The sequence below is a fragment of the Rhinoraja longicauda genome, chromosome 33, assembly GCF_053455715.1.
Source record: "Rhinoraja longicauda isolate Sanriku21f chromosome 33, sRhiLon1.1, whole genome shotgun sequence".
Lineage (NCBI taxonomy): Eukaryota > Metazoa > Chordata > Chondrichthyes > Rajiformes > Arhynchobatidae > Rhinoraja > Rhinoraja longicauda.
The window spans coordinates 5273245-5345333 of NC_135985.1; positions in this window are offsets into that span (position 1 = coordinate 5273245).

Below are 72089 nucleotides of genomic sequence, written 5' to 3' on the forward strand. Positions count from 1 at the left end.
ATAGCATTAATAAGCTGCACGCGCTCAATAGCAAGAATAGTAAAACTAAGCAAATGCAGATGCATAAAGTAATTGCCAGATTGCCCAGAGCACAATGCAAAGACTAAACAAAGTGACCCTTCCCCCCTCTCTTCCCTGTGTCCCATCTGAACTTGTACCCACTTCCAACCTTCCACCTGTATTACTTCCTCTGGCTTCACAATTCACATCTCTTCTACCCTTATCTCACACCTTTTGTCTTTTCATGCCTGGCCATTGTCCAACCATCTGCCTATCAAAACACCCCTCAGCTGGATCCACCTATCACTCGCCCGGCATTGTCCCATCTCCTCCTCTCTCCCAACTTGCTCCCCTCCCACCACCAGAATCAGTCTGAAGAAGGGTCACAGCCAACCTGAGGTAGATGGATGGGACAGGTTTAGAGGGTCATGGGCCAAGTGCAAAATATGGGGGGGGGGAAAGATCTCGTACCCTGAGGGGCTACTTCTTTACACAAAGGGTGGTGGGTGTATGGAACGGGCTGCCAGAGCAGGTAGCTGAAGCAAGGGTCTCGACCCGAAACGTCACCCATTCCTTCTCTCCCGAGATGCTGCCTGACCTGCTGAGTTACTCCAGCATTTTGTGAATAAATACCTTCGATTTGTACCAGCATCTGCAGTTATCTTCTTATACTAGCTGAAGCAAGTACTATCTTTAGTCAGAGGATGGTACATCTGTGGAATCTTTTGTCACAGAAGGTTGTGGAGGCCAAGTCAGTGGATATTTTTAAGGCAGAGATAGATAGATTCTAGATTAGTATAGATGTTTGAGATTATGGGGAGAAGGCAGGAGAATGGGGTTGGTAGGGAAAGATAGGCCATGATTGATGGGCCAAATGGCCTAATTTTTCTCCTATCACTTATGACATGACTATCATAACAATTAAAAAATATATTTGGACAAGTACATAGATAGGATAGGTTTAGAGGGATGTGGGCCAAACACAGGCAGGTGGGATTAGTGTAGATGGGACATGTTGGTCAGCTTGGGCAAGTTGGGCCGAAGGGCCTGTTTCCACGCTGTCCAACTATGACTCTGTGACCTGAAACGCCACCTGTCCATGTTCTTCAAAAATGCTGCTTCGCCAACTGAGTTACTCCAGCACTTTTTTAAAATAAAACCAGCATTTGCAGTTCCTTGTTCCTCCAAAGATTTCTATTAATGGTTTGCAATGATATTAATAATGCAACGGTAAGATTAATGGCATCAGCAAATTTGAAGTCCAGGCATATTAATAAATTCCTGCAACATTTTTGGTACAAGCTTTAGAAATGGAAATAAATCAGAAGACAGCACATATGGTCGATAACTTTGCATGCAGACAACGAGCACCAAGATCATGTCATTTGGAATTTTTTAGGAGACTTGACCATTACAATTTTATACCATGCAGTTGAACCGATAGAAAAAACATTTGTACACATTAACTTGTTTCTGCAGAGAATAAGAGTCATAAGAATGGTAGCATAGGGTGCCTTTTGAAAGATTAATTTGTTATGAAAGGCTAAAGACATCTAGATAAAACAAAGATTAAGTGTTTTTGAAGTGAAGGTTATCATCAAAGCAAGTTCAATGGTTTCTTTATTATCATGTGTATCAAGGTACAGGAGACTTTTTTTGCATACAGATTAGTGAGATTGTTGCCATACATTAGTACAATCCCCAGTACAGTAAATAAATGCATGGAAATCACCCATTGAGTCCATATGCAAGGACAAATAAGGGACAGTTGGCAACCCTAGGTAGGATGATTCAGTTGCCATGGTGTAATATGGTGTAATAACAACATTGGACAGGTACATGGATAGGAAAGGTTTGGAGGAATCTCGGCTCAATGCGGGAAAATGGGACTAAGGTAGATGGCCTATCATGGTTGGCATGGATGAGTTGGGCCAAAGGGCCTGTTTCTGTGGTGTTGGACTCTGTGACTCTAGGAACATTATTATCACATTCAATCTGACAGAAAAATACTTCAAGAAATATTAAAGCAGATGCCTAAAAGTTTAGTGCCTTTTACGGTAGGTTTGATGAAAAGAGGTAAAGAGGTTTCAGTTAGTGAGCTCCAGTGATTAGGACCTAGTGAACTAGAAACACTGTCAGCAGTGACTGGGGCAATTAGTTCATGCACAATGCTGAGACTAAGTTGAAGAACATCAATATGTCATGTAATTATGTGCTTGGGGAAGATTGCACAATTTTTATTTCCATGTTAAATTTTATATCATCACTTCGTTTCTCACTTATCTTGTCTGCCTTCTCTCGAATCATGAAGTCATTGAGCCGTACAGTATGGAAACAAACGCCTCAGACCAACTCCTACATACCGACCTAAATGCCCCATTTAAGCTAGTCCCATTGTCTGCATGTGGCCCATATCTCTCCAAACTATTCCTGTACACATACCTGTCCAAATATCTTTTAAATGCCATTATAGTACCTGCCAGAACTACCTCCTCTGGCTAGACACAAAATGCTGGAGTAACTCAGCGGGTCGGGCAGCATCTCGGGAGAGAAGGTATGGGTGAAGTTTCGGGTCAAGACCCTTCTCGCCTGACCCATTGAGATACTCCAGCATTTTGTGTCTACCTTCGATTTAAACCAGCATCTGCAATTTTATTCCTACCTCCTCTGGCTGCTTGTTCTCTCTCTCTTAGTCCAATCTATCTTTCCTTCTTTTCCATTTGACTATAATTCAAACTTCTTTGTGTTTTGCAGCAGCCGTTCCTTGTGCTCCTGTACCACAGCCACCTTTGATCCTGCTCCAATAATTTCCAGATCCATACAGAGGATGTTGCCAGGACTCGAGAGTCTGAGCTACAGGGAGAGGTTGGGCAGACGAGGGTTTTCATTCCCTAGAGCACAGGAGGCTGAGGGGTGACCTTGTAGAGGGGTATAAGGTCATGAGTGGAATAGACAGGGAGGATGTACGCAGTCTTTTACCCTGTATAGGGGAATTAGGAACACTGGAGGGTATAGGTTCAAGGTGAGAGGGAAAAGATTTAATAGAAACCTGAGGGGCAAATCTTTCACACAAAGGGTGGTGGGTACATGGAACGAACTGCTGGTAGAAGTAGTTGAGGCAGGTACAACAACAACATTTAAAAGGTGCTTGAATAACAACATTTAACAGACACACGGATGGGTACATGGATGGGAAAGGTTTAGAGGGGTATGGGACAAATGCAGGCAATGGTGGCGCAGCGGTAGAGTTGCTGCCTTACAGCGCCAGAGACCCAGGTTTGATCCTGACTACGGAGTTTGTACGTTCTCCCCGTGACCTGCGTGGGTTTTCTCCGAGATCTTCGGTTTCCTCCCACACTCCAAAGGTGTACAGGTTTGTAGGTTAATTGGCTTGGTGTATTTGTAAATTGCCCATTGTGTGTGTAGGATAGTGCTAATGGTCGGCACGGACTTGGTGGGCCGAAGGGCCTGTTTCCGCTCTGTATCTCTAAACTAAACTAAATGGGACTGGCTGAGATGGGGCATCCTGGTTGGTATGGACAAGATGGGCCAAAGGGTCTGCTTCTATACTGTATGACAAATGACTAACGCTAAAATAAACAGCAGACATGTATTTTTAAACCAGATGGGAAAAAACATCATCAGTTAACAGTTGTTACACGACCTATTCGAGATGGTTTGTTTCATCTTGCACTGTACAAGAGCTGATTTCTATTTTGAAATCGACCAGCCCGAGGCAAAGATTCAACATTACATGTCATATTTTCAGTGTGGCAATTGATGGGGAGTAAGAGATGGAGAATAGAGACTGGGTATGGGCAAAACGCGGGTAAATGGGACTAGCTCAGATGGGGCACCTCGGTCGGCATGGACGAGTTGGGCCGAAGGGCCTGTGTCCAGGATTCTGTAACTCGGCGACAGAACAGAGACACCATTAGGGCGGCACGGTGGCGCAGCGGTAGAGTTGCTGCCTTGCAGCGAATGCAGCGCCGGAGACTCAGGTTCGATCCTGACTACGGGCGCCGTCTGTACGGAGTTTGTACGTTCTCCCCATGACCTGCGTGGGTTTTCTCCGAGATCTTCGGTTTCCTCCCACACTCCAAAGACGTACAGGTTTGTAGGTTAATTGGCTGGGCAAATGTAAAAATTGTCCCTAGTGTGTGTAGGATAGTGTTAATGTGCGGGGATCGCTGGGCGGCGCGGACCCGGTGGGCCGAAGGGCCTGTTTCTGCGCTGTATCTCTAAATCTAAAAAAAAAACATTCTCGCAGCCACATCTTCCAGGCAAGGACAGAGATGGCAGAAGTTTGTGGCTCGATACAAAGGACAGCAAACTCTTTGATTCGTGGGAGAAGGCCGTGCAATACATCGCCTCTCAACAGATGGCCGGCTCTCAAATTACTTCAGCGGGTGCCGCTGATGAAGAGACACCACTGCCACTATTTGTATCATAAGAGCATTCATCAAATTAATTACCAAAAGAAACACCTTTGATACCTCTTCATTTAGGCCCCTATAAATGAGGCAGCCTTAGGTTGACACCAGCCTAATACAACCAGAGACACTCACACATAATTAATTGAACGGCGTAAGCCTGACAAATTGGAATGATGAATCTATCTACTCTGAATAGCAAAAGGGAAGGGAAAAAAAAGCATAATCAGTCAAGGATCTCGCTGTCTCTGTCCCTAACTCAACTGCGCATCGAAATCCATTAAAACGAGGAAGAATTTTCTCCAGAAACAAAAAAAAAAAGTCCTGTGTCTGTTTTTTTTTTTATCGAATCTGTAACTTTGCTTTAGCTACTTTGATTAATGCGGCACCAAAGGGCGAATGTGTATCCACAGTCTTTAGGAAGAAGAATCTAGTTATTCATCAATCCTGTAAATCTCACTGTTGGCTGGTTAGTCCCAGGTGTTGATGGGCTTGCAAAATGTTCACAACTTAATGCGATGGGAACGCTGTTTTGTCGAGATGGAAAGTTGGGATCCAGCTAATGACCTTTCCTTATGAGGTTTCTCAATCAAAGTTATAGGAAAAGTGGGAAAGGGAAAAGACTGCTTTCCCTGTTGAGTATAAAGTCAAACACTTGTCCCTATGGTCTAGAGGTGAAAAGTAATCCTTTTTAATCATCTGATGCGTACTGGATGATCAATGGTTTGACACTTCCTGTATTCATGTTCCTATCAGGGAGCCTCCTGTTTCAATAAATGATTAGTATGAGCAGAATGTATTAAAATGAATTATAACAACACTGATTTCAGCCAAGTTGGCAAGCCTGCTTTATCATGGGTGACAGCTCTCCTCCCTCGAGTCCAAACCTGTATGTAGTCTGAAGGTGTAGTTTGGATATATCTGAAAAATCTCAGGGCTCGAGAAGTGACGTCTATTTAAGAGAGAACAACAAATTGCAAGGCCGCGGATAGGGAGGGGGGGGGGGGGTCGGTGGGAGAATAACAACTCAACTCGTGAGGAAAAATGAACTAACCGAGTAAAAAAAAAAACAATCCTATCTTAATTGGACGAGATGAAAAACAGGAGGCCTAAGAAAATGTGCCAAGAGCAGTTCATTATGTGAAGGACACATTATCCTTTTCAGTTCCCATGATTCAGCATAGTAAGTAGTCATTTTTAATAGGTTTAAAGCCGGCTGTGAAATATTGGAGTGCCGCGTTTTCATCTGCCTCCCCCGGGAAGGTTGAGATTGTTGTGAGCAGAAAGGGGAACTTTGAAGGACAGAGGGTGTAAATGCACACTTACTTAGGGATACTGGAGAAATACTGCCTGTCCTGTGCGTTAAAGCAATCAAAGGACCAAAAACTATTAGTTACAGCACAACATGATTTGGATTTAAATCAGGTTATAGCTATGTAATTTTTCTTAAATTATTGAATTGAATGCCACATCCGAGATTGATTGGAACGCTGGTAATTTGGAAGTTGATCAAATGTTAATAAGCCATTCTGGACATGGGTAGAAAGGAACTGCAAATGTTCACAAGTTATCGGAGCAGTATTAGGCCATTCGGCCCATCAGTTTTTTTATTCAGAGGCTAGTGTGTCTGTGGAATTCATTCCCACAGTGCAGGCCAAGTCAATGGATATTTTTAAGTCATAGATCAGTAGATTCTTGATTGGCACAGATTGTCTGGGGTTATGGGGAGAAGGCAGGAGAATGGGAATAGGAGGGAGAGATAGATCAGCCATGATTGAATGGCGGAGTAGACTTGATGGGCCAAATGGCCTAATTCTGCTCCTATCACTTATGAAATTTTAATAAGGATCCCATTGAACAAGCTGTACTTTTACACACGCTGATGATTTTTTTTTAGCAGAAACATACAAGTTTGCTCTTTGTCCAGTTTATGTTATTAGGTTTCATTTTTCAAAGTCGTAATAATTTAATTTAATTTTTTTTTACATATCACAGGCTCATTACATTGTAATAAGAAAACTGTAATCTGTCACAGTGATCACAATGTGAGGTTTCTATTAATAAAGTTATTAGAACTCGAAATTACAGAAAATATCAAACTGGGTGATTCAACACCATAATGTGTTGCTATTCTACAGCAGTGAACAGCTTTCCTTCCTGGTCTGGTCTCAGGATGTTAGGATGAGAAATGATTAGATTTGCAATTAAAATCAAATGATACATTTGTCTTTCGTTGTTGACATTGCTTCGTGCAAGATCATGGTGCCATTAAATTCCATTAAAGTATTTCAATGTCGAACCGCCCGAAATGTCACCGATTCCTTTTCTCCAGAGATGCCGCTTGGCCCGCTGAGTTACTCCAGCATTTTGTGTTTATCTTCGGTATAAACCAGTATCTGTTCCTTTCTATCACTTGCCAGACTTTGTCCCATCTCCACCTCCCTTTTCAAGCTTTCTCCCCCCTTTCCCCCCTTCCTTCACCTGCTCCCCCACAGCTTCCCCCCCCCCCCTCTCCCCCACGCCCCCTCCCTTCCTCCTCCCCCCTCGACAATGTCTGAAGAAGGGTCCCAACCTGAAACATAGCCTGTCCATTGCCTCCACAGATGCTGCCTGATCCGCTGAGTTCTTCCAGCGCTTTGTGTTTTGGTCAAAATTGCACCATCTGCAGTCCCTTGAGTCCACATAGAAAATAGGAGCAGGAGGAGTCCATTTGGCCCTTCGAGCCAACACCGCCATTCATCGTGTTCATGGCTGATCATCCACACATCTAATTCTCAAGGGGAGTGAAATCCAACTAACAGGAGAGGATAAAAATCAACCTCGAGTTCCCGTTCCTGGAATCTGTTGGAAAAAAATGGATGGATGTAGGTAAGATGTTCAGTCAGGCTGAAAGTGCCTCTATCTGAGCTGAAATCTTGAAAGATGCGGACTAGATGTGACTGCTCGACTAACATAACTAAAACTATTACAAATAAAGGCACATTAATACTGCATTTAAATAGGGGAAGCAGAATTAAGGAAAAAGCTTCCAAATTAGGAATATTTTATTAGAAATTAGAAATTAGATTTTAAAAAATGAATATTTACGCAATTGTACCTATTGTGGTATTGCTGATTGGAACTAGGTACTGTACAAAAAAAGGTACATTTTTTCCATTTCTGGGCTATTTATTATTTGAGATTTATATTGGGTCACACAGCTTGTAAGCAGTTCATTGATTAGGTGAACTCTGATATATATGATAATTAATTATAGCCACTTACACAGTATTGACTTAAAAGATAAACATAATCCATTATAGTCAGTAATAATGCTATGGATTATAGATCAAAAGGTTGTGATGAAAAACATTGCAGATGAGATAAAAATGAGAATAGGCAAGAGCAGAGAAGCAAACTAATTTAAATGAGTTACAGCAAAGTGTGCAGCATTGCATATCAAATGCTGTGTATCCTTGGATACACAAGGAACTGCAGATGATGGTTTAACAAAAAAAAAGACACATAGTGCTGGAGTAATTCAGCGGGTCAGGCAGCTTCTCTGAATTATATGAATAGATAACGTTTAGGGTTGGGACCTTTCTGATTGTGGTGGATTGGCCAATATCTCTCTAAACCTATCCTATCCATGTACCTGTCCAAATGTTTTTTAAACGTTGTGATCGTACCTGCCTCCTCTGGCAACTAGTACCATGTACACACTACCCTTTGTGTAAAAAAAAAGTTTCCCCTCAGGTTCCTATTAAATTCTCCTCCTTCAGTTACTTGTGAGAATAAAATATTGCATTCCATTCCAACCTATGGTCCTTGAATCCCCAAATCTGGGTAAAAGACTGTGCATTGATCCTATCTATTCCTCTCGTGATCTTTTACACCTTCAGAAGATCACCCCTCATCCTCCTGCGCTCCAAGGAATAAAGTCCTAGCCTGCCCAACCTCTCCCTACAGCTCAGGCCCTCAAGTCCTGTCAACATCTTGATAAATCTTCTCTGCACCCTTTCCAGCTTAACAGCATCTTTCCTATAACAGGGTGACCAAAACGGAACACAATACTCCAAATACTCATAAGTTATAGGAGTAGAATTAGGCCATTCGGCCCATCGAGTCTACTCCGCCATTCAATCATGGCTGATTTCTGCCTCCTAATCCCGTTTTCCTGCCTTCTCCCCATAACCCCTGACACCCGTTCTAATCAAGAATTTGTCTGTCTCTGCCTTAAAAATATCCACCGAAGTATATGAAATTATGAGAGGCACATGTAGGGTAGACAGGCAGAAGCCATTTTCCAAGATTGAGATATCAAAGACTAGAGGGCATAGCTTTAAGATGACTTAAGCTTTACTATCCCAGCGTTTAAGAAATCTTTAGACTGGTACATGGATAGGACAGGTTTAAAGGTATGTGGACCAAACACAGGCAGGTGGGACATGTTGGTTGGTGTGGAAAAGTTGGCCAAAATGGCCTGTTTCCATACTGTATGACTCTCATAGAGAGGGACAATATTTTAAAGATGTGGGGGGCTAAGGTTTTACACAGAGTGGTGGGTGTCTGGAACGTACTGCCAGCAGCTTTTAAGAGGCTTTTCGATAGCACATGGATATGCAAGGAATGGAAGGATATGGATCACATGGGTATGCAGGAAATGGAAGGATATGGATCACATGGGTATGCAGGGACTGGAAGGATATGTATAAGACAATAACTGCAGATGCTGGTACAAATCGAAGGTATTTATTCACAAAATGCTGGAGTAACTCAGCAGGTCAGGCAGCATCTCAGGAGCATCCCATTCCTTCTTTCCTGAGATGCTGCCTGACCTGCTGAGTTACTCCAGCATTTTGTGAATAAATACCTTCGAATGGAAGGATATGGATCACATGGGTATGCAGGAAATGGAAGGATATGGATCACATGGATATGCAGGAAATGGAAGGATATGGATCACATGGATATGCAGGGAATGGAAGGACATGGATCACAAGCGTGCGGGGATATAACGGCATCACGATTGGTGCACACATTGTGGGCCGAAGGGCCTGTTTCCTGTACGGTGCTGCTCATGAAATTTACCCAGCTTAGAATCCATAATTTTCCCCAATGCATTTTCTTCAGCAATAGTAATGGTTTTAAGTTCCTATCCGACGTTAGATCATTCCCACTACATTTATAGTGTCTTGTGCACTGAATAAAAACAGCATATGCAAAATCAAGTTAATTGCCTGTCGTCATTTGAGATAATCATTACATTTGATTAATACCTGTGGGGACACTAATTTGAATTCCACCTGTTCTTATTCAAATCAAATCAACCCATAACCATCCAGTTAAACGCAAACACAAGACCAAAGACATGTAATTCCTACTGCCCTGTCTGCAGAGTGATTGCTTTTAAACAATCTAATTTAAGCTAATGTGATACAATTAGTGTGCACGTTTAAGAAAGGTTCTTTCTATGGATGTGGTTGGGTTTGTTAACATTAGACACTGAAAATTAGTTTGAACTTTGTTCTTTTATAGGAGTCATCCAAAGAAGAATTTAACACAGACATCCGGAAAACCCGTGTGCAAGAAGGAACTCAGATGCTGGGGTTTATACCGACGATCAGACACAAAATGCTGGTGTAACTCAACGGGTCAGGCAGCATCTCTGGAGAAAACGATTAGGTGACATTTCAGGTGGAGACCCTTCTCCAGACTGAGCGTCAGGGGAAAGCAATGCTGGCATTTATTTGAAGAGAGCTAGAATACAAAAATAGGGATGTAATGCTGATAGATGCTTTTTTTTTTACAAATAATTTATTCCAAAACAAAAGCAAACATACAAAGTTGTAAAAGAAAATAACTGCAGATGCTGGTACAAATCGATTTATTCACAAAATGCTGGAGTAATTCAGCAGGTCAGGCAGCATCTCGGGAGAGAAGGAATGGGTGACGTTTCGGGTCGAGACCCTTCTTCAGACAACAAAGTTGTAACGCGATCAAATCAAAAGCTGCCTGTATTGGCAGTGTACAAACAAAACAATTATCAAATTAAAAATTCCACCAACTTTGTCAGATAGATCAGCCACGATTGAATGACGGAGTAGTCTTGATGGGCCAAATGGCCTCATTCTGCTCGTATCACTTATGACCTTATGACCCAAAGCGTCACCTACTCCTTTTCTCCGGAGATGTTGCCTGACCCGCTGAGTTACTCCAGCATTTTGTGTCTATCGCCAGAAAACCCATTCTGAGCGGCAAATGAGAGGAAATCACCTCAGAGGTGACTTCCCAATAGTTATGCCTAATCAACGTTACCGTACATGTGTACATAAACTAAACTGAAGGAGTTGCAATATTTTGACTAATCACTCTGGTGCATCATGTTGCATCAACGTTCTTGTTCCTTCTCTCTGAATTCAATCCTGTACAATGCAGAAGTATGAACTTTCTTGGTGCTCCTCTACATTCAGGCCATCAAGTTCACTCCTCTGTTCAATCATGACTTCCCTCTCATTCTCTTGCCTTCTCCCCGTAACCTTTGACACCCTTATTCATCAAGAGCCCAGCAATCTCCGCTTTAAAAATACCCACTGACTTGACCTCCACCATCAACTGTGGCAATGAATTCCACAGATTCACCACACTCGGGCCACAGAAATTCCTCCACATCTCCTTTCTGAAGGTACGTCCTTTTGCTCTGAAGCTGTGCCCTCTGGTCCACAGTGTTTTTTGTACCACTCTGCGTATGTTTTTGTATTCCAGGCTGAAGAAGAATCCCGACCTGAAACATCACCCATCCATGTCCTGCAGAGATGCTGCCTGACCTGCTGTGTTTTCTTATTCCATCCATTCTCTCCCTCCTTTTCTGTAGTCTCCTCTTGCACTGCCTGCTTTCTACGATAGGATATGATACGACAGAACTTTATTTATCCCAGGAGGGAAATTGATCTGCCAACAGTCTTAAAACACAAGTCTTCAAGGTGCAGCGGTAGGTGCAGCCTTACAGTGAATGCAGCGCTGGAGACCCGGGTTCAATCCCGACTACGGGCGCCGTCTGTACGGAGTTTGTACGTTCTCCCCGTGACCTGCGTGGGTTTTCTCCGAGATCTTCGGTTTCCTCCCACACTCCAAAGACATACAGGTATGTAGGTTAATTGGCTTGGTAAATGTAAAAAACATTGTCCCTAGTGGGTATAGGATAATGTTAATGTGTGGGGATCGCTGGTCGGCGCGGACCCGGTGGGCCGAAATGCAGGAGCGAACTTGTTGTGAGAGGGCACTGGTCCCAGCTGGGTACAATGATCAATACGAGATGGTGTTCCAACTGCCTCAATCCTGTAGCCAACCCCAAGAAGGATGAACAATCTAATTACAATGGCAATTATAATCAGGGAAATCACAGCACCACTGCTATTCACCTGCTACTCTTGCCATTAATTTAAGACCAAGTCACTGGGCATTTTCTTCCCACCACTTTGTTCACTTTTGTAACAGCCTCTCAACCTCGAAAGCAGAATGTGTCTCTTTTTCTTTTCCTCCTTTGAAAATACAACGTAAGTTGACAGACTCACAATCTTGTTGTCTGAACAGCAAATAAACTACGTATAGGAAAAATAACTGCAGATGCTGGTTAAAATCGAAGGTAGACACACAATGCCGGAGTAACTCAGCGGGTCATGCAGCATCTCAGGAGAGAAGGAATGGGTGATGTTTCGGATCGAGACGAGACCTTCTCTCCTGAGATGCTGCATGACCCGCTGAGTTACTCCAGCATTGTGTGTCTACTAGCAAATACACTACCCTCTGCACCGTACCACATGATTCCAAGCGATCGTCACAACAGGTGAATTAATTGATAAAGTCGTCAACAGCTGATTTGCCGTTCTGTAATACCTTCATATGGATGAGTTTGCCCCGCCCCCCTGACATCAGTCTGAAGAAGGGTCTCGACCCGAAACGTCACCCATTCCTTCTCCCCTGAGATGCTGCCTGACCCGCTGAGTTACTCCAGCATTTTGTGAAATAAATACATGGATGAGTTCAGTAAGTATAATTAATTATTGATCTCCAACCTAAAGTCATAGTTCATTTGCTGTTCTCTGTTTTGACGAACTTGCTTGCTGCAGCCCAAGCCTTATGTTCCCACCTACAAGAATGCTTTTCCAGAGATGGAACCAAACTTTACAACTGGGATGAGGTTATTTTGGGCAACGAGTTAATTCCTGGACAGCCGAGTGTCAAATATCCCAGAGGATAGATAAACTTCGGGAGGCATAGATAGGGTAAACATTCAGAACCTTTCCCCCAGGTTGGGAACATTCAACATGAGACTGCACCGCTATAAGGTGAGACTTTAGGTTTTAGACTTTAGACTTCAGAGATACAGTGTGGAAACAGGCCCTCTGACCCACCAAGTCTGCGCTGACCAAGTTCCTCCTCACCTCCTTTCTAAAAGAGCGCCCTGAGGCTATGACCTCTAGTCCTAGATGTGATGTTTGGTGGACTGTGTGGGGTGGGAGGACCCTTTGCTCCTCCCGTGCAGCAGGTGGCGCTGCACAGGACAAAGGGAGATGTTTTGTACATAGTTATCTGGGCTGTACACAGTGTGGAGTGGGGTGGCAGCCATTTTAGTTGTCTTGCTGCCAGCATTGAATTAATGTAATAAAAACTTCTGTTGTACCTTGAAGACTCGCAAAGTTTCATACAGGCATAGAACAAGAACACAAAACAAGACTCTCCAACCAGTGGAACCACCCTTTCCACTCGATTTATGCCTTTCATTATGTTTTAATGAGGTCCCCCCTCAACCTTTTAAACTCCAGCGAGTACAGGCCCAGTGCTGTCAAACGCTCATCGTACGCTAACCCACTCATTCCTGCAATCATTCTTGTAAACCTCCTCTCGGCCCTCTCCAGAGCCAGCCCATCCTTCCTAAGATATGGGGCCCAAATTTGCTCACAGTACTCCAAATGCGGCCTGACCAGTGCCTTATAGAGCCTCAGCATTACATCTCTATTTTTGTATTCCAGTCCTCTTGATATAAATGCTAGCAATGAGTTTGCCCTCCTTACTTCCGATTGTCATAGGAACTTTACCAATAGTAATAGGAACCTTACTAATAGGAACCTGAGGAACAACATTTCCACTCAGAGATCCAAGATAGACACAAAATGCTGGAGTAACTCAGCGAGACAGGCAGCATCTCAGACTGAAGAAGGGTCTCGACCCGAAACATCACCTATTCCTTCTATTCAGAGATGCTGCCAGTCCCGCTTGGTTACTCCAGCATTTTGTGTCTACCCTCGGCTTAAACCAGCATCTGCAGTTACTTCCCACAGGTACAATTTCCAGGATCAGAAAATATTATGGTTTATACTTCTATATAATATTTATACTTCTCTAAATGAAACAGAACTGTTAGAAAATTAACAGCAAGAAGAAGATTTCTTACAAGTCTTATGATTGAACATAACGTACATATTTAACAAAGTGCCAACATTGTTACAATGGCACTGTTATTCATTGGCAAAGTACATATGTGTAGGGCCCATGTATAACACTCTCTTTGAGAGACACATGAAAGCTACTTGGAATAGAAAGCATACTACAGAGAGTTTTTATACGGTTTTAATGAGAGAGGCATAAACAATATCTATCAAACAGTTTCTGTGAGAAGATGGTGCTCTGAATAATTTGTTACTAGGGGGACTGTGCATTGGAGGACAGTTCTAAAAAAAAAAGTAACCCCTGCGCTTTCACCTTTTGCAATCCCAGTTTGAATCTGATCCAGACAGAGATGATGAGGGTCCCTGCTTTCTGACAGTTGTCAGGTATCACAAGCAGAATGAGTCTGGGCAGTCTCAGTCATGTTCCCAGCGGAAAAGCATCCAAGGCATAAAATTACCATGAATTTGCACTAATTGGCAGGAATCCAGCGACAACTCAGCTCGACGCGGTGGAAGGGAAAACGTGGTAGATGGAGTGTCACAGGGGGTGCAGTGAGCTGCCTCTGGTGGGGCTGGGGTTCAGGTGCATTGTGAGGGGTTTTCCACAATCTCAACATCATCCCTTCCATCGCCTGACACATGCACGCTTCGCACTGCCACCAAAGTTCGAGAGAATGTTCCTTTACCCCCCCTGCATTATTCATCATCTTGAAAAGCATTAACCCCTAAATCTTCTCCTAAGTTTTTTTTTTAAATCGTCTGCTAAATAGCATCATCAAATGACGAATATTTGTTATGCAAATGCACGACTAATATCCTATGTTATTTTCCAGTTATTCGAATATATGACAAGTTTACCGGCTACATTAAAATAATTTAACAGTAAAAAAACTACTATCAACCTCGTTGGTGACCCTCGGTCTATCCTTGATCGGACTTTGCTGACATTACCTTGCACTAAACGTTATTCCCTTGTCATGTATCTGTACACTGTAAATGGCTCGATTGTAATCATGTATTGTCTTTCTGCTGACTGGTTAGACAATAGACAATAGGTGCAGGAGGAGGCCATTCGGCCCTTCGAGCCAGCACCGCCATTCAACGTGATCATGACTGATCATTCTCAATCAGTACCCCGTTCCTGCCTTCTCCCCATAACCCCCTGACTCCGCTATCCTTAAAGAGCTCTATCTAGCTCTCTCTTGAATGCCTTCAGAGAATTGGCCTCCACTGCCTTCTGAGGCAGAGAATTCCACAGATTCACAACTCTCTGACTGAAAAAGTTTTTCCTCATCTCAGTTCTAAATGGCCTACCCCTTATTCTTAAACTGTGGCCCCTTGTTCTGGACTCCCCCAACATTGGGAACATGTTTCCTGCCTCTAACGTGTTCAACCCCTTAATAATCTTATCCGTTTCGATAAGATCTCCTCTCATCCTTCTAAATTCCAGTGTATACAAACAAGCCTAGTCGCTCCAGTCTTTCAACATATGACAGTCCCGCAATTCCGGGAATTAACCTAGTAAACCTACGCTGCACGCCCTCAATAGCAAGAATATCCTTCCTCAAATTTGGGGCGCACTAGAAAAGCTTTTCACTGTACCTCGGTGCACGTGACAATAAACTAAACTGAACTGAACGTTTTTATAAAACATTTAACCTCCAGGGATTACTTAAAGAATGCTTATGATGAAAAAAATTGCAGATTACATGAAGTGCAAAAGGCAATCTTATTTGTATTGTTGGTAAGGTGTCAACTGGACGTGTTTCATGTTCCAATATGAATTTAAATATTTATTGAAGATGAGAGAACTTAATTATCTAAGGTGCAAGAAGTGTTTCCCAACACAGTCACTGAATGAGAAGGGCCTAATGACCATTGAGACCATAATTAATATCACAGGCACCAGCATGGCACAGTTCATTCAGTGTGATTGCAACTTTAATCACCAAGGTTGTGTGTCAGCTAGAATTATAATGGCATTTGCAGCAGAACTAATCTTTCTTCATCACATTTGCGTGAGCAGGAGTCACTGAGGTGTGACCAATAATTAATCATCTGCTCTCAGCTCCCAGGACCAGGTCTCCTCTCCTTTGGAAATCTGCCGCATTATTTGATTATAATAGCGTTCATTTAAAAAAAATGCCCGAGTCCTTTGGCTGTGGAGCAAGGAGTCGGAATTTCCTTGAAGATGCGTTTTAGTTCTGTGCACTGCCGTTTTGTTTAGTTTGGAGATAAAGCGCGGAAACAGGTCCTTCGGCCAGCCAAGTCCGCTCCGACCAGCGATCCCCGCACATTGACACAAGCCTACACACACACACTCGGGACAATTCTATACTTGTACCAAGCGTACAGACCCAAGCCAATTAACCTACCGACCTGTACGCCTTTGGAGCGTGGGAGGAAACCGGAGCTCCCGGAGAAAACCCGCGCGGTCACAGGGAGAACGTACAAACTCCGTACAGACAGCACCCGTGGTCGGGGTCGATCCCGGGTCTCCGGCGCAGCAAGTGCTGTAAGGCGGCAACTCTACCGCTGCGCCACCGTGCTGCCTCAAACAAATTGCTTAAAGTAGCCAACAACCTAATAGCCAGCAAAAGAACTGCAGTGAATATGTAGGAAGGAACCGCAGATGCTGGTTTATACCGAAGATAGACACAAAAAGCTGGAGTAACTCAGTGGGTCAGACAGCATCTCTGGAGAAAAGGAATAGTTGATGTTTCGGGTCGAGACCCTTCTTCAGACTGAAAGTTGGGGAAAGGGAGACGAGAGATGTAGACGGTGATATAGAGAGATCACAGAAATAGTTCTGCAACATCCTCTCTCCCTGCACCTCCTCTGAGATCCTAGCAGCAGTTACTCCAGCTTTTTGTCTCTAACTGCAGTGAATATTTACTCGGTTTAATGGCATCTCCCTTGCAAACAAACTTCCACTCTCAGGAGGTTTTGGTGTTGTTCTGACTTTCATTTTTCTTGGCTTTTAACAGACAGCATCTGCTTCCCAACAGCCAAGTTTGTGGCATGTATTAAATGATAGATGGTGGATGATTGTATTTGTGCTGAACTGTGGGTGAAATCAGGGTGAAATCCCTTTGTTCATTAATAGTGCAAAATCAAATTAAATTGATCTTTATTTAGATTCTAACATATAAGAAGTCGGTAGAGTTGCTGCCTCACAGCACTTCCAACGCCAGAGACACCTGGGTTCAATCCTGGTTACAGATGCTTGTCTGTACGGAGTTTGTACGTTCTCCCCGTGACCTGCGTGGATTTCCTCTCAGAACTTTGGTTTCCTCCCACACACCAAAGACATAGAGTGTGTAGGTTAATTAGCTTGGTATATAGGTGCAAAATTGTCCCCTAATGTGTGTAAGATAGTGTTAATGTTTAGATTTTAGATTTAGATTCTACAGCGCGGAAACAGGCCCTTTTGGCCCACCAAGTCCGCGCCGCCCAGCGATCCCCGCACATTAACACTATCCTACACACACCAGGGACAATTTTTACATTTACCCAGTCAATTAACCCACAAACCTGCACTTCTTTGGAGTGTGGGAGGAAACCGAAGATCTCGGAGAAAACCCACGCAGGTCACGGGGAGAACGTACAAACTCCATACAGACGGCGCCCGTAGTCAGGATCGAACCTGAGTCTCCGGCGCTGCATTCACTGTAAGGCAGCAACTCTACCGCTGTGCCACCCTAATGTGTGGGGATTGCTGGTCGGCATGGACTCAGTAGGCTGAAAGGCCGGTTTCCACACTGTATCTCTAAACTAAACTAAAGCAGAGCTGGATTTTATCTAAACACTAGACCGAGTGGACCTGTTGGGCCCAAACCTCTCCTGCATTGGTGCAGCACCCTCCCCTCCCCCTCTCCCCCCTCCCCCTCCCCCTCCCCCCTTCCCCCTCCCCCCATTCCCTCCCTCCCTCCCCTCCCTCCCCCTCCCCCTTCCCCTTCACCCCTTCCCCCCTCCCCCACTCCATCCCCCTCAACCACCCTTATCCTCCCCCCTCCCTCCCTCTCTCCCTCCCTCCCCCCCTCCCTCCCTAGGAGATAGATTTAAACTTTAAAATGTGAATTACTTTAAAAATATAACACAGATTTCCATGAAACTTCTTCCATTAGCACCAAAGGGACGACGGTGAGTAAGGTGGGCCTAAAATTGTCGCGTTATCGTGTACCGTTTTGGCTGTAGTTCAGGAACAAACAAACACACGAGCGAGAGTTTTAGTGTATAGATATCGGACCTATTTTTCATGCTGATTACCAACAATGTTTGAAGTCGAACATCTGCTCTGTGAAAGCCACCAGTGAAAGCAACAATTCATATAAACTGACTGCTACAACAGTGTGGCAGAGCACAGCTTAGATTTATTGACTCTAGATCAAATGATCAAACCCATTTCTTCACGTTTTCTTTCGTCCAACTATTTGTCCTTCTGCACTCCAAGGACTTTAAGTTTTTTAATCATCTCCTAACTAAAATGACCAAATATCGATTATTTCTTAACCAACAGCACATCTAACAGTTTATAAGCTAGGAGGCTGAGTAGTGATCTCATCGAGGTGTATAAAATTATGAGGGGAAGAGATAAAGTAAATGTGCAGTCATTTTTTCAGGGCAGGAGGGGGTCAAGAACTAGAGGGCATAGGTTGTGGGTGAGAGGAGAAAGATTTAATAGCTGAATTTGCAAGTTTGTTCCATATTCGTACCACCCTCTGTGTGAAAAAACTGAGTATTAAACAGAAATATTTAATATTCTGTTAAATATTTCCACTCTCACCTTCCCTTCTCTACCAGTTAGAGCTAAATTTAAAGCTCAACACAGTATTATGCCAAGCTCTATTGCAACTCCATGGTTATAGAATCAACCTTAGCTGGTTGCAAAGCAGCCTGATTATTTTCTGCTTAGAATCCAGGAGTCAGAAATTCATGGACGTTAGTTTAGTTTAGTTTAGTTTAGTTTAGTTTAGTTTAGTGTAGTGATGGCTCAGCGGTAGAGTTGCTGCCTCACAGCGCCAGAGACCCGGGTTCAATCCTGACTGAGGGTGCTGTCAGTACGGAGTTTGTGCGTTCTCCCCGTGACCGCGAGGGTTTTCCCCTGGTGCTCCGGTTTCCTCCCACACTCCAAAGACGTGCGGGTTTGTAGGCTGATCGGCTTTGGTAAAATTGTCCCTCGCGTGTGGGCGATTGCTGGGGTCGGTGCGGACTCGGTGGGCCGAAGGGCCTGTTTCTGAACTGTTTCTCTAAACTAGTGCAAAGATGTTTGTGGAAGTAAAAAATATATTTTTTTTTTTTTTGGAGATTGATACCACTTGTTTGATCACAAATTCACCAAATTGTTCCCGTGTGGGGTGGGAGCACATGGCGAACAACGGTGAGCGAGATGGACCAGTAAGGATGTCAGAAAGTTGGCATCTCCATAAAGTCAATGACAGGATAAACTAATTTTGACCTTAATAGACTTTGTGCCTGAGCAGCAAATGCGATGTTCAAACTTTGAAAGATGCCTTGACGTACTCACTACTTCTCTGGAGAGTGTGTAGGCCATTAAACCTCTTGTTTGAATACTTGGCAGCATCGATTAGTGAGTCATCTGCAATTCACTTACCTTCCGCATCCCCCTTAACCCCACGGTAATTATTCAGGAACTGCTACTTCAGAGTAAAAACCTTTTAGCCTGCCTGCCTTACAAGTGAATGGGAGACACTTGACCTCCAAGTCAGAGAGGTATGAATACCTCCTTGTTAACAGACTGCCTTTGGGTTTCCAGTGAAGTGATGCTGCAATGGCAGGAGGGTGGTGCATCTGATAGAGTAGCGGCCTCACAATGCCGGAGACCCGGCTTCGATCCTGACTGGAGGGTTGCCAACTATCTCACTCCCAAATACGGGACAAGGTGACATCACCGTCCCGCGCCCCACGTGACCTCACCCAGCCAGCGGCCACGTGCTCCCGCTCCACCAATGGCGGCCGCCCGGGCCGGGAGGCAGGTTGCTACGCAACCTCCGTTAGGTGAACGTGCTTGGCCCCGCTCCCCGAGCACGCTCCGTTAGCCTACATTGTTGAAATCATGGGTGTACAATCTAGGGTATAAATTTAGTGCAGAATTGAAACTGTTGCTACAACAGTGTTATTTGGAAATGCCACAGAACAATGACATTAAAGTCATAAGTGATAGGAACAGAATTAGGCCATTCGGCCCATCATTCATGGCTGATCTATCTCTCCCTCCTAACCCCATTCAACAATGCTAGAAATCAGCTCTTCCTTTGGTAACTTGGACGAGAAGTTAAACTAAGGTTCCAGCTTATAGAACGTTAGGAAATTAACTGCCCAGTGGTAGATATTCAGTCCATCAAGTTCACGTTGGTAGAAACACTGAGTAGAAAGGAAGTTCAGATGCAGGTTTAGTGTTTTTAGTTTAGTTTAGAGATACAACGCGGAAACAGGCCCTTCGGCCCACCGAGTCTGCGCCGACCAGCGATCCCCGCAGATTAACACTATCCTACACACACAAGGGACAATTTACACATACACCAAGCCAATTAACCTACATACCTGTACGTCTTTGGAGTGTGGGAGGAAACCGAAGATCTCGGAGAAAACCCACGCAGTCATGGGGAGAACGGTCAAACTCCGTACAGACAGCATCCGAAGTTGGGATGGAACACGGGTCTCCGGCGCTGCAAGCGCAGTAAGGCAGCAACTCTACCGCCGCGGCACCGTGCCGATAGACACAAAGCGCTGGAGTAAGTCAGCGTGTCAGGCAGCATCTCTGGAGACAAAAGATAGGCGATGTTTTGGGTCGGGACCCTTCATCAGAAACATTACCCATCTTTTTTCTCCAGAGATGCTGACCCGCTAAGTTACTCCAGCACTTTGTGTCTATCTTTGGTAGAAGCACTGTTGTCTTAGTTCTATTTTCCAATTCTTGCTGTTGCATCTCCATAGAAACCTTGCCCATCCAACTAGGCTTTCTCCAAGAACTTTGGTTTCCTCCCACATTCCAAAGACGTCCAGGTTTGTAGGTTACTAGGTTTGGTATAAATGTAAATTGCCCCTAGTGTGTGTAGGTTAGAAGTGTGTGGGAATCGCTGGTCAGTACAGACTCGATGGGCCAAAGGGCAATCATGTCTGACGAATCTTATAGAATTTTTCGAGGATGTAACTAGTAGAGTGGATAAGGGAGAACCAGTCGATGTGTTATATCTGGACTTTCAGAAGGCCTTCGACAAGGTCCCACATAGGAGATTGGTGTACAAACTTAAAGCACACGGTATTGAGGGTTCAGTGTTGAGGTGGATAAAAAATTGGTTGGCGGGCAGGAAGCAAAGAGTAGGAATAAACGGGTCCTTTTCGGAATGGCAGGCAGTGACTAGTGGGGTACCGCAAGGCTCAGTGCTGGGACCCCAGTTATTTACAGTGTATATTAATGATTTGGACGAGGGAATTGAATGCAACATCTCTAAGTTTGCGGATGACACAAAGCTGGGTGGCAGTGTTAGCTGCGAGGAGGATGCTAGGAGGCTGCAGAGTGACTTGGATAGATTAGGCGAGTGGGCAAATGCATGGCAGATGCAATATAATGTGGATAAATGTGAGGTTATCCACTTTGGCGGCAAGAACAGGAAAGCAGAGTATTACCTGAATGGTGACCGATTGGGAGAAGGGGAGATGCAACGTGACCTGGGTGTCATGGTGCACCAGTCATTGAAAGCAAGCATGCAGGTGCAGCAGGCAGTGAAGAAAGCGAATGGTATGTTGGCATTCATAGCAAGAGGATTTGAGTTTAGGAGCAGGGAGGTTCTGCTGCAGTTGTACAGGGCCTTGGTGAGACCGCACCTGGAGTATTGTGTGCAGTTTTGGTCTCCTAACCTGAGGAAAGACGTTCTTGCCTTAGAGGGAGTACAGAGAAGGTTCACCAGATTGATCCCTGGGATGGCGGGACTTTCATATGAGGAAAGACTGGATAGACTGGGCTTGTACTCACTGGAATTTAGAAGACTGAGGGGGGATCTTATAGAAACATATAAAATTCTTAAGGGGTTGGAGAGGCTAGATGCGGGAAGATTGTTCCCGATGTTGGGGGAGTCCAGAACCAGGGGTCACAGCTTAAGGATAAGGGGGAATTCTTTTAGGACCGAGATGAGAAAACATTTCTTCACACAGAGAGTGGTGAGTCTGTGGAATTCTCTGCCACAGAAGGTAGTTGAGGCCAGTTCATTGGCTATATTTAAGAGGGAGTTAGATGTGGCCCTTTTTGCTAAAGGGATCAGGGGGTATGGAGAGAAGGCAGGTACAGGCTACTGAGCTGGATGATCAGCCATGATCATATTGAATGGCGGTGCAGGCTCGAAGGGCCGAATGGCCTACTCCTGCACCTATTTTCTATGTTTCTATGTTTCCGCCCTGTATCTCTAAACTAAACCATGCAGGTAAACAGCACCTCACTGATGATGGATAAAGGATTTTTACCGTGCTGGCAAACAGCACCTCGTGACAATTACCATTCCATAAACGCTTTGAACAGGATGCTATGTATGGCTGCAATAATATTATTCCATATATGATTATTCGTGAATCTTCTCAGCCCCAACCTCAGGAGAGATGTAATGTTAATACGGCAGATCACTAAGGCAATGATAAATTAAGTTAAAACACTATTAAGTGTAGTTTCTTCGCTCTGGCTGTGTGCACAGGAGCTCACTGCTATAATCCCACATCTATAAATTAAAGTAAGAACGTTTGAACTAAGAATTTGTAACTGTTACAGGCAGGTAATTGCCAGGTGGGCTACTGACGATAGTTCAACGAAGGATTAATGAATAGCAGTTTCCCACTTTGTGATAATTGTAGACCAGGCTTGAGTATTTATGAGCCGGGAGAGTTTTGTGGAGCTTATCATGGCCATAGCTTTTCCCATCCATTATGTTTATTGTAGTTGGAGTGAGTATTGCGATATGCTTAATGCTAAAACATGACAGAGTGTGAGAGACGATAAAAAATATAACAAGGAGTCCCTTTATTCCCAATTCCATCCTAAAGAGCATTTGAATATATGCCCTGATCATGATTTAGCAGGTATTTATTCACAAAGTGCTGGAGTAACTCTGCGGGTCAGGCAGCATCTCGGGAGAGAAGGAATGGGTGACGTTTCGGGTCGAGAACCTTCTTCAGACTGAGGTAATGTGGAAGGGGTGTCTCCAAATTTCAAGGCTTATTTGTAGAATTGAATCAAGATTCATTGTTTGAAAAACCATAGCTAGAAATGCAATATATCTCAGATATACTAACCTCTGTGAAGTGGACACTGTGGGGTCAGATTACATCATTGGGTGGGCAGGGAACTCCAAACATTCCATCATCACAGGCAACTAGATAACCTCAGCATCTGTGGGCAGTGGCGGGGTGGTCTTCAATGATGCAGGCTGTGTATTTGAGGTAGTAGATCCCTTTGTTGGTGGGAAGGTAAGTACCTGCCATGGACTGGCCAATGTCTACTACTCCCTGGAATCTCCCCTACATTCCTGGGCGTTCGAGGTTCTCAGAGGTACAGCACAGAAACAGGCCCTTCGGCCCACTGAGTCAGCGTGGACCAGCGATCCCCGCACGCTAACTCTCCTACACACACAAGGGACAATTTGCAATTATACCAAGCCAATTAACCCGCAAACCTGCACATCCTTGGAGTGCGGGAGGAAATCGAAGATCCTGGAGAAAACCCACGCGGGTCACGGGGAGAACGTGCAAACTCTGTACAGACAGCACCCGTAGTCAGGATTGAACTGGCGCTGTAAGGCAGCATCTCTACCGCTAAGCCATTGTGCTGCATCACTAAACTAAACCAAACTAAACTGAATGAAAACTGAAACTAGACTAAAACTAAAGTCCATGAAGACCCGCAGTCAGGATCGAACTGGGGTCCCTGGTGCTGTAAGGCAGCAACTTTACCACTAGGCTACCGTGCCCTTCTAAGTGCTGCCATGGAGTTGCTGAATCAACCATAACACAACCAGTCAGTTTGCTCTCTGCCGTATCCTTGCAGAATAGAGTCTTTATCGACATACTGAATCTCTTCAATCTTCTGTGTAAATAGAGGCGTTGATGAGTTTTCTTTAGTGATATGTAGAACATGAGCACTGAACATGTCTGGTTATTCCTGCCCAGGAAAATCTATGCTTCGAGTATCACATTTATTAATTCACCCACTGAATTTTTCCATTATTTTCTGTGCATATTTTGCATTTCCAGAATCTGATGTTATTTTGCTTTTTTGACACTAACGTCAACACCAATGACATCCTGTTCTGAGGAGATTAACCGCACATCATCTTTCATCCATCATACATATTAACTATTGGCCTTCTGAGTTTTCATAAACAAGTGTCAGTTTGACAGCAATTCACGAGATAAAGCAGATGTTTCTCTACCAATAGTGAAAGTTGTCAATACGGAAGAAATCAGTCAGGAAGCACAAACAGAACCTGTCGGAATAAATCTGATCAGTGTGAAAGAGTTAGCTGATGGAACCAATTTCACACAAAGTTGGGTGTAGCAACAAAGAACGGTTAATTTCCGGAATGGCAGGACTGTCGTATGTTGAAAGACTGGAGCGACTAGGCTTGTATACACTGGGATTTAGAAGGATGAGAGGGGATCTTATCGAAACGTATAAGATTATTAAGGGGTTGGACACGTTAGAGGCAGGAAACATGTTCCCAATGTTGGGGGAGTCCAGAACCAGGGGCCACAGTTTAAGAATAAGGGGTAGGCCATTTAGAACGGAGATGAGGAGAAACTTTTTCAGTCAGAGAGCTGTGAATCTGTGGAATTCTCTGCCTCAGAGGGCAGTGGAGGCCAATTCTCTGAATGCATTCAAGAGAGAGCTAGATAGAGCTCTTAAGGATAGCAGAGTCAGGGGGTATGGGGAGAAGGCAGGAACGAGGTGCTGATTGAGAATGATCAGCCATGATCACATTGAATGGCGGTGCTGGCTCGAAGGGCCGAATGGCCCACACCTGCACGTATTGTCTATTGTCTATTGTAACTGCAGATGCTGGTTAATACCAAAGGTAAGCACAAAGTGCTGGAGTAACTCAGTGGGACAGGCGGCATCTCTGGAGAAAAAGGATGGGTGACGTTCAGGGTCGGGACCCTTCTTCAGACTTCTTCACACAAAGTTGAGTGAAGATATGCTGTTTTATTTGGTGAATCGCACTTAAAACAACCTTCCCACCCCATCCCCACCTATACCAAAAAAATGAAATATAAAAAACAGTTGCTGAAATTAAGTGTCAATTTTCCTCAAACATCCTGGACACAAAGTGTTGCCGTCAAATATGGAGAATTATTTCCTTGCTCTTTTTCAGACGTCTGAAGAAGGGTCTCGACCCGAAACGTCACCCGTTCCTTCTCTCCAGAGATGCTGCCCATCCCGTTGAGTTACTCCAGCATTTTGTGTCTATCTTCGATTTAAACCAGCATCTGCAGTTCTTTCCTACACATTATTTCCTTGCTCATGAGATGTGACCTTTTTCCTTGAATGTAAATGTTTAATAGACCTAATTGAGTGTTCCTGTCCCTGAACAGGAGAATTAGAGGCGGGTTGAAATTAAAGAGTAGGCCATACGTAAATGGTGTTTAATTAAAGCCAGTTACACAGAGAATTTAATATTTATAAATAAGTATGATTTATCATGTAGACTGTTGATGTATGAATTAATGCCAGATTAAACTGCATATAGACAATAGACAATAGGTGCAGGAGGAGGCCATTCGGCCCTTCAAGCCAGCACCGCCATTCAATGTGATCATGGCTGATCATTCTCACTCAGTACCCCGTTCCTGCCTTCTCCCCATACCCCCTGACTCCGCTATCCTTAAGAGCTCTATCTAGCTCTCTCTTGAATGCATTCAGAGAATTGGCCTCCACTGCCTTCTGAGGCAGAGAATTCCAAAGATTCACAACTCTCTGACTGAAAAAGGATGGGTAAATATTGGCACTATTTAAACCCTTCGCAATCCATAGGATAACACATTTCCAATATAAGACACAAAATGCTGGAGTAACTCAGCGAGTCAGCCAGCATCCCTGGAGAAGATGGAAAGGTGACGTTTCGGGTCAGCACCTTCCTTCAGTCTGATAAAGGGCCCAGACCCGAAACGTCACCTTTCCGATCCTGAGCTTCTATCTACCTCACTGGAGAAGATCAGACCATCTTTAATCGGACTTTACTGGACTTTATCTTGCACTAAATATTATTCCCTTTATCATGTATCTGCACACTGTGGACGGCTCGATTGTAATCATGTATCGTCTTTCCGCTGGCTGGTTTGCGCGCAACAAAAGCTTTCATAGACAATAGACAATAGGTGCAGGAGTGGGCCATTCGGACCTTCGAGCCAGCACCACCATTCAATGTGATCATGGCTGATCATTCTCAATCAGTACCCCGTTCCTGCTTTCTCCCCACACTCCCCGACTCTGCTATCCTTAAGAGCTCTATCTAGCTCTCTCTTGAATGCATTCAGAGAATTGGCCTCCACTGCCTTCTGAGGCAGAGAATTCCACAGATTCACAACTCTCTGACTAAAAAAGTTTTTCCTCATCTCTGTTCTAAATGGCCTGCCCCTTGTTCTTAAACTGTGGCCCCTGGTTCTGGACTTCCCCAACATTGGGAACATGTTTCCTGCCTCTAACGTGTCCAACCCCTTAATAATCTTATACGTTTCGATAAGATCCCCTCTCATCCTTCTAAATTCCAGTGTATACAAACCTAGTCGCTCCAGTCTTTCAACATATGACAGTCCCGCTATTCCGGGAATTAACCTAGTAAACCTACGCTGCACACCCTCAATAGCAAGAATATCCTTCCTCAAATTTGGAGACCAAAACTGCACACAGTACTCCAGGTGCGGTCTCACTAAGAACCTCTTTGCTCCTATACTCAACTCCTCTTGTTATGAAGGCCAACATTCCATTGGCTTTCTTCACTGCCTGCTGTACCTGCATGCTTCCTTTCAGTGACTGATGCACTAAGACACCCAGATCACGTTGTACGTCCCCTTTTCCTAACTTGACACCATTCAAATAATAATCTGCCTTCCTATTCTTACCACCAAAGTGGATAACCTCACACTTATCCACATTTTTCACTGTACTTCAGGACACGAGACAATAAACTAAACCAAACTGAACTAAACTGTCCATTTTCTCCAGAGATGCTGCCTGACCCACTGAGTCACTCCAGCATTTTGTACCTTTCCTTGATAAACTAGCATCTGCAATTCCTTGTTTCAACATTTCCAATACACATCCCTTTCATTCTTCCCTAAATCCAGCACTGCTACAATTGGAAATGTTATGTGAACCCAAGTGACAACTCTGTTGTAAATGATAAGCTACGGTAAAATGTACAATGAAGCTAATTATGTTTTCTGTAAGTTCAAGGGTCAAGGGTGTTTAATTGTCAATAGAACAATTAAATCTTCACTTGGTGCATTTTTAAAATTTTTGTACCTCAGAATCGAGAACCAGAGGGCATAGGTTTAAGGTGACGGGGAAAGATTTAATAGGAACCCGAGGGCTAACTTTTTTTACACTAAGGTATATGGAACGTGCTGCCGGAGGAAGTAGTTGAGGCAGGTACTGTCACGACATTTAAGAAGGATTTAGACAGGTACATTGGGTAGGATAGGTTTAGAGGATTATGGACCAAACACAGGCAGGTGGGGTCGGTGTGGATGGGACATGTTGGTCAGCATGGGTAAGTTGGGCCGATGGGCCTGTTTCCACGCCCTGTGACTCTATGACTCTTTGACACATCCCAGTATTGATCCTCAGCTGGAGGGACTCCCATTACCAGCTTCATTCCTCTCTGAAACGTCGTGGCTTCGGCAAATGATTTTGTCCCCCGAGAATGATAAGAAACCTTCAATATCATTCGCAGAAAGCAAACTTAATTGGAAGAATAGGATCAAGAGTATTTGTATCCAGAGTAACAACCGAACAAACGGCAACAAGATTTATGGAGGAGAGGGAAATGCCAAACAACTTCAGGCAGCAGAAAACGTATGGCTGTAGCAGCAAGGAGAATAATTCAGAATTATCAGGTCCCCTTCAGTTCCGATAATGCGCACCGTGTCATTATTACATAAGTAGGTTTATTTAAGTCCCCAATGGAAACAGTGGCATTGAGATCCACAGCCACAATAAAAAAACTTTGAATTACCGATACAAATATAAACAGTTCACTTAATTTTCTTTGCAGATTATGAGCTACCTGGTTGTGATATTTAGACATTTATGTAAACTGTTTGATTTTTGAATTCACGGGCATGGCAAAATTATTTTCTCAAATCACAAGCTGCAGCGTTAGTGGCAAGGCAGCAAAGACCAAGGCTTGAGATCTTACAATTAGTGCTGTTTCATACAAGGTGCCACTCCGTGCTGTAAGGCAAGTCTACCTTTAAGCCGAGCCATGTGGAGAATACTATGACAAGATGTAGCAAATGTCTAGCTGTAGGTGGTGTTACGGTGCTAACTAGTGTATCTTTAATGGATGATAAATGTACAGAAACTTATTAATGCAATGGCGTAGAATCAGCTGGCACGCTCCATCCTTCATCAGTCAGCATGGCCACATTTAGCATGGCCACGTTTTAGTGATCCTACTGTAGCAACGGCAGAATACTTATTGCGAATGTTTCTGTAAGATTTTCTTTTACAAATTACACCTTCTAATAATGATAGGAACAATCCTGCTGGGATTATGCTGCCTAATTATAATGTTATGATTGAATGATCATTCAAATCGTGTTTAATGGCCATACGTTTTCTGCTGCCTGAAGTTGTTTGGCATTTCCCTCTCCTCCATAAATCTTGTTGCCGTTGGTTGGGTTGTTACTCTGGATACAAATAGTGGAGGTGCTCTGTTAAATTGGATCTCATAAAACTGAATGAAGTGGTCATGTAAAAACTAAATAAATATCTACAACTCAAGCTTTTCCCTGCTGAGCAGCACTAAGAAATGTGATAGGCTGGGTGAAACTGTGTCCTTTTTTTGAATTTTGACAATAGAGTGATGTTAAAGCTGTCTCTAAATTTTGGTCCATTGTAGTCATAAAGTGGAGAAGTATCTGAAGATAGATACAAAATGCTGGAGTAACTCAGCGGGTCAAGCAGCATCTCTGGAGAGAAGGAATGGGTGACGTTTCAGGTCGAGACCCTTTTTCAGACCCGTTGTACTCGAGCTGAAACGTCACCTATTCCTTCTCTCCAGAGATGCTGCTTGACCCGCTGAGTTGCTCCAGCATTTTGTTTCAATCTTCAGTGTAAACCAGCACCTGCAGTTCCTTCCTGCACATTTTATCTGCATGGTACATTTAGCATGAAGGGCAGAGGGTCAATTTCTGCTCTCTGGAGTTTCCATCAGGTACGTAGATCATAGAACATAGAAGAGTAAGGCTCAAGAACAGGCCCTTCGGCCCACAATGTCCATGCTGAAAATGATGCCAGGTTAAACTAATCTCCACTGCCTGCACATGATCCATATACCTCCATTCCCTGCATGTGCACCTGCCCGATTAAAAGCCTCTTAAATACCACAATCGTATATCTCCATCTCCTGGCAGTGTGTTAAAATCTTGCAGAAAAAAATATTTTTCCAATTTAGCAGGAAGCATGCAGTAAGGATATATCGCGAACCGTTGGGATCAGAGGGTGCATGTGATGACTTGGGCTTCCCATTGTCCGTGACAGGACAGGAGAGGACATGCGAGTGGCGAAAAACTGTATGTGCGCTTCACTAAATTAATGAGAATCCAGAACAAGGGGCCACAGTTTAAGAATAAGGGGTAGGCCATTTAGAACAGATGAGGAAAATCTTTTTCAGTCAGAGAGTTGTGAATCTGTGGAATTCTCTGCCTCAGAAGGCAGTGGAGGCCAATTCTCTGAATGCATTCAAGAGAGAGCTAGATAGAGCTCTTAAGGATAGCGGAGTCAGGGGGTATGGGGAGAAGGCAGGAACGGGGTACTGATTGAGATTGATCAGCCATGATCACATTGAATGGCGGTGCTGGCTCGAAGGGCCGAATGGCCTCCTCCTGCACCTATTGTCTATTGTCTATTGTCTGTTGAGATACGCTGAATTCCTCAGAGTTCATATTTAAATAAAATCTCGACTCTGACAAAATCTGTTGGTAGCGCATGCAATGTGCAGTCTCTGAGAGACCTCTACCGATGGAACATTTGGTCAGTCGCACAAGAGGCAGGGTTGCCAACACCAACCCCATTGAACGTCACGGGACATAACAGAAGCAACACATGCAAGGGCGAGCTTGTTGCAGTTAAAGGAGTCCCCTTCATCAGTTAGAAACGTACTTAATTAAAGGTGATGCCTGTTGTGTATGTTGTGCAGCAGCTCACAAGCACTTATTGTGTTTTTACATAGTTAGCAAACTGATATGTCAAATTATCCTGAGCAATGATGGAGAATGCTGTTTGCAACCATTAGGAGGGGGGGGGTCATAATGAATATGCCATTTAAAGAAAATATAATCGGTCTGGTTCAGGGAAAAAATTACTGTAAAGGATGTTTTTTTACCAAATCCTTATTTGAAAATTAGTCTTATTCAAAATTAGCACAATTTTTACATGAAGTACAATGTTCCAACAGACCCCATGTAGCACGGTTTGTATCTGTGGTGAATTGCAGAGAGATTTTGAAGCTCTTTCTTAGAGTCATAGAGTCATAGACCAATACAGCACAGAACGAGGCCCTTCGGCCCGCATTTTCAATGCTGACTAAATTGGCATTTTGAGCTGGTCCCACTTGCCAGTGTTTCATCCAATGCCCTGTAAACCCTTCCTGTCCATTTATCTGTCCAATTGTCTTTTAAAAGTCATAATTTATAAAAGTCATAAAAGTATCTACAGATCTAAAAGTATCCTTTGGCCAGATTAAGATCAAGAATATCAAGAACGAACTATCATTTTTGTTTTTGTACAGGAAGGAACAGCAGAAGCTGGTTTGTACCGAAGATAGACACAGAATGCTGGAGTAATGCAGTGGGTCGGGCAGAGTCTCGAGAAAAGGAATAAGTGACATTTCGGGTCAGACTGAATGCCTATTCACCTATTCCTTTTCTCCAGAGATGCTGCCTGACCCCGCTGAGTTACGCCAGCATTTTGTGTCTGTCGTTGTGTTTGTGTGGGAGGGAGGGGGGAGGGGGAGAAGGCGTGGGAGTTTTACCGGTCCTGCACTGTCAATGCCTTGTCCAGAACCAATAGGCTGCACTGAATCTCTCCACCACAATGCCAATGACAAGTGCATCTCCGAATGCCAGTGGTAGCTTCTTCTTCTTTCGTGCCCATCGTCAAATGTTACATCACTGTCATCGTCCGTCCTGAAAAAGGCATAAGCTTCAGGCGACAATCAGTGGGAGCCATCACTTGTACAGTAGATGATGGTGGTAGCAGAATCTCAGGACACTTCCAGTTTCCAGCCCCGCGACGTGGATGCTTCTGCTATGGGGCCAGCAGTGGCAGCAGTAGACAACAGCACATACAAGGGGGTGAGGTAGGTAGAGTTGGGGGAAGGGGTGGGGGGAAGTAGAGGGATAGACCCCCCTCCCATAATAATGTGCCAAATAAAAAAGTAAAACTTAAGGTTATAGTTCAGTTTAGTTTATTGGCACGTGTACACGTTATTATGGGGGTTCTAACCCTCCGCTTACCCCCAGCCCTTCCCCCAACTCTGGAGAAGACCAATCCAACCTGATCTCCCGGTGGCTGAGCACTTCAACTCCCCCTCCCACTCCCAGTCTGACCTTTCTGTCATGGGCCTCTTCCAGTGCCATGGTGAGGCCCACCGGAAATTGGAGGAACAACACATCATATTTCATTTGGGCAGCTTGCAGCCCAGCGGTATGAACATCGACTTCTCCAACTTTAGATAGTCCCTCTGTCCCTCTCTTCCCCTCCCCCTTCCCAGATCTCCCACTGTCTTCCTGTCTCCGCCTATATCCTTCCTTTGTCCCGCCCCCCTGACATCAGTCTGAAGAAGGGTCTCGACCCGAAACATCACTCATTCCTTCTCTCCTGAGATGCTGCCTGACCTGCTGAGTTACTCCAGCATTTTGTGAATAAACACCTTCGATTTGTACCAGCATCTGCAGTTATTTTCCTACACAACCAAAAGTCTGTAGTCTCTCTTTGCTCTGGTTTATTTCACTCACATGTTTAAACCGTAATGTTGTATTCTTAATGTTTTAACATTAGCATTAACATTTCGTGTTGCACACATTGGTATTGCCAAGTTTTGTATTCAGGTAGAAACAAGGAATCGCAGGTGCTGGTTTACAAAATAAAAGATGCAAAGCGCTGGAGTAACTCAACAGGCCAGGCAGCATCTCTGGAGAACATGGATAGGTGACTTTCAAGGTCGAAACCCTTCTTCAGACTGAATGTGGGAGGGATAGAAAGTTGGATGGTAGGTAATAGGTAGATACAGGCTTTGTCCTGCATCTCATCACTTACAATTTTTTTCCCTCTCTTGCAATTAGTCTGAAGAAGGGCCCGATCCAAAATGTCAACAATCCATGTTCTCCAGAGATGCTACCTCACCTGCTGAGTTACTCCAATACTTTTCTATATTCAGGTGAAGAGGTAATCAATGGACAATAGACAATAGGTGCAGGAGGAGGCCAATCTGCCCTTCGAGCCAGCACCCCCATTCAATGTGATCATGGCTGATCATTCTCAATCAGTACCCCGTTCCTGCCTTCTCCCCATACCCCCTGACTCCGCTATCCTTAAGAGCTTGTAAGGGGTTTCTGCGCCGAGCTTTCGCCCGACCTAAGGTCCCCGTGCCTTGCTCTGATCCCTTGACCAGGCCGCGCACACTGGTTCCCCGTGAGTGGTTCGACCCACTCACCCCTTACAGTTCTAGACACTGGACTTAGATGCAGGAGCGTTTATAGTGCAGAAAAATTCAACCAGACCAGATTTGAAGACCAGGGTTTAAATGGAAAAGGCTTTTATTGAACGCTTGGGACTATTGTCCATGAATACTTAAACACAGTTCTAAACGACATATGCATCACTTACACGAATACTTAGACACAGTTCTAAACGACATATGCATGACTGTAAGATGGGGAACGTACGACACATTGCAAACTTGACCAACACATATTCATTTACACACCCACGTTTATTCAAACCACCCTCCCCTCTACACTAAACTATGTCCAGGATATGCAGGATCGGGGTACATGCTCACCATGGGGCTATTACTGGGGTTACTGGCTGTTCGTGCTGCTTCTCCGCTGCTTTCCGTGAGGGTCGTGCTTGTCCCGTGAGTTTCTTCCTTCCGTTTCTTGCGTTCCTTGCAGCTTTTCTTGCAGTATTTCTTCTCGAGTTGCGTGCCGGTTCCTCTCTCTTGCATCCGCTTCTTCTTGCCTGTCTTTTCTTCCTCCTGCATCCGTTTGACTTGAGTTTAAAACCCAAAAGTCGTGGCCAGTTATACTATTCTGGCCCGTCCTATCTCCCGCCAGATCTTGGGATCTCTTTGTTTAAAAGATATGTATGAGTTTTCTCTCTGATCTGCACTTATGTCCGGGGGTACCGGGGATGGCCAGACGGTGTTAATTGGTATTTCGTTGCGAGGTGATGGGTTTAACTGGTTTCCCATCACCTGCCAGGTAGGTTTCTATGGGCTATTGTGCCCCCTTAACGAGATTAACTGTGTAGGTCGGCTTGGGGCATTGTGAGTATGCTGATGTCAGCGCCCCAGTGTCTGGACTTCGACCTGGTTTCGCAGGTTTCTGCATGGCCAATATCCATCCATTGTTCTGGCCATGGCTTTGCAGAAAACCTAGAGACTGGGCTGTAAGGTTTTTGCTTTTGTGGCCGGTCCCTTGGTAAACTGACCGCAGCCTTTCTCCGCTATCAGCCCCAGTCTCCCGTTTAAAATGTCCAAACTGCAGCTCTTTGGTTTGGTGTTGCTTGCAGAATGAGGGAAAACTTCTCAAATCTTACAAGCTCTATCTAGCTCTCTCTTGAATGCATTCAGAGAATTGTCCTCCACTGCCTTCTGAGGCAGAGAATTCCACAGATTCACAACTCTCTGACTGAAAAAGTTTTTCCTCATCTCTGTTCTAAATGGTCTACCCCTTATTCTTAAACTGTGGCCCCTTGTTCTGGACTCCCCCAACATTGGGAACATGTTTCCTGCCTCTAACGTGTTCAACCCCTTAATAATCTTATCCGTTTCGATAAGATCTCCTCTCATCCTTCTAAATTCCAGTGTATACAAGCCTAGTCGCTCCAGTCTTTCAACATATGACAGTCCCGCCATTCCGGGAATTAACCTAGTAAACCTACGCTGCACGCCCTCAATAGCAAGAATATCCTTCCTCAAATTTGGAGACCAAAACTGCACACAGTACTCCAGGTGAGGTCTCACTGGGACCCTGTGCAACGGCAGAAGGACCTCTTTGCTCCTATACTCAACTCCTCTTGTTATGAAGGCCAACATTCCATTGGCTTTTTTCACTGCCTGCTGTACTTGCATGCTTCCTTTCAGTGACTGATGCACTAGGACACCCAGATCTTGTTGTACGTCCCCTTTTCCTAACTTGACACCATTCAGATAATACTCTGCCTTCCTATTCTTACCACCAAATTGGATAACCTCACACTTATCCACATTAAACTGCATCTGCCATGCATCCGCCCACTCACACAACCTGTCCAAGTCACCCTGCAACCTCATAGCATCTCCTCACAGTTCACACTGCCACCCACCTTTGTATCATCTGCAAATTTGCTAATGGTACTTTTAATCCCTTCATCCAAGTCATTAATGTATATTGTAAATAGCTGCGGTCCCAGCACCGAGCCTTGCGGTACCCCACTAGTTACTGCCTGCCATTCTGAAAGGGACCCATTTATCCCCACTCTTTGCTTTCTGTCTGTCAACCAATTTTCTATCCATGTCAGTACACTACTCCCAATACCATGTGCTCTAATTTTGCCCACTAATCTCCTATGTGGGACCTTGTCGAAGGTAATCATCGACTAACACTCCGTTGATACAATTGTTGCCCACCAATGATCGGCACGGACCTGAAATGGCAAATCCATTATTTTTAAATAGTGACCCTCAGTTGTCGATTGCCCCGCAAGTAGAAACATCCCTTCCATCCTATCATGATCCCTCAAGAACCTTTAACTCCTGTTAATAAGGGGAAGGAATTATATGCACTGACAAAAAAAAAACCACTTACACTTTGTGCTTGCATTCCAAATTTTTCTACAGAAAGCTAAAAGAATTGATTGAGATGGTCTTCCTCGATCTGTGTCTAGATGAGAAGGATCAACTGGTGCTGTGGGTGAGATCTGAGTTTAGTTTAGTGTATTGTCACGTGTACTGAGGTACAGTTAAAAGCTTTTGTTGCATGCCAACCAGTCAGCAGAAAGACTACATGACTACAATCGAGCCATTCACAGTGTACAGATACATGATAAAGTGAGTAACGTTTAGTGTAAGATAATGTTTCTTTATCTTTGTTCCTTTGTTCCTTTTCCTTTGGATCTGTTCCTTTGGATCAATCAGTGATGTGGAGACTGGGGACGAGCTGCATGGGCAACAGCCTGTCCCTCATATGACATCGCCCAGGCTTGCATCCGACCACACCACACATCCAACTAGGATGCATCACCCATGGTCAGCCATGACCGGAGGGGCCTAAGAAGAAGATAAATTCCAGCAAAGTTTGATCAAAGATAGTCCGAGGGTCTCCAAAGAGGTAGACAGTAGTTCAGGACTGCTCTCTGGTTGTGGTGGGATGATTCAGTTGCCTGATATCAGCGGGGAAGAAATTGTTCCTGAGTCTGGAGGTGTGCGTTTTCACACTTCTGTACCTTTTGCCCGATGTGAGAGGGGAGAAGAGGGAGTGATCGACCGGGATGCGACTGGTCCTTGATGATGCTGCTGGCCTTGCCGAGGCAGCGTGAGGTATAAATGGAATCAATGGAAGTGAGGTTGGTTTGTGTGATGGTCTGGGCTGCGTCCATAATTCTCTGCAATCTGTCGTGGTCTTGGGCGCAGCTGTTCCCAAACCATATTGTGCTGCATCCCGATCTGAAGGTGGAAAAGTAGCACAATGTCACCTTTTTGGATAACAATAGACAATAGAGACAATAGACAATGGGTGCAGGAGTAGGCCAAGTGCTGGAGTAACTCATCTGGTCAGGCAGCATCTCTGGAGAAAAATGATAGACAATAGACAATAGACCAGGAGGAGGCCATTCAGCCCTTCGAGCCAGCACCGCCATTCAATGTGATCATGGCTGATCATCCACAATCAGTAACCCGTTCCTGCCTTCTCCCCATACCCCCTGACTCCGCTATCATTAAGAGCTCTGTCTAACTCTCTCTTGAAAGCAGCCAGTTTTTTCTCATCTCCGTTCTCAAAGGCCTACCCTTTTATTCTTAAACCATCTTTCTTATGATCTGCAGGAGAGGGTCCACGTGTAAAGATTTGGCTAAAGCAGCAGGAAATCAGCGGCAAAGTCACCCGGAGAAAGTGAGTCTAGACCGGGGGTGCAGTACTGCAGAAGGTCACCGGAGAGTTTAACACCAGCCGCTCCGTCCGGCACCTCTGTAAAGAAATGCCAAAATAAACTGCGGGAAACTTTAACCAGCGGGGAAATTAACAGCGGTTGCTCCAGCACCAGTGACAGCTCCAGCACCTACAAAACTAGCACTGCAACACTGGTATAGACCAGTCAGATCACGCGTTGGAATCTCCTCAAGGTATGCCTACTTTGAAGAAGTTCTCCTCCTCTCTCCGCCGAGCGCTCTGCAGCATCCTCTCTCGCTGCTCGCCCTGTGTGGCTGTGTGAGGAAGGGTCTCGACCCGAAGCCTCACCTATTCCTTCCCTCCAGAGATGCTGTCTGACCCGCTGAGTTACTCCAGACACTTTTGTGTCTGTGTCCCATTAGATCATAGATCACAGCTACTGTTTCTGCTGATTACCATTACTGTGCTTTATGTGTGATTTGACAACAAGCCTGTTTGTCTCTGGGCAGAGGCACTAGCAGAGACGGTAAAGGAATAACTCAGTAAGGAATTTACTACTGTGGCGAAAATCCATGAAGCTCGGAATACATTTTAAATATGCACAACTCCCTTCCTGATGTCAATCCACATGTTTTTCCCTGCTTGTCCTCTTCAGGATAGCTTCCGTTTCTTCTTCACAGAGAGAGAGAGAGAGAGAGAGAGAGAGAGAGAGAGAGAGAGAGAGAGAGAGAGTGAGAGTGAGAGAGAGAGAGAGAGAGAGAGAGAGAGAGAGAGAGAGAGAGAGAGAGAGAGGAGAGGGAGAGAGAGAGAGAGAGAGAGAGAGAGAGAGAGAGAGAGAGAGAGAGAGAGAGAGAGAGAGAGAGAGAGAGGAGAGGGAGAGGGAGAGAGGAGAGAGGAGAGAGAGAGAGAGAGAGAGAGAGAGAGAGAGAGAGAGAGAGAGAGAGAGAGAGAGAGAGAGAGAGAGAGAGAGAGAGAGAGAGAGAGAAAAAAAAGATCAGATAGTGTACCAGCAATTGCATAATAGGGCAAAGGGGTTAATGGCTCTTGCATATTTACGATGGAAACAAGGGTTAATTGCTTTCAAAAACCTTTTCTTCAAAAAATACCATCTGTTTCGAGACACGTGACCGTGTAGATGAACATTTTCACCAGAATGATTTCTTACAAGAGAGTATCTTGACCAGGAGTTGACCCTACATAAAGCCCACACTCGTTCATCTCCAAGGAGCTTAAATGCTTTTCATAAGAGCAGAATTACAACGGAATTCATTGACAGCAGTTTGACCCCGGCGGTAGCTAAACTGATTTTATATCTATAGACAATGAGTGTTTTTTTACGTCGCCAGTCATGATGTACAGGGACAACTGCGAGAGAAATGTCACACTGTGTAATGCGCTGGAGCAGAAAGAGCTGCTCTCCCAGGGTGCCCGGGGTCTCCAACTGCTCCCTATATGCCCCTGGTAAAATGATCTAAGTGATTCTGGCCTCCTGCCACAAATCTAGTTTGCTGCTCCACAGAAGCTAGTCCTGAATCGTGGACATGGTGCTGCCTTTGTTCAAAGAGAGACAAAGGCGGAATCAAAATATTCGGCAAGCTCTCCCATCTTTTTAGAGCCGCTGAGCATAAGAACAGGCCCTTCGGCCCGACTCGACCATGCTGACCCAAGACGCCCCACTTCCTTTTGTCAAGGTCCGGGCGACAGAGCAATCAAAGGTGACTCTGCAATGGTGTAAGACATGTACCTGATCTCCCGGTGGCTGAGCACTTCAACTTCCCCTCCCACTCCCAGTCTGACCTTTCTGTCATGGGCCTCCTCTAGTGCTATAGTGAGGCCCACCGGAAATTGGAGGAACAGCACCTCATATTTTGCCTGGGCAGCTTGCAGCCCAGTGGTATGAACATTGACTTCTCCAACTTTAGATGGTTCCTCTGTCCCTCCCTTCCCCTCCCACTTCCCAGATCTCCCTCTATCTTCCTGTCTCCACCTATATCCTTCCTTTGTCCCGCCCCCCCTGACATCAGTCTGATGAAGGGTCTCGACCCGAAACCTTCGCCCATTCCTTCTCTCCTGAGATGCTGCCTGACCTGCTGAGTTACTCCAGCATTTTGTGAAATAAATATCTGCAATGGTGTAAAATCATTACGTTTAAATAATGCAAGCGATGTGCGGCACATTGGTGCAGCGGTAACGTTGCTGCCTCACAGCGCCAGAAACCTGGGTTCTATCCTGACTACGGGTGCTGTCTGTACAGAGTTTATACGTTCTTCCTGTGACTGTATAGGTTTTCTCCAGTTATTCTGATATCTTCCAAATTCCAAAGGCCTACAGGTTTGTAGGTCAATTGGCTTTAGTAAAGTTATAAACTGTCCCTAGTGTGTAGGATAGTGCTCTTGTACAGGGACTGCTGGTTAGCACAGACTCGATGGGCTGAAGGGCCTGTTTCTGCACTTTATCTCTGCTTCTCTAAATCTAAAGTAAAGTCTAAATGGCCTAAATGAAGATGAGGTTAAAGGGAATACAGGAGATATTGCAGAAGACTCTCGGAAGAATGGGAACAGAAGTTCTAGAGGGGAAAAGAGATTAATGGCAGGGCCATTTGTGACCGATGTGAGAGGGGAGGTAAATACAGAAGTTAAAGTGTTGTACTTAAATGCGCGTAGTATAAAAAATAAAGTGGATGAGCTTGAGGCTCAGTTAGTCATGGGCAAGTATGATGTTGTAGGGATCACTGAGACATGGCTACAAGAGGACCAGGGCTGGGAACTGAATATTCAGGGGTACACAACGTATAGAAAAGACAGACAGGTGGGCAGAGGGGGTGGGGTTGCTCTGCTGGTAAGGAATGATATTCATTCCCTTGCAAGGGGTGACATAGAATCAGGAGATGTTGAATCAGTATGGATAGAAATGAGGAATTGTAAGGGTAAAAAGACCCTAATGGGAGTTATCTATAGGCCCCCAAACAGTAGCCTCGACATAGGGTGCAAGTTGAATCAGGAGATAAAATTGGCGTGTCACAAATGTAATGCTACGGTGGTTATGGGAGATTTCAACATGCAGGTAGACTGGGAAAATCAGGTTGGAAATGGACCCCAGGAAAGAGAGTTTGTAGAGTGCCTTCGAGATGGATTCTTAGAACAGCTTGTACTGGAGCCTACCAGGGAGAAGGCAATTCTGGATTTAGTGTTGTGTAATGATCCTGATCTGATAAGGGGACTAGAGGTAAAAGAGCCATTAGGAGGCAGTGATCACAACATGATAAGTTTTACTCTGCAAATGGAAAGGCAGAAGGGAAAATCGGAAGTGTCAGTATTACAGTATAGCAAAGGGGATTACAGAGGCATGAGGCAGGAGCTGGCCAAAATTGACTGGAAGGAGGCCCTAGCAGGGAAGATGGTAGAACAACAATGGCAGGTATTCCTGGGAATAATGCAGAGGTTGCAGGATCAATTTATCCCAAAGAGGCGGAAAGACTCTAAGGGGAGTAAGAGACACCTGTGGTTGACAAGGGAAGTCAAGGACAGCATAAAAATTAAGGAGAGGAAGTATAACATAGCAAAGAAGTGTGGGAAGACAGAGGATTGGGACTCTTTTAAAGAGCAACAAAAGTTAACTAAAAAGGCAATACGGGGAGAAAAGATGAGGTACGAGGGTAAACTAACCAATAATATAAAGGAGGATAGCAAAAGTTTTTTTAGGTACGTGAAGAGGAAAAAAATAGTCAAGACAAATGTGGGTCCCTTGAAGACAGAAGCAGGGGAATTTATTATGGGTAACAAAGAAATGGCAGACGAGTTAAACCGTTACTTTGGATCTGTCTTCACTGAGGAAGATACATCCAATCTCCCAAATGTTCTAGGGGCCGGAGAACCTAGGGTGATGGAGGAACTGAAGGAAATCCACATTAGGCAGGAAATGGTTTTGGGTAGACTGATGGGACTGAAGGCTGATAAATCCCCAGGGCCTGATGGTCTGCATCCCAGGGTACTTAAGGAGGTGGCTCTAGAAATAGTGGAAGCATTGGAGATCATTTTTCAATGTTCTATAGATTCAGGATCAGTTCCTGTGGATTGGAGGATAGCAAATGTTATCCCACTTTTTAAGAAAGGAGGGAGAGAGAAAACGGGTAATTATAGACCAGTTAGTCTGACATCAGTGGTGGGGAAGATGCTGGAGTCAATTATAAAAGACGAAATTGCTGAGCATTTGGATAGCAGTAACAGGATCATTCTGAGTCAGCATGGATTTACGAAGGGGAAATCATGCTTGACAAATCTACTGGAATTTTTTGAGGATGTAACTAGGAAAATTGACAGGGGAGAGTCAGTGTATGTGGTGTACCTCGACTTTCAGAAAGCCTTCGACAAGGTCCCACATAGGAGATTAGTGGGCAAAATTAGAGCACATGGTATTGGGGGTAGGGTACTGACATGGATAGAAAATTGGTTGACAGACAGAAAGCAAAGAGTGGGGATAAATGGGTCCCTTTCGGAATGGCATGCAGTGACCAGTGGGGTACCGCAAGGTTCGGTGCTGGGACCCCAGCTATTTACGATATACATTAATGACTTAGATGAAGGGATTAAAAGTACCATTAGCAAATTTGCAGATGATACTAAGCTGGGGGGTAGTGTGAATAGTGAGGAAGTTGCAATAAGGCTGCAGGGTGACTTGGACAGGTTGTGTGAGTGGGCGGATACATGGCAGATGCAGTTTAATGTAGATAAGTGTGAGGTTATTCACTTTGGAAGTAAGAATAGAAAGGCAGATTATTATCTGAATGGTGTCAAGTTAGGAAGAGGGGATGTTCAACGAGATCTGGGTGTCCTAGTGCATCAGTCACTGAAAGGAAGCATGCAGGTACAGCAGGCAGTGAAGAAAGCCAATGGAATGTTGGCCTTCATAACAAGAGGAGTTGAGTATAGGAGCAAAGAGGTCCTTCTACAGTTGTACCGGGCCCTGGTGAGACCGCACCTGGAGTACTGTGTGCAGTTTTGGTCTCCAAATTTGAGGAAGGATATTCTTGCTATTGAGGGCGTGCAGCGTAGGTTCACTAGGTTAATTCCCGGAATGGCGGGACTGTCGTAAGTTGAAAGGCTGGAGCAATTAGGCTTGTATACACTGGAATTTAGAAGGATGAGGGGACAACTTACATTTATAGAAAGCCAATTAACCTTCAAACTTGTATGTTTTTGGAGTGTGGGAGGAAAGCGAAGATCTCGGAGAAAACCCACGCGGTCACGGGGAGAACGTACAAACTCCGTACAGGCAGCCCCTGTAGTCGGGATCGAACCCGGGTCTCTGGCACTGAAAGCGCTGTAAGGCAGCAACTCTACCGCTGCGCCACCGTGCCACCCTGCTTTGAGGCGGGAGAGACTTTTTTTATAGAGAGGTTAGTGCCTGGAACACGCTGCCAGGGTTGGTGTTGGGGGCAGATACAATAAGTGGCAATTAAGAGGCTTTTAGATCGACACTAGGATATGCAGGGGATGGAGGAATATAGGCAATGTGCCGGCAGAAGATATTAGTTTATCTAGGCATCGTGTTCAGCATGGACGTTGTGGGCCGAAGGGCCTGTTCCTGTGCTGTACTGTTCTATGTTCTATGAGCAGGTATGTACTTGGGATCTTTAGAATGAAATCCAAGAGCACTGTAACATATTCTGTGGGGAATACCAAGTAAGGAACCAGTGAATTTCAATGTAACCCAATTTCCTCTTTAATAGTATAAGAAAATAACTGCAGATGCTGGTACAAATCGATTTATTCACAAAATGCTGGAGTAACTCAGCAGGTCAGGCAGCATCTCGGGAGAGAAGGAATGGGTGACTTTTCGGGTCGATGTTTAATAGATCATGTTTCTAAGCATCAGGCCTAAACTCATAAATAGTCACATAAGTTTAGTTTAGTTTAGGGATACGGCGCAGAAATAGGCCCTTTGACCCACCGAGTCCATGTCGACCAGCGATCCCCACACACTAACACTATCCTGCTCGCTAGAGACAGGTTACAATCTTTACCGAAACCAATTAACCTACAAACCTGTACGTCTTTGATTTAGATTTTAGATTTAGAGATACAGCGCAGAAACAGGCCCTTCGGCCCACCGGGTCCGCGCCGCCCAGCGATCCCCACACACTAACACTATCCTGCTCGCTAGGGACAGGTTACAATCTTTACCGAAGCCAATTAACCTACAAACCTGTACGTCTTTGGAGTCAGAAAGGAAAATGGAGCACTAGGGGAAAACCCATGCGGTCACGGGGAGAACGCAAAAGCTCCGTACGGACGGCGCCCGTGGTCAGGATGGAACCCAGGTCTCCGGCGCTGCGAGGCAGCAACTCTACCGCTGCGCCACCGTGCCGCCCCTAAGCACAACCAGTTATTTCTACCATAGGGTTCCACAAAGTCACGGCGTTCTCTTCAAAAGATGAAACTCCAATTAGCCAAACCTTTGAAACATAAATTATTATTAAGAAACTTCTCAAAAGTCTTTGTTGATGACAGCCTGTGATTTTTTTTTTATTAATTAGGCCACAGAAGCAGATTAATAAGGCTGTAACAATTAGCCATTCAAGCTGTTCAAGTAATTTCCAAATGTCAAGCTGTTATTGAGGCCAATTAAGAAAGACAATCTCCAACTCCGTTCGTTTTTTGAATCAACCAGTTAGTTTTTGACTCTCCCCCCCCCCCCCCCCCCCCCCCCCCCCCCCATCAACAGCATCTTGGGTGAAATGTGTTACTGTCCGAAACTGTGCTGTCAGAAGTCTAAAGTGCTCTCCTTACGATCAATGTTGTTTCGACAATCTGAGTCTTTGATTTGAATTGTGGGAACACAATGCAAACAATGTTCCGATCTCATTCTCCCTTCATATCTTAGTTATAGAGTCCACTGTACCTTGTACACTAGATCTTAGAACATAGAACAGTATAAGAAAAGGCCCTTCGGCCCACAATGTCTGTGCCGAACCTGATGCCAAGACCATCTCTTATCTGCCTGTGCACAATTCCCATCCCTCCATAAACGTGACAATAACCAACCTAAACTTAAACCTAAACCTAGAAGAACTACATATTAATGCTGGCCCATATTGGGCAACCCAAAAAATTGGTACCAGCTCAGGAAATGTGTGCAAATATAATTTATGACACCTTCACTCTAGATAGCATTTCAATGGAAACTATATATTTAGTTTGGTCAATGGCTTTAAATATTTCCAGTGTACAGGTAGACGACTATCGATGGTTGTGACCGTTCAGCTTGGGGGAAGAGAACTAACAGTTCTCACAATAATTATTTTAAGGTTTTTAATGCACCCTTAACCAGAGACCAGATGAAACCACTGCCTTGGGACAACTTTTACATCCTCAGTTCAATTCATTGTCCAGAAGGAAAGTTTACTGTCTATTTAATTGCAGGTCAAATGTTTTAACTAGCTGGTTCGTTACGTAGTGTTGGGTGGGTGTGGGTCCCATGGCTTGTGAGACAGAGGGAGAAAGGTAAGGACCAGGAGGTCATCATCCTAGGACAATTCCTATGTAAGTAGCGCTCCATACCAATATCGTGTCAAGAGAGGGAAGGGGGGCTGTGCATTTAAATATGTGGACCACATTGGTTCCTCAAACTTCCCTTCACCTGGGTACAGGTAAGTCTGCAAGAGAGGGTAGTTGCCCTCCTACCGGTAGCAGAGGAGGGGGAACTGTGGCTTGGCCTACCATGCCCTTGAGGTCGACTACGGGGGGCACCTCCGGGGGACAAAGGTGAACGGGGGAGGAGAGGGATGTGGATTGGCAGGTCTAGGGGAAGGCGATGGCTGGAGGCCTCACAGCAGCCTGGGTCTCGCCTGGAACGGGCACCACTCATAATACCGAGAGCGTGGACTGGACTCTGAGAATGGCACCAAAACATGGTGCCTCTCGAATGCAGGATCAGCAGACTATTTTTGTGCAATTTGCTAATCGGGCATGTGCTTGGGATGGCAATACTCTACTGGACTGTTTGTAGGAAAATAATTTCACTTTGCATTTTCATTTTGCATTTTCACTCAGCATATTTGACAATAAAAGCACCCATGCCCATTGACCATCGGGGTGTGCTGGTGGAGGTACATACGATAGGTACTATTGGTAGTTCAGGTTAGTTTAGTTTAGAGATACAACACAGAAACAGGCCCTTCGGACCACCGAGTCCGCGCCAACCAGCGATCCCCGCACACTAACACTATCCCACACACCAGGACAATAAACAATTTTACCAAGCCAATTAACCTACAAACCTGTACGTCTTTGGAGTGTGGGAGGAAATCGGAGCACCCGGAGAAAACCCACGCAGGTCACGGGGAGAACGTACAAACTCCGTACAGACACCACCCGTATTCAGGATTGAACCCGGTTCTCCAGCGCTGTGAGGCAGCAACTCTACTGCTGCGCCACCGTGCCGCCCTCCTGCTACACGAAGATTAACGTTCAAATTAAAAGTGCTGACAAGAAGGGTTTTGTGATTGGAACTCAATCCACTCTGCTGCAAAAACATTGACACTAATTAATTTGGCCCACTGTGTCCTTCATGGATTTGTTCTAGGGACCAGCCAAATATAAAATCGTTATTTGGTGGAGTAGTCAACGTCAAAAGTAGAAGCCAGACAGTTTGAAGAAGTTGTACACGTGTACGAGACAGGAGAGATGTGGACAGCTGCTCAGAGAGACCTCCGAGGCAAACTCATTGAGAGACTTTCAGTGATGTCTGATCACGTTATAACAGTGTGTCATCTGCAATGAGGAGGAGGCTCTGGATAATTTAAATGTACATCCTTTCAGAGCACTGAAAGCCCTCCAGGGTCCCAAAATTTACAAACATCTTCTCCAGTTCAACGTGTGCCTTTGTGCCTCCAATGGAAACAAAAAATGACTTTGATCGAAGGATTTGAAACTTTGTAAAACAGAAAATAAAAGTGACCACCAGATATTTTCCTTGGTCCATATTTGAATAATTTTACCTGAGGACTGAGTATGGGATGTAGTCAACAATTCTATGTGATCATCAACAATTTGGAACAGAGCCACCCCCTGCTTAAGACGCCTACGTCTTGAGGTGGGCTATGGGCCGAAGGTTTGAAGTTTGCTCGGCTTCCACCTAGTAAATTCAATGTAGCAAACCGACCTGTTGACGTTTGTCACCTGTCTAGGCATCTGACACACGGTGGCGCAGCGGTAGAGTTGCTGCCTCACAGCGCCAGAGATCCGGGTTCGATCCTGACTACGGGCGCCGTCTGGGCGGAGTTTGTACGTTCTCCCCGTGACTTGCGTGTGGGTTTCCTCCGGGTGCTCCGGTTTCATCCCACTCTCCAAGGACGTACAGGATTGTAGGCTAATCGGATCCTGTAAATTGTCCCCAGTCTATGTAGGATAGTGCTAGTGTATGGGGTGATTGTTGGATGGCACAGACTCGCTGGGCCGAAGGGCCTGATTCCGTGCTGCATCCCTAAAGTCTAAAGTCCTGACGTTCACTGGGCTTCAGCCTAATAAATTCACTGTAGCAAACCAACCTGGCGACTTCTGTCACCTGCCTAGGAACATACACATCGTAAACATTCGTTCTACATATCCAACAAAGAAAATAATTGAGAAAGACTTATTATAAGACAATTAAACCACGAGACATAGGAACAGAATAAGGCCATTCAGCCCATCAGGTCTATTCTGCCATTCAACCATTGCTGATCTATTTTCCCCTCTCAACCCCATTCTCCTGCCTTCTCCCTCATCAAGAACCTATCACCCTCATCTTTCAAAAATCCCAACGACTTGGCCTCCACAGACGTCTGTGGCAATGAACTCCACAGTTTCACAGCCTAAATAATTGTCCTAAATAAATGTTTGCAAACAAAATCCCAGACTCGGGTTTAGCTGCCTGCTTGGTCAGGAATGGTGCATAAATATATTTATGTGAGGCCTTTTGTCACATTTCTTGGTTCCTGTCACAAGTGTAAGTGGATCTTATGGCCCCAATGGTTCTAAAGGCATTGTTTCTTCCACTTCTCTTGATAAATTACATCAAACAAAATAATTTTTGTCTTTAGACTATCGAGATACAGCGCAGAAACGGGCCCATCAGCCCACCAAGCCTGTGCCGACCAGCCGTACATTAGCACTATACGTACAGTATCCAAGAGCATTGAGACATATTCTGTGGGTCTGAGCTAAGTAAAGAACCAGTGAAATTCAAAGTAACCCAATTTCTTCTTGAATAATTCATGTTTCTAAGCATCAGGCCTAAAATCATAATCACATTAGTTTAGCTTAGAGAGACAGCGTGGAAACAGGCCCTTCGACCCACCGAGTCCGCGTCGACCAACGATCCCCCACTATCCTACACAGAGTTACTGGTAGAGTAGACAAAGTGCTGGAAGAACTCAGCGGGCCAGGCAGCATCTGTGGAGAGAATGGACAGATAATGTTTCAGGTCTGGATTCCGAGAAACATAAGAAACATAGAAAATAGGTGCAGGAGGAGGCTATGTGGCTCTTCGAGCCAGCACCGGCATTCATTGTGATCATGGCTGATCATCCACAATCAGTAACTCGTGCCTGCCTTCTCCCCATATCCCTTGATTCCGCTAGCCTCTAGAGCTCTATCTAACTCTCTTTCAAATTCTGAAGAAGGGTCCCGACCCGAAGCGTTGCCTATCCATTCCTTCCACAGGTGCTGCCTGACATGTTGAGTTACTCCAGTACTTTGTGTTTTGGGCCAAAGGGCCTGGGTCTGTGCTGTGTGACTCCATGTCTCCGATGGTAACAAACAGAATGGACAATTAAAGTGGGCACATTCACAAGGCTAAGTCAGAAGAGCAAAGAGGGTTTGATGAATCTGAATGAGGTGGCTACTTGGAGGGTTTAAAAATAAAAAGATAGTTCTGAAAATCCAAGTCATTGGCAAAGCTGGAGCCATTTTATGCCTTTGCAGCAAGAATGAAGCATTGGCTGCAAATGATTGTTTTGGATTAGGATACGGGTGATAACATTTTGGAAGACTTCTTAAAAGTTTTTTTAGAGATACAGCATGGAAACAGGCCCTTCGGCCCACCGAGTCCCTGCCGCCCAGCGATCACCCATACACTTGTTCCACGTTGTCCCTCTTTCACATCCTGTACACTCGGGGCAATTTACAGAAGCCTCCCACGTCCTTGGAATGTGGGAGGAAGCCGGAGCACCCGGAGTAAACCCACGCGGTCATGGGGAGATGATACAAACTCCGCACAGACAGCACCCGTGGTCAGGATCGAACATGGGTCTCTGGCGCTGTAAGGCAGCAGCTCTACCGCGGCGCCAACGTGCGACCGCTTCAAGTTGATGGAGAATGGAAGATGGGAGAGCGGGTAGGAGATTTTGCAGATTCCACCAGGAGGGGGGGGGGGGGAAGAACAAAGGAGGACCCAATATGGGGGAACTGCCGGGAGGGGCGGGGGGACAACGAATGAGGACCTGGCGTGGGATACTTTGTAATGTTGTCGGCGTCCTTTATGTGGTGACTCTTTGCATACCTTGGGTCGGCAAAGCAAAGAATATCACTGTGACCTGTCACATGTGACAATATCATTCACTCATTCATTCAAATTTCAGGGGCAGGACACGAGCTAGGGTGTGCGTATACAATGAAGGCAGGATTGGCTGTGAGGATCCAGTCAAACGGCCTGCCTACACTCGCTGTCACTTGGAATAACGGGCAGCAGGGAGGGCGGTCAAGTGGATGATTGGTGTCAGGAGAGCACGTAAAACAAAACCATGAGACCACGTAATAGACTGAAGTCTGAAGTCGAAAGAAGGGCTCCGACTCGAAACAATAGACAATAGACAATAGACAATAGGTGCAGGAGTAGGCCATTCAGCCCTTCGAGCCAGCACCGCCATTCAATGCGATCATGGCTGATCACTATCAATCAGTACCCCGTTCCTGCCTTCTCCCCATACCCCCTCACTCCGCTATCCTTAAGAGCTCTATCCAGCTCTCTCTTGAAAGCATCCAACGAACTGGCCTCCACTGCCTTCTGAGGCAGAGAATTCCACACCTTCACCACCCTCTGACTGAAAAAGTTCTTCCTCATCTCCGTTCTAAATGGCCTACCCCTTATTCTCAAACTGTGGCCCCTTGTTCTGGACTCCCCCAACATTGGGAACATGTTATCTGCCTCTAATGTGTCCAATCCCCTAATTATCTTATATGTTTCAATAAGATCCCCCCTCATCCTTCTAAATTCCAGTGTATACAAGCCCAATCGCTCCAGCCTTTCAACATACGACAGTCCCGCCATTCCGGGAAACGTCACCTAATCTTTTTCTCCAGAGATGCAGCCTGACCCGCTGAGTTGCTGATTTACTCCAGCATTTTGTGCCCACCTTCTGTACAAACCAACATCCACAGTTTCTTTCCTCGGAGGTCTGACTACGTAATACTTACGAATTGAATAATGAATGTTAGATAAACAAAATAGGACAGATACACATCTATGGGGGGGGCAGACGACGGAGGGATGAGCCACAGTGAAGATTAACTAATGGGCTGCATGACCCCTTCGGAAGCAAGTTTGAAAGCAAGATGTGTCCTCGGCAGAATAGCAGGTTCGGAGAGACCGGAGCTCAGCTCATCAGTCTCGCAGGGTAATAAGGTCATTGTGAAATAACTGGGAGGCACTTTTCCCGGTAAACATGTGCTGAGTGGAGCTGCCTGACCTTATGTTGTAGAATCCAAATCCATCGACTCAATTGGCAGAAAACATGACATGACCTTTCAGATTCAGTAAGCATCATTTTGGAGCATGCAGCATGCTCTTTCCATTTCACATCTGCCCCCAGGGCCTTAAGTCACTGGGAATAATGACTCTGGCTCTGATCTGAAGTGAATTAATGAAATGTGCGCGGAAGTCAGTTTGACCCTGGCAGCTTTTTTTTTTTTCGTCACTAAACAATATTACTGAAATAAATCATGCCTACGTTATTGTTAAAATGTTGTTATCTCTAAAAATTATCATTCTTGTTTAAGGTTAATTTCACCAAAACCCTGCAATATTTCCAGCCCACTAAATACGTCTCTGAGTTATTTTATCCCGACCCATGGTGTATATCATGTGCTGAGGGTGTCAGGGGTTACGGGGAGAAGGCAGGAGAACGGGGTTGAGAGGGACAGATAGATCAGCCGTGAGTGAATGGAGGATTAGACTTGATGGGCCGAATGGCCTAATTGCGTTCCTATAACTTATGAACTGATGATAATAGCTTAGTTTAGAGAGATATAACATGGGAAAAGACCCTTCGGCCCTCTGAATCAAAGATACTAGAGGAACAAGATAGACCACTCGACCCTAAAAGCCGTAGTATGTCACGGCGCCATTTTAGTAGGCAGAAACGTGCAGAAACATTTTTTTTTAAATCTGTGAATTGATAAATGAGATATATTCTGCATTTTAATGGTATCATCACACACACTGTTCCCCTAAAACACTGATTACACTGCGAGAGGCAGAGCGAACGGCGGGTTTTGCCTACTAAAATGGCGGACGTTACGCTCCTTTGGGTACTACACTTCAGTATAGGCGATTTCAATGGAGTGGTCCATCTTGTTCCTCTAGTATCTTTGCTCAGAATCCACACTGACTATCGATCATCCGTTCACGCTAGTTTTATGTCGTGCCATTTTCGCATCCACTCCTTACACACTAGGGGGCAATTTACAGCGGCCGATTCACTTACAGACCCACACATCTTTGGGAAGTGGGAGGAACGTGCAAACTCCATACGGACAGCACAATCAGGATGGAACCGGGGTCTCTGTGGCGCTGTCAGGCAGCAGCTCTACCAACTGTGCCACTCTGCCACCCTGTTGGTGAATGCGGGCTTAATATATGAATAGCCAAAGTGGCTAATTTAACAATGAACAATAACAGTAATGTTTTTTCTCTCTCTGGGTAGGTCAGTGTAAAATAGCTATTTTGTGAATTTGTATGCACAAGATTCCTGCTCAGTCATTTCCGCCACAAATGAACTTTGCACAGTCTCCTTACGCCTCCTATTCTGCTGAGAATGCATGGTGGTTTCAAAGGGCAGGGGAGCTTCCAAGATGGGTCATCTAACCCATTAGTTAATCTTCAGTGTGGCTTGCCTCTGCCACTCCTGATTCCCCAAAGGTGAGTATTGGACATACTCTGTTTATGTTCCACCCCTTATAATAGTTTATAAGTATTATATAGTCTTATGGTTTTTTTATATGTGCTCTCCTGACGTGAATGACCAATGGTGCGACACTGTGGCGCAGCGGTAGAGTTGCTGCCTCACAGCGACCCAGGTTCGATCCTTACCACGGATGCTGGCTGTACGGAGTTTGCACGTTCTCCTCGTGACTGCGTGGGTTTTCTCCAGGTGCCCCGGTTTCCTCCCACACTCCAAAGATGTGCGGGTTTGTAGGTTAATTGGCTTCTGTAAATTACAATAGACAATAGGTGCAGGAGGAGGCCATTCGGCCCTTCGAGCCAGCACCGCCATTCAATGTGATCATGGCTGATCATTCTCAATCAGTACCCCATTCCTGCCTTCTCCCCATACCCCCTGACTCCGCTATCCTTAAGAGCTCTATCCAGCTCTCTCTTGAATGCATTCAGAGAATTGGCCTCCACTGCCTTCTGAGGTGTAGGATTGTGTCCCTGGTGTGTAGAATAGTGGCCACTGCATGGGGTGATCGCTGGTTGGCATGGAGTCAGTGGGCCGAAGGGCCTGTTTCCATGCTGTATGTCTAAGGTCACTTGACCCATAATCTTCTTTGGAAATTGACCACAATAAAACCAAATTTTGGAAATGGGCCACAATCCTCTCAGGATTGGACTGGTTTCTCTGGAACACCAGAGGTTGCGGGAGACCTGATGGAAGTATTTAAAATAATGAGAGGCATAGATAGGGTAGACATTCAGAATCAATTTCCCCAAGATGAAGAAATTAAATAGCACAGGGCATAGCTTTAAGGTGAGAGGGGCAAAGTGTAATGTGCGGGGCAAGTTTTTTACAAGAAGATGGTGGGTGGCTGCCAGGGGTGGTGCAGGCAGATATGTTAGTGGCGTGTAAGAGACTTCTGGATGGGCATATTAATATGCAGGGAAAAGAGGGGTATGGGTTATATGCAGGTAGATAAGTGATGGTCTAGGTAAGGCAGGAGAGTGGGGTTAGGTGGGAGAGATAGATCAGCCATGATTGAATGGCGGAGTAGACTTGTTGGGCCGAATGGCCTAATTCTACTCCGATCACATGACCTTGTTGAACGATATGGGCAAATGGGACTAGCTTAGATGGTTGACACCTTGGACATGTTGGGCTGAATGGCCAGTTTCCATGCTGCATAACTCTGTGACTCTATGTCCAGCACAGACATAGTGGGCCGAAGGGCCTGTTCTTGCAAAGTACTTGGACTATCTTTGATCTGGCTTTACCTTGCACTAACCGTTATTCCCTTATCATGTATCTGTACACTGCGAATGGCATTGATAGTAATCGTGTATTGTCTTTCTGCTGGCTGGTGAGCACACAACAAAAGCTTTTCACTGTACCTCGGTACACCTGACAATAAACAATAATCTAAACTAAACTAAACTAAACTGTTCTATGTTCCATCTATGTTCTCTGAACTACTGTAATGCAAATGATCAAAGTGAATTCATGGCCAGGTTTTGAATTATGTATAAACCAAGATTTAATTCCCATTACAAAAAATGTTCTCGCTCATTACAAGCTTCTGTCTCTGATCCTACCCACACATCATGAAAATCTCTAATCTGCAATATTTTGTACATTTGATTGTGAAATTGCTGCAGATGTTATACTGTATATTTGATTAACAGTGAAATATCAGGTGAAGTAAGTTAATTGCATTGACCAAATCCTGCAGCTAATTGCCATCGCTGTTTAAGAACTTTGCAATCAGATTTTGTCCATTTGTTTGAACAACCTCAGAAACCTTCTGGTGAGGAATGGACTGATTCATACGGAAGACTTGTCCAGCATCTCACAGCCGTGTCTCACTGTATACCCAGAGTCGTTTGGTCTCACAGCCACAGGCGTGCGGAGAGAAACTTTTAATAGAAAATTAAAAATTAAAAAATAACACATTTATTTAAAACTTCGTTCAACATTTGAATTAATTAAACCATTAATATTAATTACAAAAGAAATGAATACCGCCTGCCTTCACCTACCCTTTTTAGTGAAAGCTGGTGATCCGAGACAAATAAATGGGGGCTTGGTAAAATGTGCTACTGTCCAGTGTAATGCTGTGGGACAGACATAAGCACCTCTATCGGACCCCCTGCATTGCGTAACACTGGGTTAGTTTAGAGATACAGCACGGAAACAGGCCCTTCAGCCCTTCAGCCCACCGAGTCCGTACTGACTAGCGATCCCCGCACATTAACACTACACTAAGGCAGCAACTCTACCGCTGCGCCTGTGGATTTCCTCAATTCATATTTGCAGCAGCAGTATGTAGGTTAATTGGCTGGGTAAATGTAAAAATTGTCCCTAGTGGGTGTAGGATAGTGTTAATGTACGGGGATCGCTGGGCGGCGCGGACTTGGAGGGCCGAAAAGGCCTGTTTCCGGCTGTATATATATGATATGATATGATATGATAATAGAAGTAAGAAGATTCAGCAAGCAACAGGAGGTGGTATCATATGTCAGGAGAACATTCACAACACACGGAACACAATAACAGAGCCATCTCACCAGAGTGTTAATGTGCGGGGATCACTAGCCAGTGCGGACTCGGTGGGCTGAAGGGCCTGTTTCCGTGCTGTATCTCTAAACTAAAAACTAAATGACCCAGCGGTGCATTGTTACGCAATGCAGGGGGTCTGATAGAGGTGTTTATATCTGTTCCCTCAGCATTACACTGGACAGTGGCACATTTGACCAAGCCCCCATTTATCTTGCAGCTGAACGATATCTTGCAGCTGGACGATATGGTTCCAATGTGTACAGTGGCCAAATAACCTACCAGACCTCATGTTTTGAAGGTGTGGGAGGAAACATTTGAAGTAATATTTGGAGTATCGTGAGCAGTTTTGGAACTTATACCTGAGGAAGGATGTGCAGGCGTTGGAGAGGGTCCAGAGGAGATTTACGAGAATTATCCCAGGGATGATTGGGTTAACTTATGAAGCGCGTTTGATGGCACTGGGCAAAGAGATGATCAATAACTTTCCTCAATTCTGGAAAGAGACCCCAAGTGAATTAGTGATGGCTCGGGGCAATATATTTAGGGCCACTACATGTGGTAGAGACAGTCCATTCTCTGGTGGTACAATGTCAATGGGAGATCATCCCAAAGGAAACAATGAGCAACTCAAGCATCCTGCAATGGGGCTTCATAAGTCAGACCTTCTGGCTACAACGTTGCCTCTTCACTGGTACTGGTTTTGAGGAGATATCTCCTTCTCAGGTTCTCTCTCTTCCTCCTAAGCTTCATTGCATTGCAAAATTAGCCAGTGGGCATCAAATGACAAGACGCTGGTGTTGTTGATCAGCCCATAAATGTAGGTCAATCCCTCGGCCTGGCGTTCAACCCCTAGTTCAACATGCCTCTGGCCATGCCCAATAATTGCCTGATTCAAGTAAGTATCCAGTGACACTCTGTGCCTAAGATGTAAAATACAGAGTGGTGCCAAACCAAAATGCATCTAGAAAATTTGTCCCCAATTGTCTCCAAAAACTCAACTAAACAAATGCCAGCTGCTCTCTAAATGCCCACATTCCTTTTATCAATGAACCGCATCACATCATAGGTCAGCCCCCATTTTATCAAACTGATCGCAACACACTACCCTACTAACCTTGATGATTCGAAGACAGGCACAAAGTGCTGGAGTAAATCAACGGGACAGGCAGCCTCTCTGAAGAAAAAAAGATGATGTTTTGGGTCGGGATCCTTCCTCCGACTCTAAGAAAGGGTCCCGAGCCTAAACGTCACCATCTGAGGAAGTTTCGGGACCCGAAACATCACCCAGGGACTGAGGGAGGGTCCCGGCCCAAATCGGCACCCGTCCATTTTCTCCAGAGATGCTGCCTGACTTGCTGATTCACTCCAGCACGTTGTGTCCCTCTCCGTTTGCCCGTAATGATGTCGGTGATTCTGTTCAGCCACACCTAAAGAGAGTCTAGGACCAGAGGGCACTGCCTCAGGATTAAAGGACGTACCTTCAGAATGGAGATGAGGAGGGATTTCTTCAGCTGGAGGGTGGTGTATCTGTGGAAGTCGTTGTGTAAAAAAAACAGCATCTGCAGTTCCTTCCTGCATTGATGATCTGAATCCATATTGATCTCAGTGCCATCATCTATATAACAGGTATAACAGGTATAACAGAGCTTTATTTGTCGTTCGGTACCGAAGTACCGAACGAAACTACATAGCAGTCATAGAAAAAAAAAAAAAAAGAACACAAGACACATGACCCCAACACAAACGTCCATCACAGTGACTCCAAACACCCCCTCACTGTGATGGAGGCAACAAAACTCCCCCTCTCTTCCCCACGCCCACGGACAGACAGCTCGTCCCCGACCGACCCGCACAGTCCCCGCACCGGGCGCTTAAACGTCCCGCGGCCGAACCGGGCGATGAAAGGCCCGCGACCAAGCCTTGCGCAGCTAAGTCCCGCAGCCGAGCCGCACCAGCGGTGAAAAGTCCTGCAGCCGAGCCGCACCGAGCGGTGTTAAGTCCCGCAGCCGAGCCGCACCAGCGGTGAAAAGTGCCGCAGCCGAGCCGCACCGGGCGGTGTTAAGTCCCGCAGCCGAGTTGCACCGGGCGGTGTTAAGCCCCGCAGCCGAGCTGCACCGGGCGGTGTTAAGCCCCGCAGCCGAGCTGCACCGGGCGATGTAAAGTCCCGCAGCCGAGTTGCACCGGGCGGTGTTAAGCCCCGCAGCCGAGCTGCACCGGGCGATGTAAGTCCAGCGGCCAAGCCGCACCGGGATGTAAAGTCCAGCGGCCAAGCCGCACCGGGATGTAAAGTCCAGCGGCCGAGCCGCACCGGGGGATGTTAGGCCCCGCAGCCGAGCCGCACCCCGCGCCGTGAGGAAGAGAAAAGTTCCCCACACCCGCCCACCCACACCCACCCTCCACACACCACCACCCCCTCCCACACATACACAACGAAAAAAATATATATAAAAATCATCCCAACACCGACACTCAACAAAAAAAAGACGGACAGACTACAGCCAAAATGGTACGCAATAGCATGACAGTTTTAGGCCCACCTTACTCACCGTCGTCCCATTGGTGCTAATGGAAAACGTTTCATTGAAATCGTTGTTATATTTTGAAAGTTATTCACATTTTAAAGTTTAAATCTATCTCCTAGGGAGGGAGGAGGGTGGAGGGAGGGGGGAGTGAGGGGGTGGGGGGAGGGGGGAGGGGGGAAGAGGGAGGATAAGGGGGGTAGTGGGGTGGAGGGGAAGGGGGGATGGGGAGGGGGGGTTGGAGGGAGGGAGGGAGGGGGAGGAGGGGGAGGTGGGAGAGGGGAGGGTGCTGCACCAATGCAGGAGAGGTTTGGGCCCAACGGGTCCACTTGGTCTAGTTGCATTTAAATGTAGGCCTCGGCTGCTGTTGGTCAGAGTTACCTGCTCAGACCATAACTAATTGATGGAGATTCAGAAAGAGCAATCTCTCCCTCCGTCGGGATTGAGTCGGTACAAGTGGCATAAAGCATTAGAAAAATCAATAGCCCCAGTCTCTCAGGAAATATAACAGGGTAGGCCTTTGCCCTGATGGCCTCTTTGGTTAAGTAGCCTGAGTAGCCTGCCAACCTTCATTGTTTAATGAAAAGTGGCCTCAGGGGAGAGATTCTGAAGTACACCAAGTCCCCAAGGAACTGGAACAAAAGTCTGCATTACTGACTTTGGGAAAGAAGGGGAAATGGTTGTGATAGTCCCTGCCTCAACTACCTCCTCCGGCAGCTCATTTATACACCCACCATCCTTTGTGTGAAAGTGTTACCCCTCAGATTCCTATTAAATCTTCCACCCCCCCCCTCAATTAAACCTATGTCCTATGGTTCTCAATTCCCCTACTCTGGGCAAGAGACTCTGTGCGTCTACCCAATCTATTACTCTCATGATTTTGTACACTGAATCGTTCCTCCCTTACCTTAAATTATCTTCTACTTTAACAATATTATTACCAATAAAGAACATTTCCATCCGGTCCGGTTTGCATCCGGTCCACTGAGCTGCCATCTCCCACCATTCACCTAACGTTACACTGGTTCAGAGTCGAGTTTACATTACCTTAGGCTTTAGAGATACAGCGCGGAGCCAGGCCATTCGGCCCACCGAGTCCACACTGACCAACGATCCCCGCACGCTAACACGCTAGGGCGGCACGGTGGCGCAGCGGTAGAGTTGCTGCCTTACAGCGAATGCAGCACCTGAGACTCAGGTTCAATCCTGACTACGGGCGCCGTCTGTACGGAGTTTGTACGTTCTCCCCGTGACCTGCGTGGGTTTTCTCCGAGATCTTCGGTTTCCTCCCACTCTCCAAAGACGTACAGGTATGTAGGTTAATTGACTGGGTAAAATGTAAAAATTGTCCCTAGTGTGTGTAGGATAGTGTAAATGTGTGGGGATCGCTGGGCGGCGCGGACCCGGTGGGCCGAAGGGCCTGTTTCCGCGCTGTATCTCTAAAAAAAAATTTAAAACAACTTTAACGCTTTCTTGATCGGTTCGGGTGTCAGAGGTTATGGGGAGAAGGCAGGAGAATGGGGTTAGGAGGGAGAGATAGATCAGCCATGATTGACTGACAGAGTAGACCTGATGGACCGAATGGCCTACTTCTGCTCCTATCACTTGTGACGTTATGACCTTATGACCTTATGCAATGAAGAATTTGCATGCTTGATTGCAAATTTTTCACAACACATTTAGCCTGCCGCCATTTGAGCTGCCATTTTGTCCGATTTCTAATCGAACCAGTGATGCTTTTGCACTTAAGCCTTTCCCACCCTGTGCAGCCTGATCTCCTGTATGTTTCGTGCCATTATCAGCATCTCTTTCAGTGCCACTGGAAACCATGGTGGCTTTTATAATTGTCGTTGCCTGTGCTTTATCATCTCACTGCACCCATCCGAAGCATTTCGCCGTTGAGTTGCTTCCTCTTCCCTGCCTGCAGCGGCTTGCAGCCATCGGTCAAGAGAGTCAAGGGCGTGTAATTGCCATGTTACTGACGATGGTCAATGCAATGATTACTTGCGGCAGCAGTAAACATAATGCACCTAGATAATATAGAATAATATAGAATTCTGCAGTTGTACAGGGCCCTAGTGAGACTGCACCTGGAGTACTGTGTGCAGTTTTGGTCTCCAAATTTGCGGAAGGATATTCTTGCTATTGAGGGCGTGCAGCGTAGGTTTACTGGGTTAATTCCCGGAATGGCGGGACTGTCGTATGTTGAAAGACTGGAGCGACTAGGCTTGTATACACTGGAATTTAGAAGGATGAGAGGAGATCTTATCGAAACGTATAAGATTATTAAGGGGTTGGACACGTTAGAGGCAGGAAACATGTTCCCAATGTTGGGGGAGTCCAGAACAAGAGGCCACAGTTAAAGAATAAGGGGCAGGCCATTTAGAACTGAGATGAGAAAAAACCTTTTCAGTCAGAGAGTTGTGAATCTGTGGAATTCTCTGCCTCAGAAGGCAGTGGAGGCCAATTCTCTGAATGCATTCAAGAGAGAGCTGGATAGAGCTCTTAAGGATAGCAGAGTCAGGGGGTATGGGGAGAAGGCAGGAACGGGGTACTGATTGAGAATGATCAGCCATGATCACATTGAATGGCGGTGCTGGCTCGAATGGCCGAATGGCCTCCTCCTGCACCTATTGTCTATTGTCTATTGTCTATTGTCTAATATGGAATAAACAGTAATTCAATACCAATGCCAACAAAGTCTAAAGTATTTGGAACGAGCTATCAGGGCGGTGGTGGGGACAGACAGATATCATAGCAGCATTTATTAGACCTTTGGATGGTCACATGAATGGCTTAGACCTTTGGATAGACGAGATTGATCCCAGGATTGACTGGGCTAATATATCTGACCCTTCTCACCCTGGCCACAAACTCTTTGAAGCACTTCCCTCTGTAAGGTGACTCCGGACTGTCAAAGCAGCCACAGCCAGACATAAAAACAGCTTTTTTTCCGCGAGTAGTAGATCTACTCAATAACCAAAAGTCAGTCTGAAGAAGGGTCTCGAGCCGAAACGTCACCCATTCCTTCTCTCCTGAGATGCTGCCTGACCTGCTGAGTTACTCCAGCATTTTGTGAATAAATACCTTCGATTTGTACCAGCATCTGCAGTTATTTTCCTACACAACCAAAAGTCTGTAGTCTCTCTTTGCTCTGGTTTATTTCACTCACCTGTTTAAACCGTAATGTTGCATTCTCAATGTTTTAACGTTTCATGCTTTATTCTTAACTGTATGTTTCTATAACCAAGGGTGAAGTCATTGGTGGACCTGTGTAGCACAGAAGCTGTTGGAAGTACTGTTAAGCATAGATACTTTATTTGTGAAATGCCAGAAATGGTTTGTTGCAGTTTGTGATTTAATCTCAGCGTTAAGTAGAGGCATGAAATCTGTCGGGTTCCCTTAGAAACCTGCCGTGTGACAGTCCGAGTGCAACCACTGCCTTCTGTAACGAGATAATCACATTGGTCACACAGCCTCTCAAGAATCCCAACTATTTTATTTGCTCTTAAACACACCAACCATTCCAGATTAAACTATTGGTGAGGGGGGGGAAATTTCAACACTGTCCAACGGCATATTTACTCATGAAAACAGCAGGGTGAATTTACACTGATAGGAAGACACAAAAAGCTTCCTACACAAAATGCTGGAGCAACTCAGCGGGTCAGGCTGCATCTCTGGAGAAAATCGATGGGTGGTGTTTCAGGTCGAGACCTTTCGAAGGGTCCCATCTTGAAATGTCACCTATCCATTTTCTCCGGAGATGCTGCCTGACCCGCTGAGTTACTCCAGCATTTTTGTGTCTATCTCCGGTATAAACCAGCATCTGTAGTTCCTTGGTATGTGATGTTTCGGCAAGGGACCCTTCTTCAGACTGATTGTGGAGGGTGGGTTGGTGGGGGGGGGGGGGAGAAAGCTGGAAAAGAGATGATGGGAAAGACAAACCCTGGTGAGTAATAGGTGGATACAAATGAGTATCCGTATATCACTCACCAGACTTTGACCTCCCCCTCCTCTCTTCAAGGTTTTTTCTCTCCCCCCCCCCCCCAACTCCCCACCACAATCTGTCTGAAGAAGGGTCCTGACCCAAAACATCACCTATCTATATTCTCCAGAGACGCTGCCTGGCCAATTGAGTTACTCCAGCATTCTGCGTCTTTTTTTGGTAAACCAGCATCTGCGATTCCTAGTGCCTTGAGTGAATTTACAGGGTTTTTTATGCCGTACCAAGTCTCCCACGCCCCAGCAATTATTCAACAGAAACCTACCTTTGTACAGAGGTTCATTAAGGGTGGCCAAGCCAGGCGACTCTGTGGGCGCTGGTCACATTAGTGGATCTGCAAACATGCATTACAATTTTTAAAACTTTTTTTTAAGGTGGCGCGGTGGCGCAGCGGTAGAGTTGCTGCCTTGCAGCGAATGCAGCGCCGGAGACCCGGGTTCGATCCCGACTACGGGTGCTGTCTATATGGAGTTTGTACGTTCTCCCCGTGACCTGCGTGGGTTTTCACCCGGTGCTCCGGTTTCCTCCCACACTCCAAAGACGTACAGGTTAGTAGGTTAATTGGCTTGGTAAAATGCAGAAATTGTCCCTAATGGGTGTAGGATAGTGTTAGTGTGCGGGGATCACTGGTCGGTGCGGACCCGGTGGGCCGAAAGGGCCTGTTTCCGCGCTGTATCTCTAAACTGTATCTCTAAACTCTCTACTCCACAGCAATGCTTCTTACTTTAACTATGCTATCTGTACACTGTGAATGGTTCGATTGTAAACATGTGTTGTCTTTCCGCTGACTGGTTAGCGCGCAACAAAAGCTTCCCACTGTACCTCGGTACACGTGACAATAAACTAAACTATAGTGGCAGAATGAGGCCATTCGGCCGATCACGCCCACTCCGCCATTCTATCACGGCTGATCTGTCCCATTCCCCTGCATTCCACTCGCAACCCCATTCTCCTGCCTTCACCCCATCACCCCCCGACACCCGTGCTAATCATGAAACGTGAGTCGTTGATGTTGAAAGACTCTTGCTGGAAACAGCAAATCAACTGAATGAGATCGATTGACCCTCGTGAAAAGTCACTGGATTTTTTGTGGCACTGGACTCCACAGATGATGACATTCAGAGACTGTCCCTTCGTTCAGTGCTGAGAGCTTATTGCCGTTCCATTGATTATAGGACTCTGGAGTTGGTTTCAGTACCCCCCCCCATGGAGGATACAAAGAAGCTGTCTGCCTCCAGGCCTGCTTGTGAAAGTGTCTAGAAAGTGTACTCGTACATACAAGGAGCTGCAGATGCTGGTGTTGCTGCCTTACAGCATCAGGGACCTGGGGTCAATGCTGACTGACCAAAGGTGGGACCAGTGTAGATAGGGCATGTTGGTTGGCATTGGCCGGTTGGGCTGAAGGGCCTAGTTCCATGCTTTATGGCCTGATCAGTACAGGCGGCAGAGGTATAGGAAAAAAACTGCAGATGCTGGTTTAAATTGAAGGTAGACACAAAATGCTGGAGTAACTCAGCCGGTCAGGCAGCATCTCTGGAGAGAAGTGTAGGAAAATAACTGCAGATGCTGGTACAAATCGAAGGTGTCACAAAATGCTGGAGTAATTCAGCAGGTCAGGCAGCATCTCAGGAGAGAAGGAATGGGTCACGTCACGTCAGAGGTTATGGGGTGAAGGCAGGAGAATGGTGATAGGTGGGAGGGATAGATCAACCATGATTGAATGATGGAGTAGACTTGATGGGCCAAATGGCCTAATTCTACTCCTATCACTTATGACTTTATGACCTTATGACTGTATGAGTCTAGAGCAATAATCATCTCTCTTCAGGGCAGGGCAGGGGTGAACTATGGGAGACCAATAATGGTCTCATTTAGCCCAGCTTCAACTAGCACCAAGTCACCCACCAAATGACCTGAACAAGTCGAATGCACTGTTGCACAAACAACAACATTCACATTAAGAAAGGACCATTTGCCATTTGCGCATTTCAATTGGCATTCTTCTAATAAAAAATAAGCAAAGCAGAACACTTCCAAAGCCATCATCCTCGAAACGGAGTTAAATATAGAAGTTGGCGAGCATGGATCACTTCAGGATTGTAATCTAGTTCAGTGACCATTGGTAGGTTGGAGCTCAGTCAGCTGTCAGAACCTGGATGTCTTTCCTTTATGATCTAAAAGGATTTTAAACAACACTCGACTTTGCTGGGGGAATGGGTTGAAAATACTCGGTGGGGAATAGGCAAGATGGAACTTTGTTTAAAACAAAAGCTAAAAGCAGCATTAAAGCACTGGCATCTTTTATCCACTAAATTAATAACATTATGATTCTGAAGACTCAGTCGATTCAATGCAAGTAGGAAAGTTGTTTGGTGTGACAGGCATTTCAGAAGCTAGCCCTGCGTTCTACTTACAGGGAACAAACCTAGCTCACTTAATAATTGATTAATATTCATTGTAAAATATCCCCAACAAATATCATCAAAGCAAACGCATTTGACTTTTTCTTTTAAACAGATAGGATCGCGAGTCACAGCAGCTGACACGGTAAAACCTTTGTCTAATGTTATGCATTGATGCGTTATGATCTCAGTGATTTCCTGACATCACCATAATTGACAGAAGGGCCTTTGCTGAACTTAAAACGTCTTAAAATACATTAGAAAGTCCTGGAGTGCTAAACATAAATGCAGACATGATTCATTTCATTAAGCAGCAGGCAGCTCTTACAGTTACGTGTAGGTCAATGGAATACATCGGCGGCTTTTAACCCTTTGCCTCTTTGAAGCCAACAAGTTCATTTTTATCTTAAACTGTACAAAAGTGGATAATAGATATTGGAATGCTGTTCCGTTTGATTGAAGTTTGAGGATGCAGCTATTTTAGTTCAGTTTAGCTTATTGTCACATGAACCAAGATACTGTCAAAAGCTTTTGTTGTGTGCTAACCGGTTAGCGGAAAGACTGCACATGATTACAATCGAGCCGTCCACAGTGTACAGAGATGCATGATAAGGGGAATGTTGTTACAATAGGAGTTGTATTATTATATTATTATTATTTATTACATATGAGCAGATGAGCATATGGTGAGAGAGCAGGAACGGGGTACTGATCTTGGATGATCACCCATGATCATATTGAATGGCGGTGCTGGCTCCAAGGGCCGAATGGCCTACTCCTGCACCTATTTTCTATGTTTCTAAATATATAAGGGAAATATGCAGAAAAATGCAAGCTGAGATATCAGGTTGAGATCACAAACCCAGTCAAGAGCATTGTCCTGCCCCGTTTTCATCTTTTCTGTTTCATCTCTGAGACCTGAAACAGAAAGGATTAATTGACGATCTGAATAGTTATCGTGCGTTTAGGGAAGAGCGATCACAAAATGGCCGTGTTTTATTGATTTTATTCAATCTGAAACGAAGGTGTTAAATCTGAATCAAAACACAAAGTGCTGGAGGAGATCAGCGGGTCAACCTGAGCCTAAAGAAGGACCCCAACCCAAAATGGCCTCTGTCCAATCCTTTCACAAATGCTCCCAGGCCCGTTGAGTTCCTCCAACACTTGGTGTTTTAATTAAGATTCCAACATTTGTAGTTCAAGTTGGTGAGCTACAGCGCGGGAGGAAACAGGCCCACCGGCCAGCAATCACCCCGTCCGCTCGCGCCATCCTACACACTAGGGACAATTTTACAAACCGGTACATTGTTGGAGCGTGGGAGGGAACCAGAGCACCCAGAGAAGACCCACGCAGGTCACAGGGAGAACGTACAAACTCTGTACAGACAGCACTGGTAGCCAGGATCGAACGCAGATCCCTGGCGCTGTAAGGCAGCAACTCTACTGCTGCGCCACTGTGCCACCCTTGTGTTCCTTGTAACACAGTTTTTTCTTTTGCATCTCACTTGTTTAGTTTTGTCAGGTTTAATTGCAAAGTTATTTTTGGTGAGAAACAGAGTTTTACAAAATACTGCTTTTGGCTGCTTTTTATGGATAGTGTCACCACGGAAATGCTCTCGTTCCAAATTAGCGTCAAATAATCTAACGTTGGGTTGCTAGGGATACTTAGGTATCTAATGGAGGTACTGAGACACAATTACCTTCCAACTGTGAATGTCTTGCCTGTTGCTATTTCACAATGATTTACAGCAAATAAACCATAATCTGTCTGATGGAGCATTGATGGAATCACACAAATGAGTGTGGTTAACAAAAGAAAATGAAACACAGGACCTCGTTTCAACAACTTTATTTTTATTTCTACTACCAATAACAGAGGTAATTTGGCATGCTAAGCCATTATGAAATAGGCTGTGCTTGGGAGAGTGTAAGGTTGATATTTTTTTTAGTTAATTCAGGAAAACTGATTAAAGAATAAAAATCATGTAACAGACAGTAATTCATTCAGACTGAAATGCACGAAGCATTTTAATAGCTGGGAAGGTGAAGAATGAGCAGGGACGGAACGGAAATGGTTTGAAATGCAAGGAGTTTAGTTTAGCTTATCGTCACGTGCACCGAGGTACAGTGAAAAGCTTTTGTAGCGTGCGTTCCAGTCAGTGGAAAGACAATGCATGATTACAATCGGGCCACTTACAGTGTCCAGATACATGAGAAGGGAATAACGTTTAGTGCAAGGTAAAGCCAGCAAAGTCCAAACAAGGATAGTCCGAGGGTCACCAAAGAGGTAGATAGTAGTTCAGTGCTGGAATAAACACCTCTAGCTTGCCTTTCCACAATGGAGAAAGCTGAAACAAAAAAAAACAAAAAAGGAACAGGTTTACACCAATTTTCTGTACCTGGGCATTTCTTAACCTGCTTTCATTGAATGTAAAATATTGTGGCGACCCCTCAGCACGGGAATGGACCAGTCCAGGGGGGTCCAGTTCTGGGGGGGGGTCCAGTTCTGGGGGGGGGTCCTGTGGCGGCTCCCAAAGGTCGGGCCATACCACTACCGACCCCTCGGCACGTGAATGGACCAGTCCAGGGGGGCGGTCCGGTACTAGGTATATAAGGACAAGGTTTTGGGCGCGAAGTTATTCCAGCAGACGTGACCAGTCTGATAACTGTGAAATAAACCGAACGTCCCGAAATACCCGGCTCCTCGCCTTTATTTCGGGCCTCTCTCGACGCGCCACAATATGAAGTATTAGTACAAATATCTTCATCACATTTTCTCATTGATGTTGAACAAAGTAACAACTAAACTGATGCGCGGAGCTTGCACCAAACTGCAAATACCCTCAGTTTAAATAACAGAATCCAAAGCGTAACATAGGATTTTGATAAGACCACATAAATGTGGATAGACACAAAATGCTGGAGTAACTCAGTATCTCTGTAAAGAAGGAATGGGTGATGTGACCCATCTTCAGACTGCACTTCAGAAATGACCCTAAACGTCACCCATGCCTTCTATCCAGTGACGTACCCTGTCCCGCTGAGTTACTCCGGCATTTTGTGTCTATCTTCATTGTAAACCAGCATCTGCAGTTCCTTCCTACAAAATTGGATAGTGTAGAGTGGCGAGATTCTACAATTTTTGATTGTACCGTAAACATACCCTGTGTGTTTTCCATGGTCAAAAAGGCACCAGTATCTATATCAGTTAATAAAAATTATCAACTTTTTTTTCCTTCAATATACCTCCCCTCTTTACTGGAGGGCACAGCTTTAACACGAGAGGGGTAAAATCTAAAGGAGATGTGCGGGGGACGTTTTTTAGAGTGGTGGGTGACAATAGACAATAGACAATAGACAATAGGTGCAGGAGTAGGCCATTCAGCCCTTCGAGCCAGCACCGCCATTCAATGCGATCATGGCTGATCACTCTCAATCAGTACCCCGTTCCTGCCTTCTCCCCATACCCCCTCACTCCGCTATCTTTAAGAGCTCTATCCAGATCTCTCTTGAAAGCATCCAACGAACTGGCCTCCACTGCCTTCTGAGGCAGAGAATTCCACACCTTCACCACTCTCTGACTGAAAAAGTTCTTCCTCATCTCCGTTCTAAATGGCCTATCCCTTATTCTTAAACTGTGGCCCCTTGTTCTGGACTCCCCCAACATTGGGAACATGTTTCCTGCCTCTAATGTGTCCAATCCCCTAATTATCTTATATGTTTCAATAAGATCCCCCCTCATCCTTCTAAATTCCAGTGTATACAAGCCCAATCGCTCCAGCCTTTCAACATACGACAGTCCCGCCATTCCGGGAATTAACCTAGTGAACCTACGCTGCACGCCCTCCATAGCAAGAATATCCTTCCTCAAATTTGGAGACCAAAACTGCACACAGTACTCCAGGTGCGGTCTCACCAGGGCCCGGTACAACTGTAGAAGGACCTCTTTGCTCCTATACTCAACTCCTCTTGTTATGAAGGCCAACATTCCATTGGCTTTCTTCACTGGTGCCTGGAACATGTTGCGATAGTTGCGTTTAAGAGACTTTTAGATAGGCACATGGATATGGAATGGAGGGATATAGATCACGGACAGGGGGAGAAGATTAGCTTAACATGGCAATGTGTTCAGCACAGACATTGTGGGCCGAAGGGCTTTCTTCTCCTGCTGTACTACTCTACGCTCTAAAAAGTATCAAATCAAATTAAAATTCTAAAAATTGGGAAATCTCGTTTTTAATTTTGTAGTAGTAGTTCCTGTGCCGGGCAGTGGGTCGTAAGGTCACAGATAAAGCACCGTACTTATCACTGGGTATGTGAAATCAAACATTCTCATCAAAGAAAGCAAAGATAAGTTAAGTAGAGAGGTATGGGACGAAGGGTGGAGGATACAAAGGGCAGATGTGCCCGTTCTCCATTCTCTCAACCTATTATTCCCCATCACGTGCCACACTGCAGATATAACACATAATGTCAAATCTTTGCCTCAGGCCATTTGATTTCAAAATAGAAATCAGCTCATGTACAGGACAAGATGAAACAAACCATCTAGAATAGATGGTGAAGGAACTGATGAAGTTTTTTTCCCATCTGGTTTAAAGATTCATGTGGTGCTGGTTGTTTCAACACCAGTCAGAGAGTCAAACAGCGCAGAAACAGGCCGAACTTGTCCATGCCCCATCTAAGCTAGTTCCATTTGCCTTCGTTAGTCCCCTTATCCCTCGAAACCTTTCCTGTCCATGCACCTCCAGATTCAGGGATAGTTTCTTCCCAGCTTTTATCAGCAACTGAACCACCCAACCACAACCAGAGAGCAGTCCTGAACTACTATCTACCTCATTGGTGATCCTCGGACTATCCTTGATCGGACTTTGCTGGCTTTCCCTTGCACTAAACGTTATTCCCTTATCATGATTCTATACACTGTAAATGGCTCAATAGTAATCACGTATTGTCTTTCCGCTGGCTCGATAGCACGCAACAAGAAGCTTTTCACTGTACCTCGGTACACGTGACAATAAACTAAACTGACACCGACACATTTATGAGCCATTGTGCTACTTCTGAGCTACCGTTAATAATAAAATGAGGAATGGATACAACTTTGTAATAAGTTGTATCCAACGTATTAACGGTCACGGTGGTACAGCGGTAGAGTTGCTGCCTTACCGCGAATGCAGCGCCGGAGACCCGGGTTCGATACTGACTGTGGGTGCTGTCTGAACGGAGTTTGTACGTTCTCCCCGTGACCTGCGTGGGTTTACTCCGAGATCTTCAGTTTCCTCCCACATTCCAAAGACGTACAAGTTTGTAGGTTAATTGGCTTGGTAAATGTAATTTAGATCGGCACGGTGGCACAGCGGTAGAGTTTCTGCCTTACAGCGAATGCAGCGCCGGAGACTCAGGTTCGATCCTGACTACGGGCGCCGTCTGTACGGAGTTTGTACGTTCTCACGGTGACCTGCGTGGGTTTTCTCCGGGATCTTCGGTTTCCTCCCACACTCCAAAGACGTGCAGGTTTGTAGGTTAATTGGCTTGGTAAATGTAAAAATTGTCCCTAGTGTGTGTAGGATATTGTTAATGTGCGGGGATCGCTGGGCGGCGCGGACTCGGTGGGCTGAAGGGCCCGTTTCCGCGCTGTATCTCTAAACTAAACTAAATAACTTCTACAATGAAGATCAAAGTCAACAACAGATTTACACCCAGCTCTCCTTTTTATCTTGAGGATGAATTTAAAGTCATACAGCATGGAAACAGGCCCTTAGGCTGGTTATAATTTTTAAAACAAGCCAAAAGACAATGTGAACGTTTAAAGCAGCTTCCACCGCAGTTCCTGAATGTATTAAATCAGGAAACTACAGGCAAAGTAACTGGTTCCATCCAAAGTGGATCTAAATCATAATAGTAAAATATCCAATGTGGCAACACTGTGGTGCAGCAATAGCGTTGCTGCCTCACGGCGCCAAAGACCCAGGTTTGTTCCTTACTATGGGTGCTGTCTGTACGGAGTTTGTACGTTCTCCCCGTGACCTGTGAGGGTTTTCTCCAGGAGCTCAGGTTTCCTCCCACACTCCAAAGACGCGCAGGTTTGTCAGTTAACTGGCTTCAGTAAAATTGTAAATTGTCCTTCGTGTGCATAGGATTAGATTTAGATTTTAGATTTAGAGATACAGCGCAGAAACAGGCTCTTCGGCCCACCGGGTCCGCGCCGCCCAGCGATCCCCGCACACTAACACTAATAGGGGCGATTTTTTTTTTTTTTTACATTTGCCCAGCCAATTAACCTACAAACCTGTACGTCTTTGGAGTGTGGGAGGAAACCGAAGATCTCGGAGAAAACCCACGCAGGTCACGGGGAGAACGTATAAACTCCGTACAGTACAGCACCCGTAGTCAGGATCGAACCTGAGTCTCCGGCGCTGCATTCGCTGTGAGGCAGCAACTCTACCGCTGCGCCACCGTGCCGCCTGATAGTATTAGTGTGCGGGGATCGGCGCGGACTCGGTTGGCCGAAGGGCCTGTTTCCGCACTTTATATCTCTAACTTAAACTAAACTAAAGTAAACAGTCCTGGAACGTGGAGTCCTGAATATTGAGTCGATCCCAGAATATTTAAAAATATGAGGCCACAGCTGAACAAAGTACTGCTCTGGGGAAATTAAAGAGAAACAGTGTTGTTAAAAATACTGCTGTGAAATGCTGCGAAATTTCATTTACTCAGCTTCCTAAACAAATATCAATTGCTTCATTTTCTTCTTTGCTTAATAAACAAAAATGAATGACCATCCTTTGAAGGTTCCTCATCAGGTGCATCCCACTGATTCTTCCCTCACTTGTATCATGCATCCCAGCTGTGGGAAACAACTTAACTAAATCGCTGGAGGGTTGTTAGCTTGTCATTCCATTGAGGGCATTGCAATGTCATAAGGTCACTGAGTCCTAAACAGCATGGAAACAGACCCTTTGGCCCAACTCGCCCATGCCTACCTAGATGTCCCATCTAAGATAGTCCCAACTGCCTGCCTTTAGCCCATATCCCTCTAAACCTTTCCTATCCCTGTACCTGTCCAAGAACCCTTTTAAATCCAGAATCAGGGGCCACAGTTTAAGAATAAGGGGTAGGCCATTTAGAATGGAGATGAGGTTCTAAATGGAGATGAGAGATCTCTTTCACCCAGAGAGTTGTGAATCTGTGGAATTCTCTGCCTCAGAAGGCAGTGGAGGCCAATTCTCTGAATGCATTCAAGAGAGAGCTAGATAGAGCTCTTAAGGATAGCGGAGTCAGGGGGTATGGGGAGAAGGCAGGAACGGAGTACAGATTGTGGATGATCAGCCATGATCACATTGAATAGCAGTGCTGGCTCGAAGGGCCGAATGGCCTACACCTGCACCTATTGTCTATTGTCTATTGTCTATAAATGGTGTTATAGTACCTGCCTCAACTACCTCCTCTGCCAACCTCATTCCACATTCCTTGAGCGACTATAATTTCTGGAAGACATGGATAGACAATGTTTCAGGTTGGGACCTTTCTTCAGACTGAGGACATGGTTATGTGATATTTTGGATCAGGACCTTTATTCAGGCTGAAGGCTCCAGATCAGATTCATCACCCTGTCCTCCAGAGATGCTGCCTGATCCGTTCAGTTATTCCAGCACTTTGTGTTCCACGAGATAATCAGGCCACATTTGCTTTGAGTGTCTTGCATGCTAAATGATCTGACTGGATTTCCATACTGGCAGAGCAGGTTTTAGTTTTTAGTTTTAGAGATACAGCAGGGAAACAGGCCCTTCGGCCCACCGGGTCCGCGCCGACAGCAATCCCCGCACATTAACATGATCCTACACACACTAGGGCCAATTTTTACATTTATTAAGCCAATGTCTTTGGAGTGAGGGAGGAAACTGGAGCACCCGGAGAAAACCCACGCAGGGGAGAGCGTACAAACTCCATATAGACAGCACCTGTAGTTGGGATCGAACCCGGGTCTCCGGCGCTGAAAACGCTGTAAGGCAGCAACTCTACCGCTGCGCCACCGTGCCACCCTGAAACAACAGGTTTAAGAACTAGAAAACAAAATCTGTGGAAGATAAATAATCCGATATAAATTGAGTGTATGTTATAGAAATAGCAACCATATTAATATAGCACACGACTTCAATAGGTCCCTTGAACTTTCAGCCCTTATCTGATATATGATGAATATTCCAATATTAGCTCCGTCTCAGTGATGGCTGTTTACATTACACAATTATAGGCATTTGGTATCAATATTGATTCTCCCAGCAATCATGCGCATTGATTCTAAATCAGCTGGGGACAGGAGTTCAAGCCATCAATTATTCCTATTAAACATCGAGATCAGGGGAATCTGTGTAATTGTGGGCTGACCAATGCATTAAAAGTTGTGTCGAACACCAAGTAGAGTCTTAGAGTCACAAAGTCATACAGGCCCTTTTGCCCAACTTGCCCACACAACGGCCAACATGTCCCATCTACACTGGTCCCACCTGCCTGCATTTGGCCCATATCCCTCTAAACCTGTCCTATCTATGTTCCTGTCTAAATGTTTCCTAAACGTTGCGATAGTCCCTGCCTCAACTACCTCCTCCGGCAGCTTGTTCCATTCACTCACCACCCGTTGTGTGAAAAGGTTACCCTCAGATTCCTATTAAATCGTTCTGCCCTCACCTTAAACCTATGTCCTCGAGTTCTCGATTCCCCTACTCTAGGCAAGAGATGGTGTGGTCTTCAAGATTAAATTTAAAGGATTCAATGAGGATTGTTGAGCCTCATAGTTTATTCTCCTGTAAAACACAAAGAACTCAGCAGGTTAGGCAGCAGCTGTGGAGGAACTGGGTGGCATGGAAGCACAGCAGTAGAGTTGCTGCCTTGCAGTGCCAGAGACCCGGTTTCGATCCTGACTATGGGCGCTGTCTGTACGGAGTTTGGTCTCCCCGTGACCTGCGTGGGTTTTATCCGGGAACTCCAGTTTCCTCCCATACTCCAAAGACGTACAGGTGTGTAGGTAAATTGGCTTTGGTAAAATGGTAAATTGTCCCTAGTGTGTGTCGAATAGTGTTAGTGTACAGGGTGATTGCTGGTCGGCGTGGACTCTATGGGCTGAAAGGCCTGTTTCCGCGCTGTACCTATAACCTGAACTAAACTAAACTAGGCTGAATATGAAACATTTCAGATCGGTACTGTTCTTCAGACTTAGAAGTGTCCCAACCTGAAATATTACCTATCTATTCCCTCTACAGATGCTGCTTGATCTAATTTACTCTGCACTTTGTATTTTGTTCAAGGTTCCAGCTTTCGGAGTTTCTTGTGTGTCTTCTCATGGGACATCTGAGATTAAGTAACCAAAGGTCTTATTCAGAAAATACGGCGTCTTTGATGTAACTTCAGAAACCATCTCGACCTCAATCAGAGAAAGACACAAAATGCTGGAGTAACTCAGTGAGTCAGGCAGCATCTCTGGAGAACAAGGATAGGTGATGTTTCAGGTCAGAACCCTCCTGACAGATCAGTCTGAAGAAGGGTCCTGACCTGAATCATCACCTATCCATGTTCTCCAGGAATGCTGCCTGACCCGTTGAGTTACTCCAGCACTTTGTGTCTTACTGTGGTCAACCAGCATCTGTATTTTCTTGTTTCTCCTCTGCAATCAACTTTAAATAATGCAACACTTTGCTGTGACTGTTTTCAATAGAAGCTTCAGTGAAGTGAATAAATAATATCAGCTAACGAGAAATTAACTGAAAAAGAACATTCGTGAGATAATGTTTGTCAAAGTTTTATAAAATTAATCTACTCTGGATAAGTGATCAACTTCTCTACATCGGCGAGACCAAGCACAGGCTCGGCGATCGTTTCGCTCAACGCCTCCGCTCAGTCCGACTCAACCAACCTGATCTCCCAGTGGCTCAGCACTTCAACTCCCCCTCCCATT